The sequence below is a fragment of the Manihot esculenta genome, chromosome 5 (assembly GCF_001659605.2).
Source record: "Manihot esculenta cultivar AM560-2 chromosome 5, M.esculenta_v8, whole genome shotgun sequence".
Taxonomy (NCBI): domain Eukaryota; kingdom Viridiplantae; phylum Streptophyta; class Magnoliopsida; order Malpighiales; family Euphorbiaceae; genus Manihot; species Manihot esculenta.
In genome coordinates, this window is record NC_035165.2 from 28,154,828 (window position 1) to 28,226,470 (window position 71,643).

At 35.6% G+C, this 71,643-nt stretch overlaps 6 protein-coding genes across 12 annotated transcripts; 1 reads left to right on the forward strand and 5 right to left on the reverse strand.

The window, feature by feature from the left end:
* The first annotated feature begins 28,262 nt into the window (after window positions 1-28,262).
* On the forward strand, window positions 28,263-30,334 carry LOC110616120 (cytochrome P450 CYP82D47). The gene is made up of 2 exons (XM_021758445.2): window positions 28,263-29,255; window positions 29,500-30,334. Exons 1-2 carry the CDS (start codon window positions 28,317-28,319, stop codon window positions 30,118-30,120), a joined length of 1,560 nt encoding a protein of 519 aa, XP_021614137.1. The 5' UTR covers window positions 28,263-28,316; the 3' UTR covers window positions 30,121-30,334.
* A 1,101-nt stretch (window positions 30,335-31,435) lies between these two features.
* Window positions 31,436-33,398, reverse strand: LOC110614346 (cytochrome P450 CYP82D47). Of its 2 annotated transcripts, none has more exons than XM_021755864.2 (2): window positions 32,264-33,398; window positions 31,436-32,208 (listed from the first exon to the last, which is right to left on the reverse strand). In XM_021755864.2, exons 1-2 carry the CDS (start codon window positions 33,218-33,220, stop codon window positions 31,567-31,569), a joined length of 1,599 nt encoding a protein of 532 aa, XP_021611556.1. In that variant the 5' UTR covers window positions 33,221-33,398; the 3' UTR covers window positions 31,436-31,566. The 2 variants fall into 2 exon arrangements, with proteins under 2 accessions (XP_021611556.1, XP_021611557.1); XM_021755865.2 differs by having other exon boundaries at window positions 31,436-32,190; window positions 32,264-33,387.
* Window positions 33,399-36,973: 3,575 nt separating this feature from the next.
* LOC110615124 (xanthotoxin 5-hydroxylase CYP82C4) lies at window positions 36,974-39,336 on the reverse strand. The gene is made up of 2 exons (XM_021756835.2): window positions 38,269-39,336; window positions 36,974-37,796 (listed from the first exon to the last, which is right to left on the reverse strand). Exons 1-2 carry the CDS (start codon window positions 39,223-39,225, stop codon window positions 37,161-37,163), a joined length of 1,593 nt encoding a protein of 530 aa, XP_021612527.1. The 5' UTR covers window positions 39,226-39,336; the 3' UTR covers window positions 36,974-37,160.
* An 11,953-nt stretch (window positions 39,337-51,289) lies between these two features.
* Window positions 51,290-53,062, reverse strand: LOC110614589 (xanthotoxin 5-hydroxylase CYP82C4). Its single transcript, XM_021756156.2, has 2 exons — window positions 52,082-53,062; window positions 51,290-52,013 (listed from the first exon to the last, which is right to left on the reverse strand). The coding sequence occupies exons 1-2, from the start codon at window positions 53,060-53,062 to the stop codon at window positions 51,387-51,389; spliced, it is 1,608 nt and encodes a 535-aa protein (XP_021611848.2). The 3' UTR covers window positions 51,290-51,386.
* Window positions 53,063-54,552: 1,490 nt separating this feature from the next.
* Window positions 54,553-59,499, reverse strand: LOC110616234 (xanthotoxin 5-hydroxylase CYP82C4). 6 transcript variants are annotated; one of them, XM_021758591.2, is made up of 4 exons: window positions 59,223-59,498; window positions 57,798-57,900; window positions 55,979-56,908; window positions 54,553-55,661 (listed from the first exon to the last, which is right to left on the reverse strand). In XM_021758591.2, exons 3-4 carry the CDS (start codon window positions 56,723-56,725, stop codon window positions 55,038-55,040), a joined length of 1,371 nt encoding a protein of 456 aa, XP_021614283.1. In that variant the 5' UTR covers window positions 56,726-56,908; window positions 57,798-57,900; window positions 59,223-59,498; the 3' UTR covers window positions 54,553-55,037. The 6 variants fall into 6 exon arrangements, with proteins under 6 accessions (XP_021614283.1, XP_021614280.1, XP_043813089.1 ...); XM_021758588.2 differs by having other exon boundaries at window positions 57,798-57,903; XM_043957154.1 differs by having other exon boundaries at window positions 55,979-57,900; window positions 59,223-59,499.
* A 3,585-nt stretch (window positions 59,500-63,084) lies between these two features.
* LOC110615067 (probable transcription factor KAN4) lies at window positions 63,085-66,159 on the reverse strand. Its single transcript, XM_021756774.2, has 6 exons — window positions 65,240-66,159; window positions 65,039-65,115; window positions 64,760-64,796; window positions 64,418-64,574; window positions 63,555-63,654; window positions 63,085-63,444 (listed from the first exon to the last, which is right to left on the reverse strand). Exons 1-6 carry the CDS (start codon window positions 65,739-65,741, stop codon window positions 63,271-63,273), a joined length of 1,047 nt encoding a protein of 348 aa, XP_021612466.1. The 5' UTR covers window positions 65,742-66,159; the 3' UTR covers window positions 63,085-63,270.
* Between the last annotated feature and the right edge of the window lie 5,484 nt (window positions 66,160-71,643).

The following is a 71,643-nucleotide window of genomic DNA, read 5'->3' on the forward strand; positions in this document are numbered from 1 at the left end:
GGGTTTTATTTCTTTTTCTCCTTACTATATAAGGATAAGAAACAATTGTAAGAGGGAGCTTTTAATCAAACTTTTCAGAATTTCTTTCATGCCTTTGGCGTGTATTGCTTTGAGAGAGAGTGAGGATTTGCTTTCATCAATTGCACCAGGAATCTTGGCTTACTTATCAACTATTCGTTGTGGCGTTTGTCGGATTCTCATCTAAATCCTTCGATCATTGGTGTTTCAGCTTCTCTAAGTTTGGGGTGCCATAGGAGGTGGGTTTATCAGATCTTTGGATTCCGTATCTACTTGTGCGTGTGAGTTTGAGGCTTGTGCCATAGGGTTCCGCGTCAATAGCTCTATAAAGATACACCTGTGATAGTCCTCAGGATTAAGAGAATGCTAAACAGAACTCCAGGACAATATTCCTATACATTACATTAGAAATTATATGATTCCAGCAGATGTAAAATGGAAAAAACCAACGCAAAGGATCGATGGGTCCAAAAATAATATGCAAAACATTTCCTTTGGAGGAGGTCTGTTCCACGATAACAGGGTTTGTTTCTACTAAGAGCCAACCTTGGTCGTACGCATCTCATGATGACAAAGAGTACAAACCGATAATTTCAAGCCAATGCATATTTGGTCATTCAATATTTTTGTGTCTTCTGCTTTGGAGTCGACTATACTTATGCTTAAGCTGTCAAGCATGCTCATTGGCATGAGACTATTTCCAAAGAGTTTAATACTTTTATTTTCAATATGATCAAGTATAATTTAAGCACACTTTTATTATTATTATTGATGCTAAATTATATATTTTCTAGTTAATTTTGTACTTTTAATAATATTTTGTAGAGAAAGATGAAAAATGAAGATATGGTGAAAAATGACATAAAATGCATAAAAAGTTTATTTGGCCAGAGGAATTTGGACAAATCACCCTCAAGAATAATCAAGAAGGTTGCACAAGTAGATGAAAGCAAGAAGTTAAAACTCAAGATTTTGATGTGCTAGAAGTGATTTGCTCAAATCACCAGGCAAATCAATTATCGCAGAATAGAGAAGGGAAGAACGGCACAGACTCGCGACAAGGGCAAGCGATTGTCCAAATCACCGGGCAAATTGATCATCACAGAGCAGAAAAGTGCAAACCAGTGGAAAACCCCAAATTTCGAATTTCAAGAGTTCTATTCCATCTCAAACATACCAAGGCACATCTGAAGCACATCAAACACTTTGCAAAAAAAATTTCTTCACTCAAAAAGTTTATTTATGAAGAAACACAATTAATGAAGGAATTAAAGACCAAATCAAAAAGGAATTCCATCTCATAAGGGGCTGCTCTAGGTTTTTTCATCTATAAAAGAGACAGCAAACTAGTAGCAGAAAATCATGAAGTATCACAGAGCCTCAGCAGCACCGAATTTGTCTTCTTTTCTTCTTCTTCTTCTTTTTTTTTTTTTTTCTCTTTGTGTTTTCTTTGCAGACCATGAGTGGCTAAATATAGTTTTCTTCTAGTTGAAATTGGAGAAATTTCAGTTTATTTTTGAATTGGGAGATCTAAAACTTTATTGTCAATCTGCTATTTTTCAGTATTTATGTAACTTTATTTTTCATGTCATTATTGTCTTGCTGTTATGATCAATAGGGCCCGTTGCTTTTAATTGCAAAGTAATATATTGTTAGTTTGAATATTTTAGGTCCGTAATTGTTTAGATTGTTTAAATACAAGTAACAAGTAGTATAACAACTAAGAGATTGCATAATCTAACTCACCACGCGATTGGCTAAGTTAGAATTAGGTCTCTCTATTTCTTAAAGCAGTTAACAGTTGAAAAGTAAAGAATTCCAAAGACATTCATTAGCAACTTGTTAACTAGTGTTTGATTAACGAACGTTTCCTAATCAATCTAAATCTAAGGAGAGATTTGGTTGTGTGGAGCGTCTTCCACAACCTAAACTAATTTATTGAAACAAATAGAAAAATCAAAGTATCAATGAACAATTTTCAAACTGAAAAGGATCCTACACTTCAACTAGAGTCTTTTTATCATTGATTTACTTTTTTTTTTAATCATTGCTTTCTTATATTACTTTAGTTTTAGTCTTAGTTCATTATCATCAAAACTACCCCCTTTATTTTACTTTTATTGCTGATTTGTTCAAGTCATTGTTAGGAAAGTCGTAGTATCAATTTCCTATGGATTCGACCCTATTATCACTATCTGTAGTTCTTAGTTGTTGATTAATAATAGGTTATTTTTAACGGTTTCGACAACCGCAATCACAATGGCACTTGAAAACTTGTACCTCTTTCTCCCTCTCATTGATTGTTGTTGGGTGTTTAATACAAAGTGACATGCGGATGACACTATTAAATGGCATAAAGCCTGTTTGGTGGCGAAAGGCTTTCATCAAAGACCTGGAATTGATGTTGAAGATACATTCAGCTCGGTTGTTAGGCCTATTACAATCCGTTTACTCCTTTCTGTTGCTGTGGCTAATAACTGGTCTGTCACTCAATTGGATATTTCTAATACTTTCCTCCATGGGAAGCTTGATGAAGTTATTTTCATGACTAAGCCAACGGGCCATGTTGATCCTAATCATCTTAATTTTGTGTGTCGATTGGAGAAGTCTATTTATGGTTTTAAGCAAGCGCCAAGAGTGTGGAATCAGTGTCTCACGGATATCTTGCAAGAGCTTGAATTCGTTGGTTCTAAGTCTGACAGTTCTTTGTTTTAACTTAACCATGCCTACATGAATTTGTTTTGCCTCATATATGTGGATGATATTATTGTCATTGGCTCTAATCAGAAACTCGTTATTCACTCATTGTCCTGTTGTAGACTTGCTTTGTAGTGCGAAATTTGGGCGAGTTGCACTTCTTTCTTGGTATAGAGTTTGCTTGGTGCTCTAATGGCCTTTTGCTTCATCAACCTAAATTTATTAAAGACTTATTAGAACAAACAGGTATGTCTCAATGCAGTGCCATTTCCACTCCATACACACCTAGTGAGAAGTTGGCATTAGCAAATAGTGAATGTTTCCATGATGATACTCTTTTCTGAAATATCATTGGTGGCTTGCAGTATCTTATATTCACACGGCCAGACATTTTTAATGCAATCAATAAGGTTAGTCAATTTATGCATTGTCCCACCACTCATTATTAGGCGACTGTTAAATGCATCTTGCGGTACTTAAAGACTACTGCAACTCATGGTCTCTTCTTTCTTTCTCACATCACTCATACTCTACATGGATATTGTGATGCTGATTGGGTGGGAGATGTGGATGATTGCAAGTCCTCCACAGGTTATGCTATCTTTTATGGATCTGCGTTGATTTTTTGGTCTTCGAAGAAGCAGCGTCCAGTTTCTCAATCATCCATTAAGGCTGAATATAGAGCCTTTGCAGCGGCAACATCTGAGTTACTTTGGACTCAGAATCATCTCAAAGAACTTCACTTGCCTATTTCCTCTACTCCAGTCCTTTGGTGTAATACCCGGCTAGACTCCGGTATCGAAATTCCTAGCGTCCGGTGGAATCCCGGATGTCGGAAGCCTCTAGTAGGGTAGAAACATGTTTTCATAAAATGTTTAGATGTAATTCATGGTTTTAAGTAAAAAGGAAATGAGTTTTTGCATGAAAACAACCTTGGAGGAAAACTCAGGTTCGGCCGCCGAACCTCAAGTTCGGCCGCCGAATATGCATGCGTTTCGGGTATGCCTTAGGCCCCCGAAAGCATAAGTGAGGGAAACCAGGTTCGGCCGCCGAACCTTATGTTCGGCCGCCGAACATGGCATGCATGCGGAGGCACTTTCGGCTCCCGAACGTGGCCTGGCCAGCCACCTATAAAGGGGTCCCTTAGCCGAAAACGGGCGAGTTTTTCTCCCCATTTTCGGCCAAGGTGAGCTCTCCGCCATCCCTCGCCGGTTTTGAGTTCTTTCCTTCAAATCTTTCTCGATTTTCATTAGTTTTACCCTTGTTTTGAAGATTTTGAGCATTTGAGCAAGTTTTGGAGCTTGGAGGTTCAAGGAACTCTCTCTCTCCCATTTTCCGAGCTAGGGTCGTTCTCCTCTCGATCTTCAAGAGGTAAGGGCCGATCTTGAGCTTATGGCATGTTTTAAGTAAGTTTTAAGTAGATCTATGGGGTAGAATGCATGTTTAGCTTATGGTTAGGTTTATGGGTTTATGTTATGTTTTGAGCAATGTGGGTATGTTTGATGTGTTGTAGTTGGGGTTTAAGATAGTTTGGAGCCCCTAGGAACTTGTATGTTGTAGATTAGGAAAAATGCATGTTTGGATGGTTTTGGGAGGCAAATGTGCATGAGGAACCAAGTTTCTGCCCTTTGGCAGAAACCAGGTTCGGCAGCCGAAGGACTTTCGGCCTCCGAACCTGCCTGGGAGGCAAGCCTTTCAGCTGCCAAAGCCTGCCCCCGAAAGAGGACTTTCGTCTCTGGAGGGCAGTTTCGGCCGCCGAAAGTGCCGCCGAACATACATGAGTTTCGTCTCTGTCTGGGAGTTTCGGCCGTTGAAGGTGCCGCCGAACCTGCCTGACTTTCGGCTCTGGAGGGACTTTCGGCCGCCGAACCTGCCGCCGAAAGTGCCCTGTCCAGCCTTCCTTTGCATGTTTTTCTATGGTTGTTTCATGATGTTCTAGGGGGATTTTTGGGGAGTAGTTTAGAGTTATGTTCATGTACGTTTGGTCCCTCATTTGAGTCCACCTGTGTAGGTTCGGACCCGAGGAACCGAGGACCCCAGCAGTGAGTCAGCTGCTCCAGTGTCTGGTCAGAGCTATCCAGAGGTGAGTGGAATAACTCATTACGCTTTAAAATCAAATAATGGACATTTTAGCATGAACCACGCATCATTATGCCATGAGATATACTAGGTTGTTTGCATTAGAATTCACGAATATGTTGCATTGCATATTTTATTGTTGATGTGGATGAACGTTGGATGATCCATAGCCCTCGATCTATGATGTGACGCTATGATATGTACGGTACGGAATGTAAGACCAGTGGGACCCATTCTACGTTCGCTGGCACTATGTAAGAGAAAGACCAGGACCCATTCTACGTTCTGGCACATTGGAATGTTATGTTATGCTATGTAAGAGAAAGACCAGGACCCATTCTACGTTCTGGCACAGTTGGACTATATAGAGGACTATTGGTGACAAGTTCATCCTTGATGTGATTAGCTGTGATGTGATGCATTCCATGTTATCATATGTTTTAAATGTTTTATTATTCTGCTCACTGGGCTCTAGTAGCTCACCCCTCTCCCTAATCTCCCAGGTTTGCAGGTACAGGGTAGACCAGGAGGTCAGCAAGAGTAATGAAGTCATGTGTATGTAATAGATAGAGTGTGGACATGATAAATTGTAAAATGATGTAAAGTTATGAATAGTAATGTATGTAATGATATTGAGGATTAGAGGTTGTGCTTGACCCTATGTGTATGGTATCCCTTTTAATATATGATCTTAGATGTTTTACGATGTTTATGTAAACCAACTCAACATATGTTATATCGCCCTTTGGGGCACTTATGAGATCCCACAGAGGGGTCAATGTTTATGTTATGACTATGTTCAGTGCATGCACAGGTTGAGTTTGGTGTATGAGAGCATGTATGAAAGAAAAGTTTGAATTTTTATGTATATTCTTGATCATGTATGGGATTAAACAGGTTTTATGTCAGGCTTGCTACGGGTTCCGGTGGCCTTAAGCCGACCTGGACCCTAGCGCCGGTAGCGGTCCAATTTTCGGATCGTTACAGAATGGTATCAGAGCCCTAGGTTCATAGGATCGGACCTAGAGTGTCGGGCTCATAGATGTTCTAGAAGGTCAAGCACAATAGGAAGATCATGTCCACTAGGATAGGATGTTGAGTCCTGTCTTGTATGATGATGTGAAATGCCATGATTATATGCATGAGCATTAATGCTATGATATGAATGATATGTATGTGATGCGGGTTCATGTGTTCCCACATGAACCATATGATACTAATGTTTGTGTGATGTGTACTGTTTTTCAGAAAATAGGACGAGAGAAACTCGTCGATCTGTACGATTGACTGGAGTACCACCTGAGGATGAGGGCACGAGCGTCCGTCCTCCTGCATTGCCTAGGGCAATGTCATGTAGATCAAACAGAGAAAGAGTGTCAAGGGACCCTAGAAGGTCTTTTGATGCTAGCAGAAGGGGGACAGATAGAGGAGGAAGTTCTTCGGATGTGAGGGAAGTTATGGAAGAGGATCAGAGGAGGGATGGGAATTTGGATGTCAGCATGACGGAAGAAGGGACAGGGGAGTCGCAGGGAGGCGCTCAGGCCTCGGGGTATGGTTTTCCACCCCATTATCCACCCTTCCCACAGGGTTCAGGGTATCCGATGGGAGGCACATCGGATTACTCCAGCTTTAACCCCTACCCTACCTACATGCCTTATCCACCTTTCTATCCACCTTACACACAGTACCCAGCTTATCCACCCTCACCCTTCTATCCTAACCCGACAAACCCCACCTCGGGGAATGTTGCACTCCCACCTCCACCACCTACAGAACCAGCAGCCCCAGTTACTCAACCTTCTAGACCTAGCTCAGCCGGTGGGAGCAAAGTGAAGATGACAGATTACCTTAAGCTGGATGCTCCCAATGTAACGACCCGGAAACCGATACCCTACCGTAACGGCCCGAACCGCCACCGGCGCTAGGATCCAGATCGGCTTAAGGCCGCCGGGACCCGTAGCAAACCAAACATACCTCCTATCACCTGGTCAAATCCCATACATGATTAAAAACTTAACATAAAAACTAGAACATTTGATGTAATTACCGAGCTCGACCTGTATGCAACATAACTGAAAACATAAAAGGACCCTCTACTAGAGCCCTCATCAAAACTCTAGCTGGGTCAACATAACATACATCAAGCTGGGATTACATCCAAAGAACTAGAACCTAACCTGTGCATGCCTCAAACCACAAACATATGACCTCCTCTAGGGTCCTCATCCATAACATAACGTGGTAAACAACACATGCCACAAGATTAGTTCAGACATAACTCAACAATAAACCAAAACATACATCATGTATTAAACAGGGACTAACCAAGTCTCAGGGCCAAGCACAGTACTAATCCATAAATATAACTCCACTAACTTTACATTACAATAACTCAGTTACATAACATCATGTCCACACTAACAGTACTAATCTATAACTATATAAAAGGCATAACCTCTGCTCTTGAGACTTCCCGATCAACCTCAAACCTGCAACACTGGGGTTAGGGGAGAGGGGTGAGCTAAAAAGCCCAGTGAGTAGAAACATAGAAAACAGTTCATTAATTATGATTTCATTTTACTAAAAACATTTGCTTTAATTCCTCCATTTTTAAGTATATTATTATTCATTTAACTTCTTCTTTCTTTTTCTTATTCATGCTTTCATGAAATGCGTCATAACACAGAGAAATCACATAATCTTGTCCGCCTCGGGGCTTATGCAATATGTATTCCCCACGGACCCTGGTTTCTGAGAGTCTGACTTTTTGCATGCATCTTTCCTCTCAGAGGATGGACATGACATCAAAAATCCCTCTGTCGGTGCCCGGCTCCCCCATAGGAGCTCACAAAGGCCTGTAACATACATGACATGGTGTCTGGTCCACAGAGAGCTCACATGGACTTTCCTACATGTACTTGTCCGGCTCTCAAAGGACTAAGACAAGACTCGTGACAGATATGGGCTATTGAAGTCGCCTCGGTCCACCCTACCTCAGCATCAACATGAAATAATGCAATGCAACATATTCGTGAACTAGTGCAATCAACCTACTATACATAATCATGATGCATGCTCATGCTTTAGGCATTAGATTTTGTGCATAAAAGATTAAGTTTAGTTCTACTCACCTCCTAGCAGACGCTGACTGACTCTGCAACTGCTAACACTGATGGCCTCCTTGGTCTCTCGGGTCCGATCCTACACAGGTGGACTCGAATGAGGTGCCAAACACATTCTGACAACTCATAAACAACTCCCCAAAAACCCCTCTAAACATCACTTAAACATGTATGGAAAACACCCAAGAAACGGCTGGACAGGGCACTTTCGGCGGCACCTTCGGCGGCCGAAAGTCCCTTCCAGAGACGAAACTCGGGTAGGTTCGGCGGCAGGTTCGGCGGCCGAAACCCTAGGACAGAAACGAAAGTCCCTCCTTCGGGGGCACATTCGGCAGCCTAAAGACTGCCTCCCATGCAGGTTCGGCGGCCGAAACTCCTTTCGGCGGCCGAACCTGGTCCCCTCTGGACGATAGGTCCGATTCTGCCAAGCCAAAAACCAAACTCAAATATACCCAAATCCTCACATACTCTCTCCCAATCATGCATACTCACTCCCACAAGCATAAAGGAGCATAAATTAACATAAACTCCTCAACACAAACATCACATAACATACATTGGGTATAAAACCCACATAAACCTAAACATGCATATCTACCCATACTCAACCATCAAAAACTTCATAAAACTTACTTAAAACTTCATTAAACATAAGGAAAAGCAAGGATCCACACTAACCTCTTGGAGATCGAGGGTTGGTGTGACCCGAACCTTGGAGATGTGGAGGAAACTAGCTCCGGGGTCTCCAAGCTCCAAATCCTTGATCCAAGCTTAAAACTCTTCAAAACACAAGGGTAGAAATCATGAAAATCTTGAGAGATGGGTAGAGAAAACACGAAAACGACCAAAGGAAGGCATAACCTCACCTGAGCTCGAGAATGGGGAGAAAACTCACCCATTTCCGATCTGAGGGCCCTTTATAAGTGGCCTGGTCAAAGACCTTCGGCAGCCTAACGTGCCCCCTAAACTCATGCATGTTCGGCGGCCGAACTTGACTTTCGGCGGCCGAACCTTGGCTCGTTTAAACAAGACTTTCGGAGGCCAAAGGCACACCCGAAACCAAACCATGTTCGGCGGCCGAACATCACTTTCGGCGGCCGAACCTGGCAGACTCCTCCTTGGTCTTTTCTCTTCAAAACTCAATTCTTTTTCAATTAAAACCATTGAAATCATTATAAAAACATTTAGAAAATACATTTTACCCTTCTAGAGAGATCCAACACCCTATATTCCGCCGGAGGGCAGGAATTCCGATGCCGGATTCTAGCCGGGTATTACATTCTTCCCCCCTTACAGAACATTCGTCCCCGAATGTTCCTCAACTACTCATGCATAAAAAAACATAACATAAGAACATATCATCGTACATACACATCAAGCAAGCAATCAAGCAAGCAAGACCTCTAAACTTTCTCCTAAAAGAGACACGGCATTGCCGGAGTCAAAACTCCCGGTTCTCCTAAGAACACTCCTCAAACTGGGGTGATTCTACAGGACCTCTCCATCTGAATCTCCTTGTTCCAAAACTAACTAACTGATGTGTCCATGATCCACAATAGCTGCTCAACTCAGGTGAGATCCCTTGGGACCTCCACCTCTAGTTCCTCAAGAACCCTACTTGGATCTGACACGAACTTTCATAAAGTGGAACGTGGAAATCTGAATGGATTCTCTCCCTTATGAATCACCCTTCGCAAGGGAGACACCTCAAGCAATACCTCAACCTCCTCCTGAAATTCCTCCTGCTTCCACTGCGCTACTCTGATCTTCTCTTCTGATCCGCAAGGATCCATCCTTCTTTTCCACAAAAACCGGCACTAGAACACCCCAAGGAGAGTGACTAGGTCGGATGAAACTCCCATCTACTAACTCCTGCAGTTGCTCCTCCAACTCAAAACTCTGCAGGTGCCAACCTGTAGGGAAGGATAGAAATGGTTCTGGGTCCAGACACCACTCCTATTCCAAGCTCTAACTCCCTAACAGATGGTAAACCTGACAGCTCGTCTAGGCAGACATCTAAGAACTCTCTAACTACTACTATCACTGAGGCTGGTTCCCGACCCAACTACTAACTCTCCAGCAAGAACTAGAACCCTCTGACAACCCCTCCTACGCACCCTATGAGCCTGACAGGCTGACATCAAACTTCTAGGCAACCTACACTGTCCCCTCAAAAGACTACCTCTGACCCATCCTGTCCTCTGAACCTGGCCACCTAGTCTCTACGGACCAAGATAGCACCACAAGTAGAATCCCAATCCATTCCGAGAGTGACGTCTGAACATTTAAGTCCAAGACCTCAAAATCGGGTGGATGGATTCTACCCTCAGTTGACATCTGAACTGAACCGGCAGACTGACTCTGCCTCAGATGGATCACACTTGGGTCCACTGACCCTGAGAGAACACTCTAGCCTGGAAGTTATCAACCCAACCCCTCGACGACTCTTTAGAGTAACTAAGGAAAGAGAAACACCAAGGTTCACAAAAGCATGCACATCAGAACATCAAAGTGAGCGAGCGTACCTGACACCACCGTGTTCGATGTGTCTGCCTCCTGCTGAGCCTGGACGAAGATCCGAGCCGGAGCTGACGGACCTCCTCTAAGGGAACCTGCTGAAGAAGAGGCTGCCCCTCTCCCTCTGCCTCGACCACTAGCCTGAAACATGGTTTGAGCTGCTGGCTGAGTCGCTCCACCTGAAGCTGCCCGTTGAGACTGAGCTGACCGGAGCTTATTAGGACACTCACGTGCCATGTGCCCCTCCTGTCTGCATCTAAAACACACTGTCGTAGTCCCTACTCGACAGACTCCTTTGTGCGGCCTTCCGCACCTCAAGCACTTTGAACTGCCTGAGCCAGAGCTCGAACCACCAAAACCCAGACTAGCCTTCAAATTCTGCCAAAACTTCTTCTGCGACTTCCTGAGACCTCTCTTCCATTTCTTACCTCTCGTGGCAGCTGTACTCAGAGTGGAGGGATCAATCCCTCCTGAACCCGAGATTCTAGAATCCTGGGTCTGAGCATCTTCCTGGGAATCTCCCATACCTTCTCCAAACATAGCCACATCCAAACTCATATCTCTCCTCTGAACATCCATCTCATGCTCTCTCATACTAGCTGACATCCTCCTTAGATCCATACCTTCTCTGCTTGCATCAAAAGACCTCCTAGGGTCCCTTGATGTCCTCCATCTACTGACTCCCCACGACTGTGCTCTCGGCAGGGTAGGGGGAAAGGTGTCCATACCTTCCCTTTCTGACGGAACTCCTGTCGATTCCACAGATCGACGAGTACCCCACATCCTGACTCCTCTGAAGCACACACACAAGCATGCAAACAACATCAGCATCATACGGTCCATGTGGAAACACATGAACCTACATCATACATACATAGCATACATAACATGTCATACATCATAGCATTTATGCACATGCATGAAATCATGGCATATCACATCATCATAGCAAGACAGGACTCGACATCCTATCCTAGTGGACATGCTCTTACTCTTAATCTTTCTTAATGTGCTTGCCCTACTAACACAACCTCTATGACAACCTCTTTCCGATGTGAGATATCTCAAATCCTTGAGCACATCGCTCAACACATCGTACTCTTGAGGCCCTAAGCTCTGATACCATTCTGTAACGACCCGGAAACCGATACCCTACCGTAACGGCCCGAACCGCCACCGGCGCTAGGATCCAGATCGGCTTAAGGCCGCCGGGACCCGTAGCAAACCAAACATACCTCCTATCACCTGGTCAAATCCCATACATGATTAAAAACTTAACATAAAAACTAGAACATCTGATGTAATTACCGAGCTCGACCTGTATGCAACATAACTGAAAACATAAAAGGACCCTCTACTAGAGCCCTCATCAAAACTCTAGCTGGGTCAACATAACATACATCAAGCTGGGATTACATCCAAAGAACTAGAACCTAACCTGTGCATGCCTCAAACCACAAACATATGACCTCCTCTAGGGTCCTCATCCATAACATAACGTGGTAAACAACACATGCCACAAGATTAGTTCAGACATAACTCAACAATAAACCAAAACATACATCATGTATTAAACAGGGACTAACCAAGTCTCAGGGCCAAGCACAGTACTAATCCATAAATATAACTCCACTAACTTTACATTACAATAACTCAGTTACATAACATCATGTCCACACTAACAGTACTAATCTATAACTATATAAAAGGCATAACCTCTGCTCTTGAGACTTCCCGATCAACCTCAAACCTGCAACACTGGGGTTAGGGGAGAGGGGTGAGCTAAAAAGCCCAGTGAGTAGAAACATAGAAAACAGTTCATTAATTATGATTTCATTTTACTAAAAACATTTGCTTTAATTCCTCCATTTTTAAGTATATTATTATTCATTTAACTTCTTCTTTCTTTTTCTTATTCATGCTTTCATGAAATGCGTCATAACACAGAGAAATCACATAATCTTGTCCGCCTCGGGGCTTATGCAATATGTATTCCCCACGGACCCTGGTTTCTGAGAGTCTGACTTTTTGCATGCATCTTTCCTCTCAGAGGATGGACATGACATCAAAAATCCCTCTGTCGGTGCCCGGCTCCCCCATAGGAGCTCACAAAGGCCTGTAACATACATGACATGGTGTCTGGTCCACAGAGAGCTCACATGGACTTTCCTACATGTACTTGTCCGGCTCTCAAAGGACTAAGACAAGACTCGTGACAGATATGGGCTATTGAAGTCGCCTCGGTCCACCCTACCTCAGCATCAACATGAAATAATGCAATGCAACATATTCGTGAACTAGTGCAATCAACCTACTATACATAATCATGATGCATGCTCATGCTTTAGGCATTAGATTTTGTGCATAAAAGATTAAGTTTAGTTCTACTCACCTCCTAGCAGACGCTGACTGACTCTGCAACTGCTAACACTGATGGCCTCCTTGGTCTCTCGGGTCCGATCCTACACAGGTGGACTCGAATGAGGTGCCAAACACATTCTGACAACTCATAAACAACTCCCCAAAAACCCCTCTAAACATCACTTAAACATGTATGGAAAACACCCAAGAAACGGCTGGACAGGGCACTTTCGGCGGCACCTTCGGCGGCCGAAAGTCCCTTCCAGAGACGAAACTCGGGTAGGTTCGGCGGCAGGTTCGGCGGCCGAAACCCTAGGACAGAAACGAAAGTCCCTCCTTCGGGGGCACATTCGGCAGCCTAAAGACTGCCTCCCATGCAGGTTCGGCGGCCGAAACTCCTTTCGGCGGCCGAACCTGGTCCCCTCTGGACGATAGGTCCGATTCTGCCAAGCCAAAAACCAAACTCAAATATACCCAAATCCTCACATACTCTCTCCCAATCATGCATACTCACTCCCACAAGCATAAAGGAGCATAAATTAACATAAACTCCTCAACACAAACATCACATAACATACATTGGGTATAAAACCCACATAAACCTAAACATGCATATCTACCCATACTCAACCATCAAAAACTTCATAAAACTTACTTAAAACTTCATTAAACATAAGGAAAAGCAAGGATCCACACTAACCTCTTGGAGATCGAGGGTTGGTGTGACCCGAACCTTGGAGATGTGGAGGAAACTAGCTCCGGGGTCTCCAAGCTCCAAATCCTTGATCCAAGCTTAAAACTCTTCAAAACACAAGGGTAGAAATCATGAAAATCTTGAGAGATGGGTAGAGAAAACACGAAAACGACCAAAGGAAGGCATAACCTCACCTGAGCTCGAGAATGGGGAGAAAACTCACCCATTTCCGATCTGAGGGCCTTTTATAAGTGGCCTGGTCAAAGACCTTCGGCAGCCTAACGTGCCCCCTAAACTCATGCATGTTCGGCGGCCGAACTTGACTTTCGGCGGCCGAACCTTGGCTCGTTTAAACAAGACTTTCGGAGGCCAAAGGCACACCCGAAACCAAACCATGTTCGGCGGCCGAACATCACTTTCGGCGGCCGAACCTGGCAGACTCCTCCTTGGTCTTTTCTCTTCAAAACTCAATTCTTTTTCAATTAAAACCATTGAAATCATTATAAAAACATTTAGAAAATACATTTTACCCTTCTAGAGAGATCCAACACCCTATATTCCGCCGGAGGGCAGGAATTCCGATGCCGGATTCTAGCCGGGTATTACACCCAAATACAAGTCAGGGGATGATCCTTTTGAGTACCTGAGAGTAGTGAAGACGATAACTGATGAGCTAGGGGCAGATGACAGCAGGGCCATTCAAATGGCAGGGTTCACCTTAAAGTGCAAAAAGGCACGGGAATGGTTCAAGTGTTATGTGGACCCGAGACTAGACGGCATGACATGGGAGGAATTTGCAAATGAGTTCGCTGAATGGGCTTTTCCAGACAGTTCTAGAGAACTGAAGATGATTGAGTTTGAGCAGCTGAGGCAGACAGAATACATGAGTATAGAGGAGTACACGGATAAATTCTTGGAGCTATTGCCTTTTTCAGGGCAAGCTCTAGATACAGATTCGAAGAAAGCCAAGAGATATGTTATGAAACTGCATTCTAGGTACTCCTCTTTGATTCAGTCAATTGAGAGGGAAAGTTTCCACACTGTGGTGGATATGGCTCGAAGGATGGAGGCGAGTACTATAGTTGAGGGGTCAGTGAAGCAGTCAGTGACCCAATCTTCAGGGGTTAAGACCCCAGGTAGAGGAGGGCCAGGTCTCTCTTCTCAGAGCTCGGGTAGCAAGAGGTGGAATAACACCACCAAGAAGCCGAAGAAGAACAAGTTTTGGAGTAAGTTGAAATCCGGTCTGGGATTAGGCGGTGGCTCGAGCTCAGGTTCAGATGGTACAAAATGCCTAAGGTGTGGGAGGCCATACAAGGGAGTGTGTCGGGCTGGGACTAATGCATGTTTCAGATGTGGACAGGAGGGACACATGGCTCGGGAGTGTCCTAAAGCACCTTTTATGGGCCAGCCCCAGCAGACAGCTTCTGGTAGTGTGGCGCAGCCAGCAGCTCCAGCCACAAATCAGGGCAGTGGCAGAGGTAGAGGGAGAGGGGCAGCCTCTTCTTCTGATTCCCGAGGTGAAGGTCCATCAGCTCCAGCCAGGATCTTCACCATGACACAGCAGGAGGCTAACACGTCCAACACCGTGGTGTCAGGTAATCTCATTATTGGGTGTTCTGATGTGTATGCATTAATGGACCCGGGTGCATCTCATTCTTTTATTGCTTCGAGAGCCGTTGAGAGGTTGGGTCTGATAGTCTCTGGGTTAGAGTGTCCCCTATGGGTCAGTGGACCCAAGTGTGACCCGTCAGTGGCAGAGTCAGTCTGCCAGTATAGTCCAGTTTTTGTTGAGGGAAGATGCCTCTCCGCCGACCTTGTGGTTCTAGATTTGACAGACTTTGACGTCATTCTAGGGATGGATTGGCTATCTACCCATGGTGCTACCTTGGACTGCAGAGACAAGGTAGTCAGGTTCAGAGATCAGAACGGGTCAGAGGTCGTCTTCAGAGGAGACAAGAGGGGTACACCTAGAGGTCTGATATCAGCTCTTCAGGCTCGTAGGTTGCTTAGGAAGGGATGTCAGGGGTATTTGGCTCATGTGAGAGAGCTAGATAGTCAGGTCAGGGAGCCAGCCTCAGTGCCAGTTGTTAGAGAATTTCAGGATGTCTTCCCAGACGAGCTTCCAGGTTTACCACCTACTAGGGAGATAGAGTTCGAGATAGAGTTCGAGATAGAGTTCATGCCTGGAACTAGACCGATCTCTATCCCTCTCTACAGGATGGCTCCAGCCGAGTTGAAGGAGTTGAGAGAGTAGTTGCAAGAACTAGTAGAAAAGGGCTTCATCCGACCGAGTACCTCACCTTGGGGTGCTCCAGTGCTGTTCGTGAGGAAGAAGGATGGATCCCTTAGACTTTGTATCGACTACAGGCAGTTGAACAAAGTCACTACCAAGAACAGGTACCCTCTGCCAAGAATCGACGATCTATTCGACCAGCTAGCAGGAGCGGGTTGTTTCTCCAAAATAGATCTGAGATCGGGGTACCATCAGCTAAGGATAAGGGAGGAAGATGTGTCAAAAACAGCTTTCAGGACCAGATATGGGCATTATGAGTTCCTTGTGATGCCGTTCGGGTTAACCAACGCCCCTGCAGCATTCATGGATCTCATGAACATAGTGTTTAGCCAGTACCTGGATCACTTTGTTATTGTCTTCATAGATGATATCTTGGTGTATTCCAGGAACGCAGAGGAGCATGCCCATCATCTGAGGTTGGTTCTGCAGACCTTGAGGGAACATGGCTTGTATGCCAAGTTCTTTAAGTGTGAGTTCTGGCTGAGGAGCATTTCATTCTTGGGCATGTAGTGTCAGAAAATGGGATAGAGGTGGACCCCAAGAAGATAGAAACTGTGGCTAACTGGCCTAGACCCACTTCAGTGACAGAGATTAGAAGTTTCTTGGGTTTGGCAGGTTACTACCGGAGGTTCGTTCAGGACTTCTCAAAGATTGCAGCTCCTTTGACCAGACTAACCAGGAAAAATCAGAAGTTTATGTGGACTGACCAGTGTGAAGAGAGTTTTGAAGAGCTTAAGAAGAGGTTAACATCAGCACCAGTGCTAGCTTTGCCAGCTAGCAATGAGGATTTCACAGTTTTCTGTGATGCATCCTGAGTGGGATTGGGTTGTGTGTTAATGCAGAATGAAAGGGTGATTGCTTATGCTTCTAGGCAGCTGAAGAAGCACGAGTTGAATTACCCTACACATGACCTGGAGATGGCAGCAGTGATCTTTGCACTCAAGATGTGGAGGCATTACTTCTATAGGGTTAAATGTGAGATCTTCACCGATCATAAGAGCCTGCAGTACATCTTGAGTCAGAGGGATCTGAATCTGAGGCAGAGAAGATGGGTAGAGCTGCTGAGTGATTATGATTACAAGATTCAGTACCATCCAGGTAAGGCGAATGTTGTGGCAGACGCTTTAAGCCAGAAATCACTTGGCAGTTTGTCCCATATTTCATCAGAGAGGAGGCCAGTAGTGAGGCAGTTCTTCGAGCTCATGAATGAAGGTCTTCTGTTGGAGTTGTCTGGTACAGGTGCTTTGGTAGCCCAGATGAGAGTGGCACCCGTGTTTCTGGAGCAGGTGGCTCAGAAACAGCATGAGGACCCAGAGTTAGTGAAGATTGTCAGGACTGTTCAGTCAGGCAAAGATAGTGAGTTCAGATTCGACAGCAAGGGGATCCTCCGCTATGGGAGCAGACTATGTGTACCAGATGACATAGGGCTATAAGGAGACATTATGAGAGAGGCTCATAATGCAAGATACAGCGTTCACCTCGGAGCCACCAAGATGTATCAAGATCTGAAGAAGGTTTATTGGTGGCCAGCTATGAAGAAAGAAGTGGCACAGTTTGTGTCAGCCTGCGAAGTGTGTCAGAGGGTGAAGCTGGAACATCAGAAGCCGGCTGGAATGCTTAACCCGCTACCTATTCCGGAGTGGAAATGGGAGAATATAGCTATGGACTTCGTAGTGGGGTTACCGGCGATGTCCAACAGATTGGACTCCATATGGGTGATTGTGGACAGACTCACCAAATCTGCTCACTTCATCCCTGTCAGGAGTGGCTATTCTGTGGACAAGTTGGCGCAGGTGTATGTTGATGAGATCGTCAGGCTGCATGGGGTTCCTGTTTCAATAGTGTCCGATAGAGGACCCCAGTTCACCTCCAGGTTTTGGCGGAGTCTGCAGAATGCCATGGATACCAAGTTGGATTTTAGCACTGCTTTCCATCCACAGACGGACGGACAGTCAGAGAGGACCATCCAGACAATAGAGGATATGCTCAGAATGTGTGTGCTGGACTTTGGCGGTTCTTGGAGGCAGCATCTACCTTTGGTGGAGTTTGCCTACAATAACAGCCATCATGCTAGCATCGGGATGGCTCCATATGAGGCTTTGTATGGGAGGAAGTGCAGATCACCTGTTTGCTGCGAAGAGGTTGGAGAAAAGGCCTTGGCAGGGCCTGATCTAGTAGAGATCACCAGCAGGGTGGTACCCATAATCAGAGAAAGGATCAAGACTGCTGCAAGCAGACAGAAGAGTTACGCAGATATCCGCAGAAGGCAAGTAGAATTTCAGGAGGGGGATCTGGTATTGCTCAAGGTGTCTCCTATGAAAGGATGGTTCGCTTTGGGAAGAAAGGTAAACTAGCCCCACGATACATCGGACCCTTTGAGATCTTGCAAAAGATTGGGAATGTGTCGTACAAGCTGGATTTACCTGCTTCAATGGAAAGAATCCATCCTGTTTTCCATGTTTCAATGTTGAGGAAGTTTGTGTCAGATCCGGGCAAGGTTCTTAGTGAGCCTGATGTGGAGGTCCAAGAGGATCTCACCTATGTTGAACAGCCAGTACGGATCATAGACACCCAGATCAGAAAGCTAAGGAACAAGGAAATCCCGATGGTGTAAGTCCTTTGGAACCACCACAATATGGAAGAATGCACTTGGGAGACACGGGAGTCTATGCTCCAGCAGTACCCTCATCTCTTTTAAGGTTAGATCTCTATGTGTTTATGTGCTATGTATGTATGTTATATTGATTGCTATGCTTGTGCTAGTTGAGGAACATTCGGGGACGAATGTTCTTAAGGGGGGGAGAATGTAATACCCGGCTAGACTCCGGTATCGGAATTCCTACCGTCTAGTGGAATCCCGGATGTCGGAAGTCTCTAGTAGGGTAGAAACATGTTTTCATAAAATGTTTAGATGTAATTCATGGTTTTAAGTAAAAAGGAAATGAGTTTTTGCATGAAAACAACCTTGGAGGAAAACTCAGGTTCGGCCGCCGAACCTCAAGTTCGGCCGCCGAACATGCATGCGTTTCGGGTATGCCTTAGGCCCCCAAAAGCATAAGTGAGGGAAACCAGGTTTGGCCGCCAAACCTTATGTTCGGCCGTCGAACATGGCATGCATGCGGAGGCACTTTCGGCTCCCGAACGTGGCCTGGCCAGCCACCTATAAAGGGGTCCCTTAGCCGAAAACGGGCGAGCTTTTCTCCCCATTTTCGGCCAAGGTGAGCTCTCCGCCATCCTTCGCCGGTTTTGAGTTCTTTCCTTCAAATCTTTCTCGATTTTCATTAGTTTTACCCTTGTTTTGAAGATTTTGAGCATTTGAGCAAGTTTTGGAGCTTGGAGGTTCAAGGAACTCTCTCTCTCCCATTTTCCGAGCTAGGGTCGTTCTCCTCTCGATCTTCAAGAGGTAAGGGCCGATCTTGAGCTTATGGCATGTTTTAAGTAAGTTTTAAGTAGATCTATGGGGTAGAATGCATGTTTAGCTTATGGTTAGGTTTATGGGTTTATGTTATATTTTGAGCAATGTGGGTATGTTTGATGTGTTGTAGTTGGGGTTTAAGGTAGTTTGGAGCCCCTAGGAACTTGTATATTGTAGATTAGGAAAAATGCATGTTTAGATGGTTTTGGGAGGCAAATGTACATGAGGAACCAAGTTTCTGCCCTCAGCCGAAGGACTTTCGGCCGCCGAACCTGCCTGGGAGGCAAGCCTTTCGGCTGCCAAAGCCTGCCCCCGAAAGAGGACTTTCGTCTCTGGAGGGCAGTTTCGGCCGCCGAAAGTGCCGCCGAACATGCATGAGTTTCGTCTCTGTCTGGGAGTTTCGACCGCCGAAGGTGCCGCCGAACCTGCTTGACTTTCAGCTCTGGAGGGACTTTCGGCCGCCGAACCTGCCGCCGAAAGTGCCCTGTCCAGCCTTCCTTTGCATGTTTTTTCTATGGTTGTTTCATGATGTTCTAGGGGGATTTTTGGGGAGTAGTTTAGAGTTATGTTCATGTACGTTTGGTCCCTCATTTGAGTTCACCTGTGTAGGTTCGGACCCGAGGAACCGAGGACCCCAGCAGTGAGTCAGCTGCTCCAGTGTCTGGTGAGAGCTATCCAGAGGTGAGTGGAATAACTCATTACGCTTTAAAATCAAATAATGGACATTTTAGCATGAACCACGCATCATTATGCCATGAGATATACTAGGTTGTTTGCATTAGAATTCACGAATATGTTGCATTGCATATTTTATTGTTGATGTGGATGAACGTTGGATGATCCATAGCCCTCGATCTATGATGTGACGCTATGATATGTACGGTACGGAATGTAAGACCAGTGGGACCCATTCTACGTTCGCTGGCATTATGTAAGAGAAAGACCAGGACCCATTCTACGTTCTGGCACAGTTGGACTATATAGAGGACTATTGGTGACAAGTTCATCCTTGATGTGATTAGTTGTGATGTGATGAATTCCATGTTATCATATGTTTTAAATGTTTTATTATTCTGCTCACTGGGCTCTAGTAGCTCACCCCTCTCCCTAATCCCCCAGGTTTGCAGGTACAGGGTAGACCAGGAGGTCAGCAAGAGTAATGAAGTCATGTATATGTAATAGATAGAGTGTGGACATGATAAATTGTAAAATGATGTAAAGTTATGAATAGTAATGTATGTAATGATATTGAGGATTAGAGATTGTGCTTGACACTATGTGTATGGTATCCCTTTTAATACATGATCTTAGATGTTTTACGATGTTTATGTAAACCAACTCAACATATGTTATATCGCCCTTTGGGGCACTTATGAGATCCCACAGAGGGGACAATGTTTATGTTATGACTATGTTCAGTGCATGCACAGGTTGAGTTTGGTGTATGAGAGCATGTATGAAAGAAAAGTTTTAATTTTTATGTATATTCTTGATCATGTATGGGATTAAATAGGTTTACAGGTTTTATGTCAGGCTTGCTACGGGTTTCGGCCGCCTTAAGCCGACCTGGACCCTAGCGCCGGTAGCGGTCCGATTTTCGGGTCGTTATATTTGGTGTGATAATATTAGCACTACTTATATCATAGCTCTACACACCCGAACTAAACACATGGAGATTGACTTTCATTTTATTCGTGATTGAGTTAAACAAAAATTGCTGCAAGTTCGCTACATTTCTTCTCATGATCAAGTGGCTTATGTGTTGACTAAACCATTGTTCAAGACTCAGTTCGTGAGTTACGAGATAAGTTGAATGTGTATGGTATATCGGTTCCACTTGAGGGAGGGTAAAGAGTAATAAGTCTATTCTATATAGGATTGTATTAGTCATTTATTGGTATTGTAATTCTTTTCCTACTTTATCTCTAAAATCCTTGTATAAATACACTTTTGTGATTAATGAAATATACAGTTAACCAAAACCTTTTAGGATTAAGGTCTTCATCACTGGAACATCTATTCTGGATATAGAGTTGAACGCCATTTTGAAAGGCATCAAGATTGCAACTACTATGAACATAAATAAACTGGTCATTGAAAGTGACTACAGAGAAGCAATAGACATCATGTATGGACGAAAGCTTTGCTCTATGGAGTTCTCTTCAATGGTTTTTGATATCATTGCGCTTTAATACCTTAATGGGGCATCTCTGTTGCTTATGTTTTTATGGAGACTAATTTATGTGCTGATAAATTAGCAACGATAGCATCTTTGTTTACTACTAGGCTGATAATCCTCGAACAACCTCCGAAGGAGCTCCTATACTGGTTGGATCGAGATCTTGTAGGTAGAAATGTTCCTAGAATATGATAGTACTAAGCTCTGTGCTTCTCCTCCTTTTAAAAAAAAGGAAAGAAAAGAGCAAAATTACAATAGAATAAGCTCAATAAACTCAATTTAGAGAAAACAACTAAAATAATCTTAGTCCAAAGCAACCCAAATCTGACCAACTCAAAAAATCATGAACTAGAAACCAAACAGTCAGGGGAGGAGGAAAGGTACGGTAAGGGGGCACGTACCGTACCGGCGACCGGAAAATGCTTTGAAGGGGGATGAAGGTGCCGCAGCGGCGCAGCCGGTGCCCTACCAAAGGGAAGCTCCTGGCTCCGCCACTGCAAACAGTGGGAATCGAAATAGAGGTATTGCTACCTTTGCATCCCAATTTCACCCTCCAGCTGGACCACCGAACTCACGTCAAGCCAAATGATGACCATAAAACCAAGTTTCTCCAAAAGGCAACCAAAGACAATAAGAAGAGGAAACTGAGATATCAAGACATGGTTGCAAAATCTCCGGCCAAGAACTATAGCAAACATAGCTTTAGTACGACGAGAAGGCTGCTCACTAGAGGCAAAGATAGGGAGTGCAGAGTGGACAGTCGCACTGACTTCGATAAGAAATATATATATATATATATAATAAAATTAAATTTTCCACATTCTGCTCTGGCCTACGGGTCTAAAAAAATTTTATACACACCTAATTTCTTTCATAACTTTCTATATTGAGCATTTTAATTTTTTTTACACAAATTAAACATCATCCATAACTTTTAAAGCTTATTCCTTGGATTAAATGAGCTAAAATTTTGTATTACTTCTCTTACTCTTCAATTTTGGATAAGTAAAACTTTTTATTTTCTTTAATTTAAATATTATTTTAGTGGTTTAATCATGAAATTGAACTATTTGAACGAATTTCAGTTAGAATTTATGTATTTATTTTTTAATTTTACCTTATATACATTGTGCACATTAGGTGTTTGTTGAAATGCTTCAATGAATTTTATTTTTTTTACTTTATGAGTAATTTGTTACTGTCATTGTATAAATTAGTGTTTAAATCACTTAGTTTAGAATTTAGCAGCTTTTTCATCATTAAGTTGAAGTTAATTAATCCAATGAATGGTTCTACAATGTTTTTAAAAAAATGTAAAATTGCAGAATTCAACTTTCCCCATGTAGTCGTTAGTGGTACATTTATTTTGTATTTTAAACCATTTTTATTTTATATTGCTCATACAACTTTTTTTTTTTAATAATTTATCATATATATTTTTATTTTTTTAGTTGTAAATTTACTCTGCATATGTACAAATCCTGGTTTTGCCACTGATGCTTACCGATTAATCTCTCCACAGCTTAGGGGAAGCCATACATGATACAAATTGGTCGTTTACACTCCAAAGCACATGCAAAGCCTAAAGTTAGAACCCAGTCTAGAATAATTCCCAACTGCAAAATAGTAAGTTGCAACATCTCTGACGATAGAGCACCATCTAAGTGCAGTCCATTGAAGAAAGAGGAAAAAACACAAGCTCAAACATTATATCCATAGCTACAATCCAAAAAATTTTGCACCAAAACAAACACAAAAATAATTCACAAACATAGAAATAAATGTGTAATTATTTAAATTTTAATGAGTTGTGACTTTATGTAAAAGTTACATATAGAATCAAATTTGCACTATGAAAGTTCGCGGGCTATTTTGATTTATTTTTATTTAATATTAAAAAATTAGATGTTATTTCTAAATTAAAAATATATATTAAAAATTTAATTTTTATAAATAAAGTATTTCTCTTTTAACGAATTAATTGAGTGTAAATAGAATTTAATTTTAATTTAATAAATTTAAAAATATCTATAATTATAAAAAATTGCAAAGCCTTAAAAAATTTAATTTTGAAAAATAATTTTTAATTTATTAACTTTATAAAATTAAATTTAAAGTAACGAAGGTCCCCGCAATAACTTTAATAATAATTTTAATTTATTAACTTAATTAAAAGAAAATGCAAATTCCACCACAAATAGTTTTAATAATTTTTTAATTTGTTAACTTAATTAAAATTAAATTAAAAGTATATGCAAAGTCCCCACAAAAGAACTGATTCACGTGAAAATTTCAGAGCTCCATAAATGCAAAGGTCCGCAAATCCTTGCATGTATTTTCAATTTTCATAACAATAATTTTATTTATTTATTTAATCAAAATTAAATTGAAAAAAATGCCAAGTCACCACAAAAGAAGTAATCCACGTGAGAAATTCAGATCAGAGGTACACAAAGTGTAACGGATGATGGCGAAGACAATTCTCAACCATTCGTTCTACTCGAATGATAAACATTAATTAATATATTTTATACTGATCCTTAAATTTATCTAATAGTTTATTATTAAATTTAATAAAATTATCGTATCATTATTTTTATAATCATTTTAAATTAATATTCTAATATAATTTAAAGAAATAATTACTAAAAAAATTTTAAATTTTATCTATTTAAATAATTATACTCTAAATTTGTTAACAAATACATTATTTTTCTATTTAAATTGATTTTAATTTTGATTTAACATAACTTATTTTGATATCTTTCTTGCGTCGATAGTTATATATTTTTTCAAATTATATGTCACAGATGTTGCGTTAATACAATTTTTAAAAATTTACAAATCATAATTTTCAGTATCACCAAAGTTTACTAAAGTTTAAAAGTATATATAATAGTGGGTCAAAAATTATTAAATATGTTTTGAGTTAATTATTTTTAGTTAATTAGAAAATAAATTTAAAAAATTATTTAGATCAGTTTAGATTTATAAAAAAAAATTATTCAAAAAATGATTACTCATATAAGACGAGGTGAAATTATCCGAAACACTAATAATAGTTATTTTTATGATAATTCTATTAAAAAATAATATAAAGTAACAAATTACAAGAATTTATTATTAATTAAATATTATATCAAAATATCTATAATTAATTTAAATATTATAAAAGCAATTTTTAATTTTTTTTTATGTCAATTTAGCTTTAATAATAGTTATTTTTATGCTATTATGTTATATAATATAGCTATGTAATTATATAAATTCATATTCTATGTTTGGTATAATTCATTTTTCAAAAAAGATTTAAATGAATTTTTATTAAATTATATATGATTTATTTTTTTAAATAAAATTTTGTAAATTTAAAAGGAAATTCTTACATTTTAAACAAAATATTTGATAAAAAAGAAATGTAAACTATATTATTTAAAAATTTTGACATAAGCATATTATATCAAAACTTTATAAAAATTCAAATATTTAAAATTTGAAATGTAAGCACATATGCATGTCACTTTCATTTGATTGAGTTAAATTGCTTTTAAGAGTACTGATTTTTAAGGTTTAGAAGTGTATTAATTAGGTCAAAAAAAGTTCAATTGCTTAACAGGAAAAAATTGATTAATAAAGATTTATAATTATGTATTTGACCAAATTATTTTAATATTGATATTTGAGATCCCATAATGAGTCTAGGTTTAGAGTATATTTTTTAAATTTAATTTTTCTTTCTCATATATTTTCTTTTATACTCTTTTTATTTTATCTTTTAGTAACGTGTAGCTATTGTCTTATATTTATATATATCTGCCATATTTATACTGGCAGTATATATAAATATATTGTATTTTTTTTTTATCAAAATGACCATTTAATTCCATTCGGCGTTATCTTGACATGATCTGGACGTTACGGAGTCTACTCTTCCGTGGAAGCTTTCGAGTATTCGGAGCCAGAATTCACAGTTAAATTAGCGTCCAGCCCGGTTTGCTTGGACTGGTTCCGAATCCACGGAGGACTTAGAGCCACATACTAGGCCCTCATGGAACTTGGGCTCAGTTCCGAATCCACGGAGGGCTTAGAGCCACAAAATTTTTTATGTTTTTAAATAACTGTTTTAATATTAACAAGGAAAAAAAAACTTATAGGTAATGTAAAGGCCTTTAATTAAAGAAATGAAAATAATATTATTTTTAGGGAAAATTACTTTGTAGTCCCTCAGGTTTAACGTAATTAACACTTCTGTCCCTCTATTTTGGCGACCCAACACTTAAGTCCCTCACTTTCTCTTCCGTCCAAATTCGCAGTCCTTCCGTTCAAAATAGCCGTTTGGGACACGTGAATTGACAAAATTAACCCTCTTCTTCTTCTTCTTCTTCTTCCTACCCAGCAACTTCTTCTTCTTCTTCTTCTTCTTCTTCCTTCTTCTTCTTCTTCTTCTTCATTCTTCTTCTTCTTCTTCATTCTTCTTCTTCTTCTTCTTCTTCTTCTTCTTCTTCTTCTTTCTTCTTCTTCTTCTTCTTCTTCTTCTTCCTCCTACCCAGCAACTTTTTCTTCTTCTTCTTCCTACCCAGCAAATCTTTCTTCTTCTTCTTCTTCTTCTTCCTACCCAGCAAATCTTTCTTCTTCTTCTTCTTCTTCTTCTTCTTCTTCTTCTTCTTCTTCTTCTGCAACGGGAGAAAGCATGAAAGAGAAAAAAAAAAAAGGAATTTCACATTAAGAGAAGGGTATTTCTGGAAAAAAATATCACCTCTCACTTTTGACTCTTTGACCAAACGGTTTAAATGAACGGAAGGACTACGAAATTGGACGGAAGAGAAAGTGAGGGACTTAAGTGTTGGGTCGCCAAAATAGAGGGACAGAAGTGTTAATTACGTTAAACCTGAGGGACTAAGAAGTAATTTTCCTTTATTTTTATTAAATTAGATGTCAAGTTAGAAATTACTAAATCTAATTTTTATTTTAAATTATAGTTTTTCTTAATTTTTAAAATTTATGAGAGATTATTAGATGCCTTTATGATACACCAAATTAATAAAATTACAACAAGTCACTATACCACCACTAGAAATGATATACTTGTATGGAAATTAAAATGAGAGAAATATTTATTTAAATCTGATTTATTATAAATTAAGAAATTTTTATTATAAAAAAATAAAATTTATATTTTTTTTAAGTTCATGATAACCCGACTCATCTAAAAAAATTTTCAATAATCTGATGTAGAAGTATATAAATTAAAGGGTTAGTTGCTGGCAAATTTTCCATCTAAGACATAGAGATTAGAGCTCTGTCCAACGGCTCTCTTATCCAGAATCAGTTCCCTTATCTCTTTCAATTCCCAAGTATATGGATAACAATAAATAGGTAAGTCAATCAATTTCCATGTTTCAACTGCTTCTTGAAAATAAATATTCGGGATGGGATTGTCACCCTTCTTATCATCTACTCCCAACTTGTCATTGAAATCACCAACGTGATAAACCTGCCAAATTAACTAAAAATTGCCAAGATTCCTGGCGTCTATATTGCTCAAGCATACCATAAAAACCTACTAGTCTCCATGCAAACTATGAATAAAATTCTGTGAAAAACTGGAAATAGCAAAATAGGCATTATTTTCCAACCTCCAGTTTGCTAACTCCTTTTTTTTATTATTATTTTTATTATTTATTTCATCAATGAGCATTGATGTTTCCTTGTCATCAGCTTGCATTGAACTCTCCTCTTGTGATTGTTCAGCATCATGCCTTTTCCTGAGCAACTCCTATATCGGGACTTTGATGTGCCCCATACTTAGTTTGCTTTTGTGGTCTTCTCACACTGTCCTCATATCTTTTCCCGTGGTTATCCTTTAACTATTGGTTAGTGTGAACATTACTTGGCCTATTCCCAGGTTGAAGCCATGGTCCCCATCCCTTTGGAGCTGCCAATAAATTTCTATCACCTTCAAAAAGCTTACTGCATAGGTTTCATGATGCCCAATTTTCCCACATAAGAAGCAAAGAATTAAATAATTTTTATTATTAGTCATTTAACATACTTACGTATTAATTACATTAGCTTCTCATTCCACATATTTATTTTATATAAAATTATCATGTCACAATATAATTTCTTGTTTTAAAGAGCAAATACTCCCAACCTTTGCAGAAGAAATAGACGATGAGCAACAACTGCCGAAAACCAGCATGCAACCCTTAAAGAACACAAACCAAGAATGTCTAGCCAGATCAACAGATGGAGAAACTCAATCCAAACTTCATCAGATCTGCCAACCCAAGTAAGAGAGAACTGATAAGAGGAGCATATCTTTAAAAACCCTCAAAAGAAAACCATCGAATCAGCCACAAAACGGAAGAGAATGTATATAATTACCCACCGACAGGTATGAAGAAGACGAAAAAAGCCACCGTCCTGCCTTAAGCTCTTGTCCCATAAAATCGATTCTAAAAGAAAAAAATCTTACTCTAAAAATTTTTTTTAAATGATATTTTAATCATACAATTTTAGTCATAGTCTTTACATTCCATAATTTTTATTTATCTTTTTTATTATTTCAAAATTATTCTATTTTTTAAACTATAATAACATATAAATTTATTATTATAATTCTATTTAATTTTATTTTTTAAAAAAAAAATTTAAAAAAATTTAATATATTTAAGATGATATAATTAAAAAATAAATAAAAAAATTTATATTTTTTAACATATATAAAAAAATAAAATAAATAAAAATTATGCCACTCTACAATAACTGCACAGTAAAATATATCCATTTCCATGGTCTTAGTTAGCGATAAATTATAGCAAGCATGTGGATCATGTATCCATAATTCTCCGGAAACTATATTTATATGTGCCCAAATCTTAATTTGAACAACAACATCCTCCTTTTCTCCCTCTCCTCTACCAAAATCTTTGGGTAGAATGGATTATACTTCTCCCTATTTTAACACTACAATAGCTGGGGTCTTTGCCTTGCTTCTTTTTTCATGCTATCTACAAAGAAAATGGAAATCTAGAGCTTTCAAGGGCAAACTCGCACCTCAACCACTGGGTGCATGGCCTTTAATAGGCCATTTTGCTCTTTTAGCAAGAACCCAAGATCCTCATCTAACATTGAGTGCTCTAGCAGATAAATATGGTCCAGTTTTGACCATGCGAATAGGGGTACACCCTGTTCTGGTGGTTAGCAGTTCGGAGGTGGCTAAGGAGATTTTCACCACCAATGATGCGAACGTGACCTTCCGTCCTGCATTAGTAGCTGCAAAACTCTTGGGTTATAACTATGCCTTTTTTCCTTTCTCCCCCGGCGGTCCATATTGGCGGGAAACACGTAAGATATCCGTTTTAGAACTTCTCTCTAACCGCCGGAGTGAGGTTATCAAGCATATTAGAACCCAGGAAGTGGAAACTTCCATAAAAGAGTTGTACAGAGCATGCATGGACAAGCAGAGTATTGAAATGAAGCAGTGGTTTAGTGACTTAAATCTGGACGTCCTTCTTAGGATGGTAATCGGCAAGAAATACTTTGGTGCTGGTGCTGTTGGTGATGAGAAAGAAGGGCGACGATTCCAAGAGGTAATAAAGGTGCTTTTTCATTATCTGGGGATGCTTTTCCTGAGAGATGCTGTTCCATTTCTTGGATGGATGGATGTGGGTGGACATGAGAAGGCAATGAAGAACACCGCTAAAGAACTAGATGATTTCATGGAGAAATGGCTACAAGAGCATAAACGAAAGAGGTATAACAATCTTGATGATGCTGAAGCTGAGAAAGACTTCATGGACGTAATGCTTTCAATCCTTGTTGGCAAAAGCCTCGAAGGCTACGATGCTGATACAATCAACAAAGCTACATGCTTGGTAATATATTAGATACCTTTTTTACTATACAAAATTTATGAATTTTTCTATTACTATATTTTAGAGTATCCAAAAAAATTAACTTTAAAGGTGCAAATAATTTGTTGTTTGAAAAACATACTTCTATTAAGCACTAGTAGATTTAAATTATAAAAAATTATTTTAGAGAATCATATACTTTGCCAAGTGAGTTAACTTGTCGGTAGATTGTCGGCAGATTTTGACAAATAAAAATTACTTGCAGAGTTTAATTGCAGGCAATGGGACCGTAGCAGTTGCTATGACATGGGCACTTGCATTATTGCTAAACAACCAGCCTGTGTTGAACAAGGCTCAGAAAGAGCTAGACAAAATTGTCGGCAAGGAAAGACTAGTAGATGAGAAAGACATCAAGAAGCTTGATTATCTCCAGGCTATAGTTAAAGAAACACTAAGACTTTACCCGCCAGCATTTATCCCTGGACCTCGTCAATTTATAGAAGACTGCACTATAGGTGGCTATCATGTCCCAAAAAATACTTGGCTGATGGTGAACGTTTGGAAAATCCAAAGAGACCCTCGTGTGTGGCCAGACCCAGCAGAGTTCAAACCAGAAAGGTTTCTCACAACCCATAAGAACGTCGACGTCTGGAGTCAAAATTTTGAGTTGCTTCCATTTGGAGGTGGCAGAAGAGGTTGCCCAGGAGCATCCCATAGCCTTCATATGATCCATTTGACATTAGCCACTTTACTTCATGCATTTGAAATTTCTACTCCCACAGATGCAGCTATTGATATGACTCCAGGCATTGGACTAACAAATATGAAAATGACTCCACTTGAAGCTGTTGTCTCACCTCGCCTGCCACCCAGTTGCTTTGAATGATAATGGAATCTAATGCAAGGGATTGCAGAAGGAGAGCAATAGCTCTTGTCGTTTCCAGGATTTGTGTGTTCAATAAATAACTGTTTATCCACTTTGTATCTGTGCATGTAAATGCATAAGAAAGTATAGGATATTTGCGTTCGGACGAAAGTATGTTCGTATTATCAATGTATTGCAGAATTTTATTTTCCTAATTAATTAATTTTTGGCTCCACTATCTCCTACAGCAATTTCAATCTTTTATAGCAAATTTTTAGCCTAAAAATAAATCGTCATTGAGTACTTTAATATATTAAAGTAAATAGAATTTCGCCACGAATTAGGATATACAAAATATTTTCCTATCAATAATATAATAATTGTAAAACTCTACACTTGTGTACTTGTGAATTTCTCACGTAAATTAATTTTTTTTGAAAACTTTACATGCTTCTTAATTTGATTTGATTTAGTTATAAATAAAAATATTATTATAAAAAATTAAAAACATTTCAAGGGATATCAACAGTGAGCTTGACTTTGTTGCCTTTCCAAAGTTGTACTTGATGTTTCTTGGTTGGAGAATTTGCAATTGTGGTGAGGTACCTTGCCTTCTCTATCTGTTGGCTTTAGGTACTCTTCTAGAGGGAGCTTGTGTGTTCCTTAGGTTCACTGCCAATTCTAATCTCTACTGATTGTTTGTCTATAACGTAATAGCAAATGAAGAGAGGAGCAGATCTGAACCAATATATGGAAATCTAGCATCCATGGCTTTTAGCCAAGACATAACACGGTGGAGAATTACACTACAAAGTGAAGCAATGGTGAATTCTTGGTCCTAAAAGACTTTCATTCCGATGCAATTTAAATGAGATACACGATGACTTGATTAGTGATTTACCGTTAATTTATTCTCGATTGTGATAACAATTTTACTATTATTTTGGGTAAAGATATCAATTAAGAATAATTGTTTAATGAAATTAAAATTGAAATGTTTTGCATAAATTGAAGTATGAACTAATTTATGAATTTTACTAAACTTTAGTGATATTGCTTTAGGTAAATTTATTAAGTTGCTGGAATTTATTAAGTTAAAAACGATTTCAGATGAAAGGTAACAAAATATTCCATTTTTTTAAAGGGTATTATGATTATATATACCTGGGCTCTTACTGATTTCTTTTATATCTTTTAAAGTTGTGACCATCGCAGGGCTTCAAGTTCTTCCATTCGTTGCTGAACTTTTCTTTAATGAATGTCTGAATATTTATCTAGACCATGAATCTCTAAAATCTACAGTAAATTTAAGGATGAAAAAAAAACTTATTGAATGGAATAGAACTAATTAATTTACAGTAACTGTGATCATCCTTCTATGGAAATTGGAAATATTCAGCGTTACAAGCAGACATCATTTTAAAACTAAGGTTTCAATAATATAAATGCAAATACCTTAATGTTTAATTAATCATAGAGACAAGCAGACAAGCGAGGTTTGAACATAACTTCAAGAGGGGTGGCTTTGCTATTTGTTAATCCAGCACTCTCAGCCATATCAACTGGTGAATTTGATGGGGTTGACATCTCAAATGCTTGCAAGAAACTTGCCAAAGCTAAATGAACCATCAGAATTCCAAAATTTATCCCAGGGCATGATCTCCTACCAGCACCAAATGGAATCAGCTCAAAATTCTGACCTTTAACGTCAATTTCCTTGTGTTTGTTCAGAAATCTCTCTGGCTCAAATTCCATTGGATTTGACCACACCCTCGGATCCCTTTGAATCTTGTAACTGTTGACTATCAGGCGGGTTCCTGCAGGGACATGGTAGCCGCCGATGCTGCAATCCTCGGAGAGTTCCCTTCGTCCTGACAATGGACCAGCAGGGTACAACCTCAAAGTTTCCTTAACTATTGCCTGAAGATATACCAGCTTGTCTATGTCGGATTCATTCGCCAGTCTTTCTTTGCCAACTTGAATGTCCAGTTCTTCTTGGGCCTTCCTCAGTGCAATCGGATTGTTCAACAATAGAGCTAGTCCCCATGTTACTGTAACAGTTGTGGTATCAGTACCCCCTGCAATAATAGCCTGCAAAACAGACGTGGACTAGCAGCTTAAATATTAATAAAAGCCTGAAAAAAATATAAACTCTGAGAATTACCATGGCTGTGGATTTTATAACAGTATGAATATCATAACCAGGAAGATCGGTGCCATCAAGAACCGAAAGCAAGACGTCCATAAAGTCTTGCTCTGTGTTAGAAACTTGGCCAGTGTCTCTCTTCCTGCGATGCTCCTCTAACCATTCTTCAAGGATACTGTCAAATTCCTTGGCAGTTCTCTTCATGGCCTTCTCATATCCACCTAAATCCATCCACCCAAGAAATGGAAAAGCATCCCTTGCTACAAACAGCCCTGACAAGCGAAAGAAATCCCTCATCGCCGCCTGGAATGGCCGGGCCTTCCCTTCGTCGCCTCCAGAATTTTCACCAAAGTATATCTTTCCTGCAACCATCCTGAGAATCACGTTCATGTTTATGTCATTAAAGCACCTCTGCATGTCGACCTTGACTCGGTTTGTCTCATCTTTGTATTTTGTCCAGAACTTGTACGTACTCTTTATCGAGCCCTGCACCTCCGAGGCTCTAATATGTTTTAGTAGCTGAAGCCTGCGGTTGGAGAGTAGCTCTGAAGCCGTTAACTTGCGAATCTCGCGCCAGTACTCAAAGTCAGGGGTGAATCCGAAATTGGTATAATTGTAGCCCAGAAGTTTTGGACCTGTGAATTTGGGGCGGTGCCAAACAGCAGCATCGTTGGTGGTAAATATTTCCTTAGCCAACTCCCAAGTATTAACCACCAAAGCTGGGTATATCCCAATCCTGACGGTGAAGATCGGTCCATATTTATCAGCTAAGGCTGCTAATGTTATGTGGGGAAGCTGATTACGTCCTGCCAACAAAGAGATGTGACCTATAATAGGCCATGCACCGCCAGCCTCCGGAGCTGTTTTGGCCTCGGCAAATTTGGACCGCCTTAGGATATAGTAGTAAAAGAGAATTATAGCAGCAAGGCCAAGGCCGAGGGTGATATCGATCATGTATGGAGGAAGAAGATCCATTATGTCAAGTTAAATCTATGTAAACAAGAACTTCTTCCTGTTCTCCCACCAATGAAGCAGCGAGAATCAAGACTCTGCCAGAAATGGAGGCTACGAAGTTACGGATATCACTCACATTCTGCTTCAGAATATTTTTTTTTAAAAAATTAAATTGCTAGAGGACAAATCCACCACATTCTTAGTAAAACTAAGTGCTGAGGTATATTGACTATACAATCTTTGACAATGTGAATTGATGTCCATGAATGGCTAAAAGGCAGAATTACTAATATCAAATTTCATTTTTTATTTAAATTTATACTTAATAATTATTAAAAAATTAAGTAATATTATCACACGTTACAATTTACAAATGTGAATTACATTTTCCTTCATATAATTGATTTTATTTAAATTTATTTAATATTTTAATAATAAGAGAAATGATAAAAACAGTCATATTTTTTAGTGATTCTTTAATGCTCTTTATTTTTTTTTATATGGAAATAATTTTTTTTTTTTGAAATGACTATAAAGATAATAGAATCTGAATTATCTCATATATAATATTTTTTTATTTTATCAGTACAAGTATTTATAATTTTTTAATTAATTATTAATTATTATATTTTTTATAATAAATAAAGAGAAATAAATATTTTTTAAAGATTAATTCAGAACGCATTTATATAAAAAAATAAAATTTAATATTTTATCCCATCTATATAATTGAGGGTAAAATTAATTTATTTGTGGTTGATATAATAGTATACTTTGACGATTTGATCAAATTATTGCAGCTAAACGCCATAAAATAGGACAATTGAAAATAACAATTCTCAGAGGATAAGCACCGATGACTGAAGACAGCAAAAGCACATGAGTAGTCATTTGTTGGGCAGCAAAAGTCCAAAGCAAAGTAAACGGCGTGCACTAACAAGGATATGGTTCATTGCATCTTCAAAAGCAGAATTCAGTTTTTTAAAAGACATCGTTGAAAATATGGTCTATAATTTGAAAAAATTATTATTTTTTAAATCATAAAAAGAATATAGAATTAATAAACAAAAAAATCATATGAGATTTTTTATTAATTATTCAAGATTCCAAAGAAAAAAAATAATGCTTAATCTTGTTTCTACCAATAATTGCCGGAAAACTCAAATAATTTCCAATCAATCCATCTTGATAGACTTGAAGAATATCATTTACCAATAGACGATCCTGCTCCTTAGCATTCGGACTGTAAATAATGGATGACTTTTTCAAATTCACTTTCTGACCTGAAGCTACGCCCCAATGTTTCTGGGACATTTCATAGGCTTGCCGTTGCTGCTTTTTCTCCTCTCACAGATTTCGACCTCTATGATCTTCTAACATAGATTAAAATTAATATCCCTTAACACAGTGACAAATAAAAATTTATAAAATACGAAAAATAAACATTTAGCTCCCTGCTTGAGAATTCTTTTCCACATCGACAAATTATTAATTAAATTAATAATATATAAATTTCAACTTAAATTATTAAATAATTTTTAAAAATAAATTTAAAAATTATTTGAGTAAATTTGAATCAAATTTCTATAAAAAAAAATCACATATTTGTGGTTAATTAAATCTATTAAACAATTTGCCTTGAAAAATATATCCGGCATATGTTGAAAATAAAGTAAGAGAAAGTCAATAATTTTGAAATTGAGACGGACAAGTTGAGACCTTTTTATTTGCTGTATAGCACGGAGCTATAGGAGGGTTTTTTTTTTTATTTATTTATTTTTTTTTTCTAAAAATAAAGTTATTTCATTCATTAAAAAAAGATCCAGCCCGATGTCAGATGAAATCAGCCGAATGTCATGTTGTACTTATAAATTAAAACATTAAATAACATAACTTTTGATAATTAAGTACTTTAAATTAAAATTTTTTAACTAATAAACTTTGAATTAAAAAAAATTAATTCATAGGTTTTACAATACCACCACTATTTGTATTGCCATTTTTTAATCTCTGCAAGGAGTTACCTTTTATTATTATTATTATTATTATTGAAAAATATCTAATATTTCTGAGTAATTGATTATTGAAAAGAATTATTAAACCATTATCATGGTAAAATTTTACACATTTACTCGTATAGTTTTAGAGTTATATTTATTTAATTTAAATGAGGTTTTAGTCTATTATTTTAATATTTTTATTTTATTTATAGTATTTTTTATCGGTCAAAACAAGTCTAAAAATAAAAAAAACATTTTAAAGAAAAATTGAGACAATTTAGAGGAATTATGAAGAAATAGACAAAAATATGAGACAGTTATATTTTTATTTCATTTATAGTATTTTTTATCGGTCGAAACAAGTTAAAGAATAAAAGAGACTTTATAGAGAAATTGAAACAATTTGGAGGGATTCTAAAGAAATAGATAAAAATATGAGACGGTTCTGTATTTTTGTCTCTAGTCCGTATTTTGCCTTCTATCCCGTATTTTTCTTTAGACAATCGATTTTAAGACCGAATCATCTAGTATAAAACACGAGTAGACCCATGTTTTCATGGTCTACCCCGTGATTCGCTATTTTCCATGCACTCCGCCCCATATATTTGTCAGAAATTCAAATTATCTATATTTTCCATTAGGACTATGGATTAAGAGTTTTAAAAGGTATCAATACATCATAATTGAGAGATTAAAACTTTTTATCCATTCTTCAACATATATATATACATGGAGAAAATTGTCAAGAATTCAAAAAAAAAAAATTTAGAAGATCTAAAAGGAGAAATTTATCTAAAGTTTTTATTTACAATTATTTTAAAATGATTTTAGATAATTTTTCAATAAAATTTATTATTGAACCTGAGCAACTAAATTTTTTTTAAAGAAAATTTGACATAACTTGGATTATTGATTCTCTTTCATTTATTTGAATTTATTTTTCTTTACCAATCTATTATTCAATTTTTAAAATAATGCTTTTAAGTAACTAGGGATACTTAATGATTTTATGTTGAAATTAATATTGGAAGGGAATGTTTTAGAACTGAATTGGAAATTGGATTGAAAATAAAGATTTGACCTATGGAATCTTAAATAAAATAATCATGTTTGTGAAATTAATTAGAGTATTATCAGATTATTGGGAAATAGATGATACTTTTTAATTAATTAATTTCATCTTATTCGGAAGGGAGATTCGATTACCTTATAATTATTTGTTCTAAATTTGATAATTAAAATTGGATTGTTAACCAAATGAATTAATTGAATTGAAATCAAATTACATATTATTTAATATTAATTGTTTCACAAATTTTAGCTTGTTGAATGTTTAGTTTTATTTTTTTATTTTATTTAAAATTTATAATTACTTTTTATAATTGATAGTCTAAATAATAATCAGATATATAATACTTTATTCTCTCATTATTTGAGACGATTCTATTCACAATATCGCACAATATAAAACCTATTATTATTCCCTCCGCTTGATTTTTATTTTGATTATTTGAAAAATGGTTTGAATATAGTTGAATGGAATTAGGGGGCTGCTATGGTACTTTTATCCAAATTAATTAAACTGAATTAAAAAAGACTAAACAAAATATTTGATTTCGTTTGGTCTTATTTTTTTTAAGATTAGATTCAATTCATAATATTTATTTTGATTATAAGTTTTTTCGGCTTAATTATATTTGAAATTAAAAAGACTAATTCACACTCCCTAGTATTGAATGGTTTAAAATAGAAGTATAAATACGTAATAATTAATGGTGAAAATCAATTTTGTTTGTTAGTGTGTGAAATTTTACAAAATGAAAATTCAAAAATGTTAATTTTATTTGTTCCTTGTTTATTATTGAATATTCTGTTGGTAAATAGCCATCAACATTGCCTTGTACTGATTCTGCTTAGATCAATTTGGTTAATTAATCACATGGACGCCGAGGAAATAGAATTTAATCTTTGACAATAGAATAGAGTGTGGCAGGGAGACGAGGGGAAACAAGAACCTCTAATGGCGTTGCTTTTGCTGTATTCATTCCTGATTTTGCAGCCATGTCTACAGGCTCGTCGTTGGAGTTTGCCAAATCAAATGCTTGAAGGAGCCTAGCAAGCGTGAGATGAAGGCCCTGGAGAGCAAGTGCTACACCTGGGCACGCTCGTCTGCCTGAACCGAAAGGAATGAGCTCGAAGTGTTTTCCTCTTACATCAACATCAACATGGCTTGTAAGGAATCTCTCTGGCTGAAACTCCAGTGGATCTGTCCAACTTGTTGGATCTCTTTGGATCTTCCATACGTTTATTATCAAGCGAGAGCCAGCTGGGACATTGTAACCTGCTAGAGTGCAATCTTCCATGGCTTCCCGAGGTCCTGAAAGTGGAGCTACGGGATTCAGGCGGAGAGTTTCTTTGATTATAGCTTGAAGATAAACAAGATTTTTTATGTCTGATTCATCCACCAGACGTTCAGCTCCTACATGAAGGTCTAGTTCCTCTTGCGCCTTCTTCAGAGCAAACTGATTGTTCAGAAGCAATGACACGGCCCAAGTCAATGTCGTCGCTGTTGCATCACTGGCCCCTGTTATAACAGCCTGCAAGCAATAGAGTTTCCAAGAAATATATCCCAAAATTAAATATCTATATTTAACAATTGATATAATCCAAGTAGTAATTCATATAATAAACTCGCCTCACACTCGACGAAAGGGTTCGAGACAAAACCCAAGTTCGGCATCTCGAGTAACAAAATCCAATCTCCTATTCGGCACTCGATGCTGAACCCACACAAGATTCAGCACTAATTGCTTTTCCTGGGTAGGATTTGGCACAGAGTGCGAGGCCTTTAGAGATTCGGGGATTCGCGCACCTTTTGAACCCTTTTGTCCGCGTGCAAGGCTGATTTTATTACATGACTTGCTGTTTGGTCTGTTACAATACTTTGTGTTTAAATGTTATTACTCCGTTTAAATTGATTTAAATAATTTTTAAATTTATTTTTTATTTAATTTTAATAATTAATCATAAATATTTAATTGTGCATATTTATTTTGTAAATGGACATACCAGACAAGTGGACTTGATGCTAGTATCTGCATCGTATGGAAAACCGGAGAGATGACCTCTGTCCTCCGCCGACAACATCCTATCAATAAAATCCTGCTCATCCTCGTCAGTCCTGACATGTCCGGAAACTTTCCTTTGGCGATGCTCTTCCAGCCAACCTCCAAGTATGGCATCCAATTCATTGGCTGTCTTCTTCATTGCCTTCTCATGCCCCTGGAAATCCAACCACCTTAAAAAAGGAAATGCATCGGAAACCACAAAAATGCCCATCAAGCGAAAAAACTCAGCAATCGCATTCTGGCAACGTCTCGCCTCACCATCATGAGATGCACCTGCAGTATAACGTTTTCCAGCCACCACTCTAACAATCACATTAAATGTAATATCCTCTAACCATTGGTTAAGTTCGACAAGCACAGGAGTACGGCTCTTATTTTCAGCCCACAAACAGTAAAGCTTTCTTATCCCTGCATCCACTTCAGAAGCCTGGACATTCTTGATCGCCTCGAGCCGACTGTTGGAGAGAAGTTCAAGCATCACTATCTTTCTCATCTCACGCCAATGTTGACTGTAGGGTGCGAATCCAAACACAGCATTGTTATAGCACATATGCTTTGTTGCTGCTGTGACGGGACGGGAAGAAAAGGCTCTGTCATTAGTTGTGAAGCATTCTTTTGCAACTTCCCTACTGGATACTACAAAAGCACGAAAGTTCCCTAGGCGAATGCAGAAGGCTGGCCCATACTTGTCGGCCATGTTTCCAAGCGTTTGGTGAAGATGCTGATTAGCTCCGCCTAGTTGGTGGATGTGGCCAATTATTGGCCATGCACCAGCTGGTTCAGGAGCTTCTCTTGTACTGCTCGTTGGAGCAATCTTTGTTCTTATGAGCAATACAAAGTAGATGAAAATTAAAGAAACAAACCCAGTAATTGTAAAGCTTTGCACATTCAGGTCCATAGTTAATTGGTTATGGAGATGAAAATAGATTTCTGTTATGAGATTTCAATTCCAGTGGATTGACAAGTATATGGCAATCTATGAGAGCAAGGCATAACTATCCCACTGAAAAGAACAAAAATGGATTTAAAATAGCAATTTGTTTATCCAAAGAGATGTTACAAATCTCAGCCAAAGGGGTGAGTTAGTATTTATGAAAATTAAATTGAATAATTTGAATTGAATCGATTTAATTTGATTTGATTTTTTATTTTATTTTTTAATATTTTAAGATTTAATTAAAATATTTTAATTTTAATTATAATATACTATCTTCATATTATTAAAAATAATATATAATTATTTCTCTATATTATTAAAGATAATATATAATTATCACTAATTTAATTTGATTTTTTTTTTACTAAAATTAAATTTAATTTTAACTGTAATAACTGAAATTTTTAAAATTAAAAACTGAATCGAATGAAACGTATAAAAAAATTAAATCAAAATTTTAAATTATTAATTATATTTTTATCAATTTTATACAAAAGTTCTTTTTGTTTTCTTTAATATAAGCTATTTTAAAAATACAGTTTTAAAAGAATTTTTTTATAATACTGTTTCTACAAAGTTGATAAATTTATTATCTATCAAGTTATTAATTTTTTATAATGATATTTCTAAAAAAATTGATGAATTTATTGCAAGATTGTATCAAAATTAATCAATTCTATAACATTTCGAATAAAATATAGAATAGTTTTTACTTTAAAAATAAATTATAATTCGCACATCATGTAGATAGTGGACTAGTTAGGATATAATTTAGTCAAATTTAAGGGAGGGACGCATAAAAAAACTATATTATCTAAAAATTAAAATAATTATTTTGGACCCACCATTATATAGAAAAATTTACAATCATTACATAATGACGAAAAAAGATAGAAAGAAGGTTTGGCTTACCCGTGATGTGAATCGACAATGATATTAATAATAATTTAAAAAAAAAAAACAGTACGTTTCTTTTTCTAAATGTTTGATTTTGACATGTTAAAACAATAATAATTGTCGTAATATTTCTCACACGTAAATTATTTTGTCCAAAGAATAGAGGTTGAGGATTAAAGAGACAACGGGTCAAATAGGGCAAGTTTAAAAAATTAATATAAGAAAATGGTAGAGAATAAAGAAAAAGAACACAAAGAAGGCAACCCAGCAAAGTTAAATCCACTGTCTTGATTGATTTACTTTTATTTGTTATTATTTTACAAAGTTGAAAGTTTGATTGGAGAACAATAGTATAATATTTAATGAATATCTTACTATAATTGCCTCTTAATCAACAATCTATAATGGATCAGATTAAAAATTTTCCTAGTAATCTAATAGTTAGAATAACATAACAATTTACTTTGTCTCGTATATTTAGAGAGTGTTTGATTTACCTTTTTCATCTAATTGGTAACTGATCAGCTCCTAAATAGGTTTTTTTTTTTTTTTTTTTTTTTTTTTTTTTTTTTTTTTTTTTTTTTTTTTTATATGTTTAATAACACTTAAAAACAGCTGATCATTGATAAGTAGCTTATTAAGTACCTTTTCAATCGATTCTAATTTTTAAATTTTTTTTATCGGTTAACTTTATATTTTATTAGATCATATTATTCTCATATAGTATTTATTAATTATTAAATTTTTATATTTAAATAAATTTTAATATATATTATTAAATTATTTATAATTATAAAATAAATATAAATATTATAAAAGTAACTTATTGATATTACATAACATCTGCCCAAGGATGGCCATGAGTTATTATAACAATGTAGAACTATGTAACAAGGATTAGACATGTAGGAAAAGACACGTAGAAAAGGCGATCCATCCCAAAAATAGAAGATTCGAAAACCGTGAACACATGGATTACCACGAAAAGACTCGCCCTTCCCTCAGTAAGGCAAGGCTTGACACGGGATTACCGCTGTCAAAGACAACACAACATATCTCTATTACACTTTTAATCACGGGATTCCTACTTATTAGTCGGGGATGTTCCGTATCAAACAGACGACCACATCACTGATGGATTATCAGAAAGATATCATATTCATCTCTACTTCCAGCAATATAAAAAGGAGAAGCATCACAGAGATAAAGATACGTTATCTTTAATATTACTCAAGTTCTTAGTAATCCTATATATTCTCTATTCTTCAAGATACTGACTTGAGCGTCGGAGTGCCTGCCGTGGACATCCACCACCGCCTCACGTTTCTTTTCTTACAGATTTTAGCCAGTCATAGTAAAATTCCAATTCGGCATCATCAATCTAGTTTTCGCAATATCATTTGGTTCCGCTGCTAGAAAATCCATTGGACTCTTTCTATTCATTCGGCTTTACACTAGGCTCTCATCCTTTTCTTTCTCTCTAAAGAAGGAACTTTTCTTTCCTGTTCTTAGAAATGGATGGAATTATACATGTTATCACCGGAGGACCTGACAAAGATAAAGGGAAAAAATAAACAGGTCGCAGAGGATGTCCTATCCGTCCATCAAGAACCATGGACCAGGCAAGAGGTAAGGTTCGATCCCGCTGACAAAGCGATCGAATTCTTCCAAAATGACCCGTTGATCGTTAAGATTCTCCTAAACCGGTATGAGGTAAGGAGGGTGTTGGTAGATACAGGTAGTTCTGTTAACACTCACATTCTAAATGTTTTTAATAAGTTAGGCTTGGATACTTGTCAAAGTCTCCTATCTTTTAGTAGGATTAGGAAATAAGACTGTGGCGGTGCTGGGTACCTTCAACCTTCTCCTGGTACTAGTGGACGAAAAATATAGGTGAGAGTTGTACGTGAAGTTTGCAGTGATAAACATCCCATTTGCATACAACGTGATATTTGGTCGTCCAGTCCTAAACTATCACAGTATCGTTATTAACATGGGTGCTTTGTGTCTTAAGCTTCCAGTTCCAAGAGAAATACCGGTAGTCCGAGGCAGTCCGAGGTTAGCCAAAGAAGATTATAGACACCCTACAAAAAGTCTCAGGAAAGAAACCATATTCATCGACTTACTGGAGAAGCCGAAATCTCATGTGAAGTCAGAACCCGCAAACCCAGTAGAGGAGGTCCAAGTAGGTAAGGAGCAAAAGGTACGGTTTGGTACTGCGTTAACAGGGAAAACGAAGGCTTGTTTAATAGAGTTACTGAAGAGCCGAGTAACCACTTTTGCTTGGTCTCCAAAAGATGTAATAGGAGTAGACCTAGCTCTCATCACCCATAAGTTATCCATTGACAAGACCGCCAAATCAGTTTAATAAAAAAAAGAAAGTTCGCACGAGAGAGGCAACAGGTGATCAAAGAAGAGGTTGATAAGCTTTTAAATGCAAGCTTAATAAAGGAAGTCCAGTATTCCACATGGTTGGCCAATACGGTCTTAGTAAATAAGGCTAATGAAAATTGAAGAATGTGTATGGATTTCATTGACTTAAATAAAGCATGTCCAAAAGATCACTACCTGCTACTGTCCATTGACAGATTAGTAGACTCGACCTCAGGTCACGTAGTTGTCTCCTTCCTTGATGCCATTTCAGGATATTACCAAATCATGATGAACACTGAGGATACAGAGAAGATTGTGTTCATAACAGATGAAAGAGTTTACTGCTACAAAGTAATGCCTTTCAGATTAAAAAATGCAGGGGCAATGTACCAAGGACTGTGTCAGGAATCTTTAAAGAAATGGTGGGATCAACAGTAGAGGTGTATGTGGATGACATGATAGTAAAGAGCCGATCCTTGGAAGACTATCCAAAAGATATCCAAAAATTTTTTGACGTCCTAGACGAGGCAGGTATGAAGCTGAATCCTGAAAAATATACCTTCAGAGTAAAAGTAAGGAAGTTCCTGGGGTATATAATTTTGGAAAGAGGTATAGAAGCAAACCCTGAGAAGATCAGCGCCATCCAAAACATGGAAGGGCTCAAAACCATTAATGAGGTACATAGGCTGAATGGGCGAGTCACTTCCCTGGGTTGTTTCATATCATGCTCGGCCAGAAGGTGTCTCCAGTTCTTCAAAGTCTTAGAAGGCAAAGGTAAGTTTGAATGGGGAGAGGAGTGTGCAAGGGCATTTGAAAGTCTAAAAATCTTTATATCATCTTCTCCATTGCTAAGCCCGTCTATTGAATGCGAAGTTTTGTTTCTATACTTGTCTGTGACATATGAAACAGTTTACTCGGTACTTGTTCGTGAAAATAATAGGGAGCAAAGCCCAGTATACTATATCAGCCAAGTGTTGAAGGGGGGTAGAGTTGAATTACCCTCCTCTAGAAAAATTGGTGTCTGCAGTTCTGATGACAGCTATGAAGTTGAGACCATACTTCGAGTCACATACCATAGAAGTCGGAACAAATTACCCTTTGCGGAAGGTTTTACACAGGACGGAGTTGTCGGAGCAGCTATCCACCTAGGCAATAATATTGTCAGCCTATAATATCAAGTATATTCTGAGAAAAGTAATAAAGGCTTAGGTGTTAGCTAATTTTGTTGAAGAAATGACTCTGCTGTCATAATCTTCGGAGTCAAACATAGAGGAACGAATAGTCTGGACAAACGGAGCTTGCGGGGCTAGGAGTTTCGGAATAGGGATCCAATTATAATCTCAAACCGACATAAAGTTTCGATATGCGGCAAAGCTCACCTTCAACGCTACCAACAATATAGTTGAATACGAGACTATAGTAATGGCCCTAAGAATCATCAAGAAAATAGGTATACAAGAATCCGCGATTTTTAGTGACTCACAATTGGTTATTAATTAGTTTCAGGGAAAATTCAAAGTCTGAGAATCAAATCTTACAAAGTACAAAGAAAAAGTTTGGTCCCTAATGGAAAGGATCAAGGACAAACAGAGCAACTGCAAACTCCACCAAGTGGCTAGAGACAACAATGAAAAGGTAGATCTTCTAGTCAAAATGGCAGCAGCGGGAGAACAGCACCTGACCCAACCATTTTAGTTTGAGAAATTGCACACTGTAGCAATGGAGGTGGAATAGTTCTTTCCCGTAGAAGAGAGCGAGTCATGGATGAGAGCAATTTTTCAAATCATGTATATTTTAAAAAATAATTTTAAAATGATGCAGGATCCGAAAAGTTTGTTCGGCAGTCATACTGCCGAACACACTGGTTCGACACTCATAATGTCGAACAACAGCAAGTTCGACACTATGAGTGTCGAACTTTGCTGTTTTGTGTCTCGGGCAGATAATTTGCCCGAGGAGAAGCAGGCCAACATTCTTCGGCACTCTAAGTGCCGAAGATGTGAAAGCCTGCAGGCTTCCACGAGCCTGCAGGCCATGCATGCATGCACCTGCATGGTGCAGGCCATGCATGCATGCACCTGCATGGTGCATGCATGCAATTATATAAAAAAAAATTATTATTTATTTTTTTATATTATAATAATAAATAATTTTATTTTATATTTAAATTTTTGTTAAAATTTTTTAATATATATTAAAAATTAATAATTTTAAAATAAATAATTTATATTATAATAATAATAAATTATTTATTATTAATTTTATTAATGTTTAAGTTTTTGTAAATAATTTTATTAGAAAATATATAATTTAATATTTTTAAAATAAATAATAATTATGAAAATAAAATGAAATATTTTTCTTATTAATATAATAATTTAATTTTTAAAAACATTTCATCCATTCTATTTATTTATTATTTTAAAATTATTATTTATTTTTTTAGATTATAATTTTATTATAATTTATTATAATTTGTTGTAATAAAACTATAAAATTATGATCGAATGTTTAGCAGATCAAAGAATGAAACAGCCCTTTCTGCTTATTATTTATTTTTTTAGATTATAATTTTATTATAATTTATTATAATTTGTTGTAATAAAAATTAAATAATAAATTTAAAATAATAAATAAATAGAACGGATAAAATATTTTTAAAAATTAAATTATTATATTAATAAAAAAATACTTCATTTTATTTTCATAGTTATTATTTATTTTAAAAATATTAAATTGTATATTTTCTAACAAAATTATTTACAAAAACTTAAACATCAATAAAATTAATAATAAATAATTTATTATTATTATAATATAAATTATTTATTTTAAAATTATTAATTTTTAATATATATTAAAAAATTTTAACAAAAATTTAAATATAAAGTAAAATTATTTATTATTATAATATAAAAAAATAAATAATAATTTTTTTTTATATAATTGCATGCATGCACCATGCAGGTGCATGCAGCTTTCACATCTTCGGCACTTAGAGTGCCGAAGAATGTTGGCCTGCTTCTCTTCGGGCAGATAATTTGCCCGCGGCACAAATCAGCAAAGTTCGACACTCATAGTGTCGAACTTGCTGCTGTTCGACACTTTGAGTGTCGAACCAGCGTGTTCGACAGTATGACTGCCGAACAAGCTGGGTTGACACACAGGATCCGAAAATATTTTCGGATCCTGCATCATTTTAAAATTATTTTTTTAAACATACATGATTTGAAAAATTGCTCCATGGATGACGCCAGTATATAAATTATTGGCACAAGACAAACTTTCAGCCGAAGAGCTATCAGCCAAAGAGGTAATAAGGAAGTCCTCCAAATACGCACTAATCGATGGTTGGTTGTATAGGAGGTCCTCAACATACCCATGACTGTGGTGTGTTACAGAAGATCAGGAAGGCCAATAAATCCTAAGAGATATCCATGAAGAAGATTGCGGGAGCCATGAAGAAGCCTAAAAAATCGATCAAAAAGAATTCAGATAAGGATTATACTGGCTAATTATAATGCAACATGCAAAGTAGCTTGTCCAAAGGTGTCGAAGATGTCAAGTACACACAAACATTCCAAGGACTCTAGGAGAAATACAGGAAACTATTGGAAGTCCTTAGCCTTTCTTTTGATGGGAGATAGACATCCTTGACCCGTTCCCTAAAGTGTCCGGGTCAAGAAAATTCATAATCATAGCGGTAGATCACTTCAGCAAGTGGGCTAAGGCTGAGGCAGTATAGTCCATCACCACTTAATAAGCAATTTTCTTCGTTAGCAAAAGTATATTCACTCGATTTGGAATACCAAATATATTGATTATCGATAATGAAACTTAGTTCGCAAGCTCCAGATTCAAAAACTTCCACAAGAAATGAGAAATTGACTTATAATTCAGCTCAGCTTATCACTCCCAGAATATTGGTATGACTGAGGTGACAAACAGGACTATCCTACAGGGGCTAAAGAAAAGGCTCGACCAAACCAAGGGCAACTGGCTTAAGGAGTTGCCCCACATACTGTAGGCATATAGAACCACACCCATAACAGTTGCATGAGAAAAGCCATTTTCTCTTGTATATAGGGCCGAGGCCATCATTCCCATAGAAATCCAAGTAGGTAGCTTCAGGACACAATACCCTGAGATCTCAGGGAACTTTAAAGAAATACAATTCAATTTGGACCAAGCAGAATTCCTACGAGAAAATGATGCAATTAGAATAGCAGTTTACAAGAAATAAGATGTTTAGAATGTTCAACAATAAGGTCAGGCCACGTGCTTTCAATATGGGAGATTTAGTCCTTAAAAGAACAGATGTAACAGGTGGCAGCGTCGAGTCTGGTAAGTTGGGCAAGAATTGAAAAGGATTGTTTAGAGTCTTGAAGATTATTCGCCCAGGATCATATAAGCTGGCCAAGTTAGATAGTCGAGTTATTTCCTATACATGGAACATCTGTAATCTGAGAAAGTTTTATCAATAACAAATTAACAAGGTATTTTCACATGTGGTGTTCTTCAGTAATAAGGAACGATAGGATTGCCTTCCTCAAAGAAAGACTAAACAAGGCCACAAGACAGTTTTCGGCAAGCTAAGTCACAAGGTGATTTTTGCCAGACAATTCAGGCATTGGTCCCATTAAAAAAAAGGTCACAAGACGGTTTTTGCTAGACCATTTGGGTGTTGGTCCTACTAAATAAGGTCACAATGCGGTTTTTGCCAGACCATTTCAGTGTTGTCCCACTGAACAAGGTCGCAAGGCGGTTTTCACTAGATCATTCGGGAATTGGTCCCACTGAACAAAGTCACAAGGCGATTTTTGTCAGACCATTTGCGCGTTGATCCCACTAAACAAGGTCGCAAGGCGAATCCTACTAGACCATTCGGGCATTGGTCCTACTAAACAAGGTCACAAGGCGGTTTTCGCTAGACCATTTGGGTGTTAGTCCTATTAAATAAGGACACAAGATAGTCTTCGTTAGGTTAGGTCACAAGGCGGTTTTCGCCAGACCACTAATTTAGGCGTTGGTCCTATCAATCAAATCGAACAACCGAAGAGGCGGGTATACCAGTTTCCAATAGACAAAGGATGAAGTTGTCACCCAAATCAGGTGAAAGTTCCTTATTATCAAATTCCCCCAAGGTGTTTTACGAGGAAAGGATGATAATCCATTAGGCTACAGGCCTAGGTATTAATGTTATTTTTCAGAAAATTTTTCAAAATTATTTTATGACTGTTAAAGCGGACGCAAAGAAGACATGCTTTAGCCCTTTTCTTTCGACAAAAATGGTGGCGACAAAAGAAACAAACAAAAGCATGCGAAACATATATTTTCATTATAAAATATTACAAGGAGAAAAAAGGGACTTGAATAAAGTCTCCATTTACATAAGAAGTCTCTATTGTATCAGAATCTTCAAAATCTATCTCACCCTATGGGAAGGCACAGTTTGAAAGGCCATGAGAAGAGCTATCTCTTCCACTACCTTCCTGGCCTTGCCCTCAGAATCAATCTTGCATAGTCCAACTCTTGTCCCAAGGGTCGTTGCGTCGAAAAGTTGCTATAGTCGGAGTGGTTGCAGTCTTCATGGCTAAGTAATATGCTTGCACCTTCATGAAGACCCGCCTTCAATTACTCTTCAAAGATCATGATGATATCCTCCACATAGATTTGGTTACCTTTAGAGACAGAAAAAGAAGGACCCCACTCATCTCTTCGATGAGAAACTATTGTAAGCCAAAAGGAAGAAAGAAAGGTTCTTAAACAGCGAAATAGTCGATAAAGCTTTGAATGTGGTGCGAAAAATAAGGCAACCAACACAAACAACAGGTAAGTGAAATGATGTTCACAGCAAAAACCAACTGAGGTCACGCCACATGTCCTAAACCAGAAAGGCAAACTGCCACCTTTGAACCTAAAGAATTACAGCGGGGGACCTCTGATGTTATATAACATCTGTCTAAGGATTGTTGTGAGTTGTCACAATGACGTAGGGCCATGTGGCAAGGACCAGAGACGTAGGAAAGGCAGTCCATCCCAAAGATAGAAGATTTGGACACCGCAAATAGATGGGTCATCACCAAAAAACTCGTCCTTCCCTCATCAATACGAGGCTCGACACGGGGTTACCGTTGTTAAAGACAATCCAGCATATCTCTATTACGCTTATAATTACGGGATTCCTACTTATTAGCCAGAGATATTCCGTATCAAGTAGACAACCACATCATCACCGGATTATCAGAAAGATACCATATTCATCTCTACCTCCAGCGGTATAAAAAGAATGAGCATCACAAAGACAAAGGTATGCTATCTCAAATACTACTCAAGTTCTAAGTGATCTATTATATTATCTATTCTTTAAGATAATGACTTGAGCGTTGGAGTGGCTGCCTACTGCCTCACGTTTCTTCTCTTGCAGATTTCAGCTAGTTACAGCACAGTCTCATTTAAACCTTGTCATCAATCTAGTTTCTGCAACATCACTTATATATACATAAAAAAATAAAATTTATTTTATTAATAAGCATTTTTTTAAATTTTATATATATTATATGATAAATTATTAATTTTTATGTATATTTTAATTATAAGTAAATTATATAATATATATTCTTATTTGTCATTTTATGTTTAAACAGCAACGATTAAATATAATTATAAAATGCTTTAGATATTTTAACTTTAATTAACCATCGGCATCCGGCATCCGGCATCAGCAGCACCGGCTACCACTTAGATATAAACCAAACCCGCCTTTAGTTGGGTTTCATAATACAAAAACTTAATGAGAATTTAACTCTATGAGAAATTGAGTAAAAATAGCAGGATTGGCCTATTTTTTGCGTGTACCAATTGAAATATTTTGAAATGAGCTAAAAAATAAACATTTTCTTAACAGAAGCAAAAGAAATTCAAAAGTTCTCTTTTTTCTATAGTATAATTTAACTGAAAATTTTTCACAATACTGATGAACCAAAGAAGGCATATATTATATATATATATATATATATATGGAATAATTATAAAATAAAAATTTTTTATTTGTAAAATTATTTATGCATATGTAAATTCACTAAATTTAGTAATAAAATAAATAATAAATCGAAATAATAGACTTATCTCACATAGCTGAAATTTCGAAATAAAATAAAGAATAAAGAAATTCTCTTTTTACTTTCAATATTTGAAATTGATGCGTTAGATTTAGATATGGATAGATCATATCTTATAAATTATCTTTTTTTTTTTTTTGTCAATCTGACATTTCTTTTTATATTTTTTTTGTCCTCTTTAATGAAAATGAACAAAGGGTTGGACCACTTAAAATGATAACTTTTCTATCTTATTTTACTTTTGCCACTCATTTTTTATCATCCCATCACATAATATTCTTCCAAAATCTTTCTCAGTTATTCCCGTGAAATATGGGCAAGTTGGCCTTTTTTTTTGAAATATTTGTTTTGTTGATAGAACGGAATTATTTCATCTTGAAATCCAAATTTGAGGCGGCTCTTTAAGGCATTCATAAAAAAAGGAAATTGTATCGAATTTGATGAGATATTTAGAAACAATTTTTTTTTCTTCATTTATATACTCTTTTTAGGCTATATTTTTTTTTTGTATTCTTTCAAAATTTAAGAACTAACCGCTGACTCACAAATAGAAAACACGGAATAAATTTATAAGTTTGAAACCTTGTAACAAATAATAGAACTTATACTTAGAAATATTAAATCATATAGAATTAATAAATGAGGCGAGTTCCTTAAAAATTTACAGATGAAAAAATGAAAAAAAAAATATTTATTCTCCTTCTATATCTTACATTTATAGTTTTTTTGCCTTGGTGGATCTTTTTTTATTTAATAAAAGTTTGAAATCTTGAATTATTAATTGTTGTAATACTAATAAATTTGAAACTTTTTTAAATGATATTCAAGAAAAAATATTCTAAAAGTGGAATTAGAGATCCCATTCGCTTAAACGAAATAATAAAAGAATATCCGAAAACACATCTACAAAAGTTTTGTATCAGAATCCACGAAAAAACGATCCAATTGATTAAGATGCACAACAAAAATCGTATCCATACGATTTTGCACTTCTTGAAAAATATAATATGTTTCATTATTTTAAGTGGTTATTATATTCTAAGTAATGAAGAACTTATTATTCTTAATTCTTGGGTTTAAGAATTCTTAAACATAATTACCAATAAAATTTTTGTTCCTTTAAAGAACTTGATATTGATAAATTTACAAATCTAGAAATTCATTTCGGACAATTAAAATTTCTCAAGAACAAAAAGATTTGTGCTGAAATAACATATGCCAAGAAAAATAAAAGGTTTTGGATGCATAATGGGTCTTAAAGTATTATTTCTGCATTCCTGAATAAATCCACTCATATTAGGATTACTCATTAATGATTGATAAATTTAATGGATTCGCCTTTTGAAATAAGAACTTCTTGTTCTGAAGGTATAATATCAATCACTTCACGTGTATCTAACGCATCCATTATGATTTTTTTTTCGTATAATTTTACTTACGATATGATTATTTTGTATCTTTTTCTTTTGGTTTGATTTTGCTTACTATCTCAAATTAATTTTATTGTAAATTTGTTAAGTTTTCTGGGAAAAAAATTTTGCATCAAAAAATATAAAAAAAATATAAAAAAATCAAAATTTTGAAAGACAGATTACGTGTTCTGTTATCAATTTTGCAGATAAAAAACAACACAATAAAATAATTTTGGAATTTTATAAAGATACAAAGTAAAATCAAGAACACATCCTTCTAAAACACCCGACAACACTAGCATTTTTGCATCTCCTTACATCAAAAGCAATAGATCCTGGCAGCTGGTCGTGGAGAAAGAAGAACCTCCAATGGAGTTGCTTTTGGTAAAGTTACTCCAGTACTCTCGCTCATGTCCACAGGCCGATCCATGGGTGTAGCCAGATCAAAAGCATGAAAGAGTCTAGCAAGTGTCAAGTGGAGACCATGTAGAGCAAATGACATGCCTGGGCATGATCGTCTGCCAGAACCAAAAGGAATCAGCTCAAAGTGTTGTCCTCTCACATCAACACCTGCATGGCTTGTGAGAAACCTCTCTGGCTGGAAAGCTGATGGATTTGTCCACACACTTGGATCCCTGTGAATCTTCCATGCATTTATGATCAAGCGAGTTCCAGCAGGAACGTGGAAACCAGCAATGGTGCAGTCTTCCAGGGCTTGCCGGGGACCTGAGAGCGGAGCAACGGGGTAGAGGCGGAGAGTCTCCTTTACCACAGCTTGAAGATACACCAGGTTTTTTAAGTCTGTTTCATTCACTTGACGTTCAACACCTACATGAAGATCTAATTCTTCTTTTAGCTTTTCTAATGCAAATCGATGATTTAGCAGTAACGAGATGGCCCATGTCAACATGGTTGATGTGGTGTCGCTGCCGCCAGCTATAACAGTCTGCAGGAAATTAATTAATCAACTTATTAATTTCAGAATAATAATGTTCTAATATAATATTGACATACCAGACAGGTAGCTTTGATGCTAGTATTCGAATCATAAGGAAACCCAGAGAGTTGTCCATCATCTTCTAGCGACAACATCACGTCAATGAAGTCTTGTTCACCCTCAGCCTTGAGCTCGCCTGAAGCTTTCTTCCGGCGATGCTCGCTCACCCAATCTTCAAGCATCTCATCCAAGTTCTGGCCTGTCTTCTTCATTTTCTTTTCAAGACCCTGCAAATCCAACCACCAGAGAGAAGGGAAGGCATCTGACAACACAAACATGCCGAGCAAGTGAAAGAACTCAGAAATCTTCTTTTGGCACCATCTGGCCTCAACATCATCAGAGCCACCAACAAAAGATTTTCCAGCCACCATTTTTACAATCACATTAAGCGTTAAATCCTCCAACAAGTGTTTAAGATCTATACACACTGGGTGGCAACTATTTTTGGCCCAGAGATCATAAAGCTTCCTTAGCAGCACATCGATTTCAGAAGCCTGAACGTTCTTGATAATCTCAAGTCGGCGATTTGAAAGAAGTTCTGACATTACTATCTTTCGCATCTCTCGCCAGTGAGGAGAATAGGGCGCAAAACCAAACACTGCATCATTATAACACATGTGCTTTGTGGCTGCTGTGCTGGGACGGGAAGCGAGTGCTTTATCACAAGTGGTGTAGCATTCCTCGGCCACTTCGCTACTTGAAACTACAAAAGCGCGGCGGCTTCCTAGGCGAAGAATGAAGGCTGGTCCATACTTATCAGCCATCAATCCAAGCTTCTGGTGAAGCAGCTGACTAGAACCGGCTAGTAGATGAAGATGGCCTATGATTGGCCATGCACCGGCTGGTTCGGGTGCTTGTCCAAAATTGGTCCTTCCAATTATGTTTCTTGTCCTGCTAAACAAGACAAAGTAGAGAAAGATCAAGGAAATGAACCCAATAAGTGCGATTACTTGCAGATTCAGATCCATATTTCGATTGTAATTAAGATCGACGAACATAGATGGGCATGAGATTTATGTAGATCAAAAAGTCAACACCAACATCAGTGGCGAAACTAGCACATTGAAGGAGAGCAAAAGCATCACTTTCTTTTACGATTCTTTTTTCTTATGATACTTTAGTTTTTTTTTTTTTTATATTCTTTTAATTATAATTATGTTTTAATTTATAAATTTCCATTATTAAAAAATATATTTTGTTGTTATAATTTAACTTTCAAATACTAATTCAAAACTTTGACATCCTTGTCTTTTTTTTTTTTTTTTTTTTCCCATTATTTGGCTTGAGTTATTATAAAAATAAATAAATAAATTATTATAAAATCTTGCAAAATTTTTATTTTTTTAAAATAAATATTTTATAAGTTAAGTAAAAAAGAAATCAACTGAATAATATAAACTAAAAATTTCTCTTTTATAAAGTGTATACATTTATCTAATTTAAAGTTGATACCTTATTTAAAATTAAAGAAAATCTTATATAAAATATAGTAGAACATACATATTAATAAGATATTCTAATTTCTAATTGGTGGAATATAATTGGCTCATACACTCACATACGGATAAGAATTTTTCATCCAAAATCAGAGACTGCGGGCCATCCTTAAACCAAAACCAAAATGAAAATTTTTAAAGGTAAGATTACAGAACTCGAGTTCATACAAGTATAAGTTTCGTAACCACTAAATTGAATAATTTCATATAAATTCATAAATTATAAATTAATTTATACAGAAATCTTGATAGAAATATTTAGTTTAATGATTATTAGATAAAAAAAAATAGTATGAGAAGAAATTCACTAATTTATTTTATTTTAAAATTATTAAAAATATATATTTATAAAATCAAATTATTTAGTTTTTCTATAAAAACACTTTTAATCAATTTGTGTTAACTTCAATAAGAAATAGAGTCAAAATAGTATATTGAATGTGGTTAATAATTTTTTAAATATATAGATTAAAAATTAAATTTTATAAAATATAAAAATATTTTAATTAAATAATTTTAAAATAAAGCGAAACTAATAATTTTTTTAAAAAATTATAAATTTAATAGTAATTCACCCTTTTTATATTCGGTTTTTTATATGAAACTGAGCTTATATTAGACTCGCCCAATTTTCACTCAAGGCAAACCTGACAAAAATTGATAGCTGCTACGAGCAAATGGCCTGGTCATAAGCCAGTATGCTCACCCATTCCCCATTTCTATGGTTCTATCTTCAGAGCCAGTATGAACTCAAATTTTTTGTGGATAAGCAAAGAAAGCTGTAGGGCTAAAATTGTGTGCGCATGAACAGGGTTTCTTATTTCACAGACATCTTTAACATTCTAAAATTAAAGCACAGATTAGGTACTTTTTACTCCACGCACATTCCTATGCTTTATAGAAACCAAACGTTGACGGAAGCAAATTCAGTGGCTGAGGGTGGTCGACTGGGTGGCAGAGCAAATGTCGAACTCTGTTGCACTTTCCCCATAGCCAAAGATTTCCATTTCATGAACAGAGATACTCTTACAACCCACCAAAACAGAAAGAAATTACAGATTGAACAAAATGTCCACAAAGTTAGGACCATTTATTCTGTGCAATTGGTATCAAACCAGCATTGAAAGGATATACCCTGAATACAAATCTTTGTCTACCTGCCAACCAAATGTAGAGCTCTACTTTTGGAGCTAAGTTTAGCCAAACGTATCGGATTTGTGATGCATCCACCGACAGAGTAGTGGTTCAAGCTTCATAGAGAGCCCTGTGAGCTCAAAGAACACATTTGTTTGGAAAAATACATGCCCAACCCTCAGCCTGCAGACTGCAGTGAGCTTGGAAAGGCAGAACAGGGTAAGAAGAACCTGTTCTTTATAACACAAAATACAGAAAACAAATACACAAATCTAATTCATAACAAAGCCTGTTCAAATCACCTTAAATACCACCTTATTGAATCCTAAAACTTTTTAAAACTTCAACAGCTATAGAGCTTTGCAGAAAGACGAGGCGAAAGAAGCACCTCTAATGGGGTTGCTTTCGGTAAAGTAGTTCCAGGTGTCTCAGTCATGTCAACAGGCTGATCATTTGGGGTTGCTAAATCAAATTCATGAAGGAACCTAGCAAGCGTTAGCTGCAGAGCATGGAGTGCAAATGATGCACCAGGGCATGATCGTCTACCAGATCCAAAAGGCAGGAGTTCGTAGTGTTGACCTCTAACATCAACATCTTTATGGTTTGTTATATATCTCTCTGGCTGGAAAGCTGTGGGATTTGTCCAAAAGCTCGGATCTCTCTGAATCTTCCATACATTTACCAATAAGCGAGTGCCAGCTGGGACATGATACCCACCTATTTTACAATTTTCCATGAATTCTCGGGGTATGATGGGAGCAACAGGGTACAAACGGAGAGTTTCCTTGATTATGGCTTGAAGATACACTAGGTTTATGATGTCTGATTCATCAACTTTACGTCCAGTGCCAATATGGAGGTCTAATTCTTCTTGGGCTTTCTTTAGAACTGGTTTATTATTCAGAAGCAATGAGATCGCCCATGTTAGCGTGGTTGTTGTCGTGTCACTAGCACCAGCAATAAGAGCCTGCCATTGATAAACCTAGAGTTAGATCCATATCTGAAAATGTGAAGGCCATAGGATGAGCATTATTCGTTCAAATCGAAACACCTCACTAAATGGAATCAATTCGAAAATTCAACCGAATCAGATCAATTCGGTTTAGCTTTCACAAATAATTAAATTTCGGTGTTCAGTTTATTCGTTTGAATTTTAAACCAAATCAACCAAATGTGCACTCCTAAGCCATTTCAAGTGCTCTAGTAAAAATAATGTCTATTGTCAAGCGCGTTTCATAAAACAAGAGTTGTTTCATAGTTCTTTATATAGCATGTTGAGCATACCAGACAGGTAGACTTGATGCTGGTATCTGAATCATACTGGAAGCCTGACAATTGCCCTTTTTCCTCAAGCGACAACATCACATCGATGAAGTCCTGTTCACCCTTAGTCTTGATCTCTCCAGAAACTATCTTTTGGCGATGCTCAGTCAGCCAACCTGCAAGTACAGCATCCAAGTCCTTAGCTGTCTGCTTCATTGCCTTTTCATGCCCCTCTAAATCCAGCCACCGGAGAAATGGAAGTGCATCTGAAACCACAAAAATTCCCATCAAGTGAAAGAATTGAGAAATTGCCTTCTGGCACCTTCTTGTCTCATCATCATCAGTGGAACCAGTATATCTCTTTCCAGCCAGTGCTCTAACGATCACATTGAGTGTCATATCCTCAAACCACTGTTTAAGTTCAACAAGCACTGGAAGACTATTATTTTCAGTCCACAGACTATAAAGCTTCCTTATCCCCAGATCAAGTTCAGATGCCTGGACATGCTTGACCATCTCAATTCGCCGGTTTGAAAGAAGTTCGAGCATTACTATCTTTCGCATCTCGCGCCAGTGGGAGCTGTAGGGTGCAAAACCAAATACAGCATGGTTATAGCACATGTGCTTTGTGGCTGCTGTAGTGGGACGAGAAGCAACGGCTTTGTCATTTATGGTGAAGCATTCCTTTGCCAATTCCCTAGTAGAAATCACAAAGGCAAGATGACTGCCTATGCGAATGTTGAATGCTGGCCCATACTTATCAGCCATCGATCCAAGTGTTTGGTGAAGAAGCTTATCAACACCGGCCAATAGATTGAGGTGGCCAATGATTGGCCATGCTCCAGCTGGTTCAGGAGCCTCTCTACTCTTGCTACATTTGCTACTCTTTGTCCGTTGAAGATATGCATTGCAGAGAAAGATGAAAGAAAAAAACCCAGCAATTACTGTTATCTGGAGAGAAGGATCCATAATTGGTTATTTGATTTACAAATTTTCACATGTAAAAGTGAAATCTAGTCAATTTATACACCCACTCTCAACAACAAATTTCAAAAAATTAAGCATGAAGCATACCAAAGTATGGCAAATTCTGGCATTGGCCATGCCATCCATGCATATACACACATATGGTATAAAGATTAATCTAGATATCAGAAGAATGTCAAATATGCTCCACAGTGTAAGAACTATATCTCAATAATTTAATTAACACTCATATTCACTTAATTTTCTAACATAGCCACTTGAAATAGATATCTACATCTCACAATACTTTAACAGAATGATATGACAGTCACCTAACAGTGCTACCAAGCAAGATGATGACAGTTCATAGAAAATATATACGAGGTTCACATCATCCAGTTCCATAATATAATAGCTGGGAACAGATCTAGTAGGCTCATCTGCCCACTAAAAAATCTAATGTCCAACTTATCCTATCAGAACAGACTGCTATTGACTTGTTATGCACTGATACTAGAAGTGGATTCAAGAAGACCATAGCAAAATCATCATTACATCAAATAGCAGAACAAAAAAACCCAGCAATTTTTGCATTCCAAACAACTTATAGATTATGGATTTCTCAAGTGCCAATCACTAAAGAAATGGCAGGAACATGATGATACAATGTCGCAAAACCTAAAAGTTATTCTTAACATGTTTTATCAAGAAAAAACAAATGATGATGGGGTGCAGAAAATTCAATTCATATTTAAACGAGTTGAGAATAATTCAAGATAGAATAGCTAATTGAGGAGTAAAGGCTTGATGTCAAACATAAAGGGCATGCATGGATCATGCCACTTTGCCCTTTAATATGGTTTCCACATTATACATTTCATATTCTGCATCATCTGCCCTGCTAAATGCTGGATGCAGCAACCAGCGACAACTCAAATTCAGGTTGCCAGGGAAAAGATGAGCAAACATCTTCAGGTCTTCTGAAAAGAAAAGGAAAGGAGCAATTTTCAGTTGTTTTTTATATTAAGGATGCTGTTAAGAAACTCTTTAGAAATTATTTAAAGTTAAATTTTGACATATTTTAATATTAAAACTCTAAAATAATTAAATGTTTTTTGAAACGCTTTCACAATAATATCTAAAATGTTACTTTTTAGTAAAAGGTTTTAACTTCTAAACAATGCTAAACAGGATCTTCTTTCTTCAAAAATCAGATTTCAAAATAAGGACAATAGGCACTAAAGAAACTAAAATTAAGGAAAGCATTCTTCTTATTATGATGGATCCAGATTGAGCACAACTTGTAGCCAACACAATATGATTAACATAAATAATATAGGGCTTTATTTGACAGTGACCTAAGCTTGCAGTTTTTTGGTATTCTGTCTACCCCATCCAAAAAAATTATTTCAGAAAAAGAAATGCAGTTTCAATTCAAATGTTAATTTCTGCAAATTATCATGCGAGACCAAAATTTCCCAGCATCAAATGTTATTATCCACTTGGGTTTGCTTCAATTCAGTGCAAAATTAAAATTATTTTGTCACCAAGATGGCCACAGTATTTATATTTAGATTCAATATAAAATTTACATTTAGAGATCAAAGTATACATTTAATAAGTTTAAATTCAATATAATTATATTAAACTAATTCTAGTATAACAAAATTAGATATTAGTTAAATTATATTCCTAATTTATTAAATTTAGGCAAAATGGATAGAAATAGTAAATTTTTTTTGCCTTTTGTCAATTATAGCCAATATTTTTAATTGTCTAATTTAACCTAATTTCAAAGGTTAGTATTAATTATAGCTAAAAACTTAATTGAGATATAAATAGTGTTGATATGTGTAGTCCAGTCAATATAGAAAGAAATTAACACTAATCCATAATTAAAAAAAATCATTTTACGCTGACTTGACTATACATATCAGCAAAATTTATATCTCAACAATAAGGTCTTGGTTATAATTAACAGTAATCTTTGAAATTAGGCTAAATTCGACCTGTTGGGTCCAGTAAATTACATCCCAGTAAAACAAACAGCTTATGCAAGCAATTGCTACTGTTGCGACCACAAGGGTCTAAGCCAGAAGATACCCAAAAGTCCTCACATTACAGTACAGCTCCAAAATGGTTAGGGAAAAATAACGTACGTTTTCAAGCAAATAATGGATAGTGGGAGAAAGTGGAAGCAAGGGGACAGTGTGAGAGAGTGAAAACGCATTTGATTTCTCAAAATCTAAAGCAAGATATAAAGTAATGATGGACAATGAAGAATATTCAAAGAAAATACCTAAAATTCCAGAATTGTGAGGGCTTATTTGGGTTGAATTGATGGTGCTGTTCTCCAATTATTTTTCACGCACAATCATTGCTGGACGACACTAACAATTTCATCTTCCTCATTGCAGCAGTGGTATAATTGATAGGCCTGTCTGCATTATTGTATTGCAGCGCAGAAACCGCTATATTGTTTTGGGCCTAACCCTTTAAAACCTAGCTATGGCTCATCATACTCGTTACCAGTCCTTTCCCCTGCCCAAGAGAAAATTATAGAGCCAAAACTGTGGCGTTCTACGTGCTTATACGATATTCATTTATTACCATTTTTTTTGTCAACTTTATTATTTTATATATATTAAAAAAAATTATTAATTTTTTAATTATATTTATTTTAAAAATATTATATTTTATTAAATACTAAAACATATTTAAAAAAAATCTTAAAAATTAAATAAAATTATAGCATTCAATTTATATATATATTAGAATAGTGTAAAAAAAGGAGAGTAAGTAAAAATTTTAAAATAATTAAAAAAGAAAAAACAAATAAAAATTATAAAATTAGAGTAATATAATAAATAATCAAAAATAAAATATTTATATAAAATTAATTATATTTATTTTTTAAAAAAATTATTTTTTTGAAGCAAAAAAAAAATTATTAATTAATTTTTTATATTTCTACAGTTTATTTATCAACTTATAGATTTTAATTATTTATTTGTTTCACTTTTATTAATTTATGATATTGTGTAAATAATAATTTCACCATATAATTTCACTCGTCAAAGCCGCAATTTAGGACTTGTCAAAATCCCTAAAAGAAAATTATTGTAAACTTACCTATTAATAATTTTATCAGGAAATTTACTTTTTAATTTTTAGATTTTAAAAAATATTTTAAAATATTTTAAAAATTTATTAATTAATTTTTTATTAATTTTTAATTTTAAATATTTTATTATTTAATTTATCATGCCATAAAAAAATTTATTAATTTATTTCTTTCATAAAAATATTTACTAATTAATTTATTTATATTAAATGTGTTTTATATTTTTTAATAACATTAAAAAATTAAAGAGAAATTAATTAATAGACTTTTAAAATTTTAAAAATATTTTAATATGTTTTGAAAATTAAAATACTAATTAATTATTTTTCTAATATTATAATTTTCATTTTATTAAAAATAAAAATCTTACTTGAATAATGATATATGTAAGTTTTAATCGCTTTAAATAATGTGATGATGTGTTATGCTACTGTCTTCTCAACTTGATGAGATGCACCTACACACTGAATGTATAATAATTTCTCTTAAATAAGATTGTGAACTCGAAGGAATACGAGTGACAAGTTAAGTTTGATGACTGGTTCAGTTCGATTCAACTGGAACCGACAAGTAAAGAAAATGAACTAGAATCGAATAGTTTTATACAATTTTCGATTTTAATTTAAAATTAGGCAAAATTGGTAGGAATAGCTAAATTTTCGCCTTTATTATAATTAATACAATTAATTTTGTGTAATTTAACCTGATTTCAAATATTAGTGTTATTTATAATTAAAAATTTAATTTATATAAAAAATTATTTTATATTTTAGCACATTTTTAAATAAAATTTTATATTTTAATTTATAAAAAAAAATTCGGTATTTTCGCGGATAGAAAAGTAAAATTTTTCTCTAATATTATTAAAATTTTTCTCTAATATTATTAAATATCACTATAAAATAATAATTTATTCTATAATATTTAATAAAAATTATATTTTAGTCATTATATTTTTAAATTTAATTATTAAATTTTATTTGAATAATAAAATAATTTTTAATTTAAATTTTATATTTTTAATTGAAATTAATTTATATATTTTTATAGATTGATCCTAAAGAAGATAATTGTTAATAAATTTTTATATTTTTATAAATTATTTTGTTTATTTTTTAAATTTTAATATTTTACGTATGAAAAAAATAAAATAAAATAAAGATAAAAAAATTTAATATCTCCTTATTCTATTAAAAAATTTATTCAAAAGGAAAAAATTAGACTAGAAAAAACCCTTTAAATTTGAATTTAGATGCTATATTATAGCAGGATTCTTTGATTTAATTTATATTTTATTAATTTATTTTAAAATATTAAATTTAATAAATATGTGAGATTAATTTAAAAAAATAACTACTTATTTCTAAATAATTATAATATTTAAAAACTAATTTATAAAAATATAAGGATAAATTATAATTAAATGAAATATTTTATTATAAAATAAAATTTTATAACTAAATTTATAAATATTTAAACTAAATTATATATTTTATAAAGTTTAAAGATTAAAATATAATTTATTATAATAAAAAATTTTTAATTAATTTTTAAGTGTTAATTAATATTATTAACGGTATTAAATAAAAGAAATTTTTTTTTGTTTGTTTGTTTGTTTTTTAAGAATCTTGTCTGATGTCTCTAAACTGTAAATGCTGAAGTTGTTCTTTGTGACATCAGATGCATATTGGAAAGGTCAATACCGTAAGTCCATTTTGGTCGCCACTGTTTGCTCACAGTTCCATCATTCGAAGATGAAGATGGTCATGGCAGATTTGATTGGGTCCTACAAATATTCACTACTTTTCCAGTCTTGCTTTTCCAAGGTCAAACATGTTCTGCGAGTAATTCTTACCACGTCCAGGTGTATATAACTAATCAATCCTAAATTATCATTCACTTATAAAAATATATATTTAGCTAAAAATACATTGATTACATTAATCCGCTAAATGTATAAACTTCGGTATTCTCTCGTAAACTAGGAGGAGATCATTTTAAATACCAAGTATATTCTGCTTTTATTATTTTTATTTTAAATTTTATAATTCAATTTGTGTGAAAATAATATATGTAGTATTATATCATATCATTAGTAAATAGTGATAATTTTCTGACACTATCAAAAAATACTATTATGATAATTAAAATATAATTATTAATTAAAAAATAAAAGTATAAAAAAATATGTGATGGTTTCACTCATTTTTAATTTTAAAATTTATAGTTTAATTTATATTAAATTAGCGTTAATCTCACATTAGTTGTGGAAAGAAATAATGCACCCTTATATGGGTCATAGACACTCCTTCCTTTTTAGCTAGTTTTTTAGTGAGTTAGGTATAGGTCAAATTTAATATAGTATGAGAGTTTTCTCCTCCGATATTGGACCCCCTATAACTATGTCGTGTACCAATAAAATTCTAGACGTGAAGAGTGTGTTGAATCATAGAAAAAGAATATTCATAATTTAATAATTAGTATTTCGATATATAATTTAAAAATTAATATTTTTAACCGCATCTAAAAATTACCCTTTTTACTTGCTAATCGCTGAATACCACAAATATTATTTTAATACAAATTGAACAACAAAATTTAAAATAAAAAAATCGATAAAAACTACATTATACTTTTTCTTTCTTTATGTATTATCATTAACTTTGCTCAATGTGATCAAGTTAGATCAGCATCTTTCATATCAACCCAATTACGACTATATATAAGCATATACATATATAGTTTCAGTCTGCTATGGGGATAATCAATGGAGTCAAAATGAACATGATCAAGAAGATGATTCTGCAGCAAGCAGAAGGCAGCGTAATTGATTGATACTAATAATAATCCAAGATATTTCACATTATAACTTGTCCCACACCTTTCTATGAATTAATCTGGACCCTCTAATTTCATTACCCTTTGCAAGGACAATATATTAAATCTATCAATAATCATCATGACAATTGTTGAATTTTTTTTCTCTTTAAAGGCTCTGCCTTGTGAAAATTCATCATTTATACCGTACCTCAACACCTGGAGACCAAAATATTTTGTTGTCATAATAATTGAAGTTACCATTTTTTTTCCCCAACTTTTTCACAGTTGAGACAAAATTCCAAGAACATGGAAGAGATGCATGAAAAACATTAGATACTTCGTCCATGCACGTTAATTTAAAAAAGGGAAAAAAAAGAAGAAGATTAGATTAGATTAATTAGATTTAACACTTGAGAAGAGTCAGCTCATTTGATGATTCAGCATAGTCCATTTGCCAACTTGGCCTTCCAAGAGTGAACTCTAGATTAACCAACATGTCTGAAGGTGACAAGGAGCTAGATTCCAACCTCTCCTTCACTCTTTCAGACATATGGAGGGCTGCCATGGGTCTGTCCTCCTAATAAAAAAACATGATCATAATCATAATTAATTGTATGAATTTGGAATATTGCTAATTATTAGTAAATTCCAACATGTTAGATTTTGTTTTTGATGACAAGATCATACCTTGGCATCATGTGCACTGAAATGAGAATATGTTGAATCCTCAGTGTTTGATCTATTTTTGTCCCTTGTCTCCATTGATGATGACCAAGAACCTGAACCTCTGTTCACAAGATTACCAAGAAATCAATATCAAAGTATATTATCAGTGATCCCACTCTAATCAGCGGCCAATATCTAATCGTGAACATTAATTCAAGTTTGAAATTTGGATCTTCAAGAAACTAAGAAAACAAATGAATATGGGGAGCAAAACTTGATGCATTGCTTTGGTTGATATTTACACAGCTATCTATATAAGCCAACAAAATCCAGCCAAAACATTAATGGCTTGATCAACTAAAGGAAAATAGAAATAGTATAAAATTCTGATTTATCACAGAAAAAAAACTAAAGGAAATATGGAATTACTATTTGAGACAGGGTGTGAGCTATGGTCCTATGGATATAAGCATTGAGATCTGAACCAATCCCTTGACTTTCAGACCATTGGGATCAAGACACTAACAATCCAACGGACATAGAATGTTAGGTATTTACATTATTATTCACGGTTCACGTAAAACACTACTGTGCAGAGAAACCCTAGGTGAGTTCATTAAGATCTATGCAAGTATTAGAGAAGAAGAATTACACAGCAGTTTATTATATAAAATCTACTTAATATATAACATGTTGGATCAAAAAGTCCAACACCAAGAGGAATTTGTGTATATTCGTGCATGTATGTTTGCATTGGTTTAATGGATAACATTGAAGTCGGCATTATTGTCCATTTTAAAATGATGGAGAAGATAAGAACATGAACCTTTGGACAAAAAGAAAATAAGCAAACAAGGGAGAAAGCAGGCAGGAGAAGCACCCACCTTATTTGGGTTTTTTGTATGGTTGGCAGTGGCGGAGTTGGTGGTGGATTGTGAGAACAACAAGGGTTGGTTTCAACTTTTCCGGCAGAAAATCCAGCATCCAGATCAACAATTAATCCTGCCGTTTGCTTCAAACCCATGTCTGTCTGGCCTTGACCTGCAATAATCATAGATAGAGCCGTTGGTTCTGCTTTCTCAGACAGCAAGCAAATCATTCACATGGACTTCATCATGTCCGTCCATTACAAAACTGTTCTTGTTTTAGTTCAAAATAGTAAGTTAAATTATAGAGTTTTTGTCACAATTGATTGGTAGAGACTAGAGAAGATAAATGTAAATTACCTGATCCTTTGTCAGTGCTCTTCACTGTTCTATACATCTGCATGAACACCCACAAAAAAATATGAGAAAAAATGATCCATGTTAATTGCTAAAATTAAACTCTAGATGCCCTTTTGTCTTCACCCTTTTGTTCTTCACCCCCACTAAAAATGAGTTGCAGCAATATATATACAGAAAAAACGACGGTCAAAAATGCAAAAACGACAATGGGAAACATTGAAAATTTTTCTGTGGCATTCATAATTTCAAAGAATTGTGGATTGAACACAGTAACACCACCTGCAAGTGACTCTTCACGTGAGCTAGGGTTAGATCTTTCACATTCATCAACTCTAAAACTGATTTGGGTGTTGCTCCTGCAGCATTTGAAAAAATACAAGTGTAATAAGCTTATGCTCCTCCGGCAAACAGAAATGAACTTGTAATAAAGAAACAAGAGAGTGTAAGAAATTTTTTTAAGATGAGATTGTTATGTATTACTTTCATGGCCACCAAGAAGCTGGACTGCATGAACAAAATGAGCATGGAGAGTTGTGGTCCATCTCATTCGAGGAGCTCTGATGCTTCTTTTAACCCCACTAATCATTCTCACATTTCTCTTGAACTCTCGGCCATAGATTTGAGGTTGATGGTGGTGATGCTGATGATGATGGTGGTGGTGATTAAGATTTCTTGGTAGTTGCAGTGTTGGAGAACTCAAGTCAGCCATTTCAAAACCTAAGCTCAAAGTAGGCTCACTAGGACCAAGATTATAACCCATCTCTTGATTAAAGAAGCCATTTTCATGGCTCAAATCGCTTCCACTGCTACCAGAATCAGTAGTCGAGCTCCTATCACTGTAAAAAGCTTTCCTTGTTAATCCTCCATCATAGTCCACTTTCTTTATTGCTTCAAAATCACAAACCGATGGTGGGCTGATCTGCAAGGAAAGATCAGGCAAAGGTGATGATGTTCTCATTATTTGGTTTGAGCTTGAGAACATGAGAATGATGGAGATCTAATCTAGTCAAACTAGCAAAAAAGGATAGTTTAGAACTTCAAAGAGAAGCTATTTCTTGGAGGAGCAGCTGAAAAGCAATGGAGCTTTTGATTATATGATTATATCATGAGTGGCTTATGATTATAGGCTTTTTTTTTCTTTTTTTTTGCAATAGGATTCCTCTAGGATTAGGAGATGAGAGAAGAGAGAAAAAGTAGATAAACAGAGGTGAAGGAATTGCAGAGAGAGTAGTGGGTCAGATTAAAAAAATGAAAGAAAAGAGAAAGTAACAGAGGTTTTTTTCTGGGGATGATGGCTTAAATGGAAAGTTAGTAGAAAAGGGGAAGTTGTGTATTCAAGGATGCAGAGTGGGATCAGAAACATTTCTTCAGAGAGGAAGAGAAGAGGGTAGGTTTTTTTTTTTTTTTTTTTTTTTAAAAAATGATTTATTTCTTATGAGAATGAAAAGGAGGTTGCAGAGGATATAATGGTGGAATGGAGGGGATTCGAGAAAACAAAAGGAGTTACTGTTCAAAGGAATATTTGGAAGGGCATTAGAGAAATTTTTCTTTTTCTTTTTCTTTTTCTCTCTCACTGTAGCTCTCAATCATACGCATTACATATACATGCATTTAAGAATTTTAATTAATTTATAATGTTAATTATATTAATAAATATAATTTTTTTAATTAATTGAGTTACAAACATTTCAATTAATAATCCATGGAAAAAAAAAATCAACACAACCCTATCACAAAAATGACAATGCTAAAAGAAGAAATGATTTTTCTTTTTATTTATTATAGAAAGTGGAGTAGAATTTGGATTTTTTTAGATTCATAAATATAATATTATCACTAGACTATATAAATATAATATTTTATCAACTCATAAATGAAAAACAAGAACATGAGTGGTAATATATAGTTAGATTATGAATTTGTTTGACTAATTAATCTGCATGTGTGATGAAAACCAATTAAATAAATTTAAGCCTAACAATAAAAATTAAAGTAATTAATTGAATTAATTAATAGTCCTGTAGTTCCAGCCCAACCTTAAGCGTTGCCCTAAACCGACCATCACTATTGCCAGCTCTAGTCCAGTCAAGAGTCAAAAAGAGCAAACAGGAGAAAAATTCTCCAGTCTATATATGATCTGCAGTCTAGAGTCTGGAATTTTTTGCTCGGAAAAAAATATTCACAAGTTAGTATTTTGACATGCAAGTTTTTTTTTTCATCTAGTATTTAATAAGGCTTAAAAGACTATATATAAGACGATTAAAAAAAATTAGAAATTTAAATAAACAAACCAAATGAATTCATATCAAATTAGATTAAAAAATTAAACCAATTCAACTATACAACTAAATAAAATCCACACAATCAAATAAAATTAATTCACTTTACCGATTGCTTCACTAAAAGAATAAGTCGATTTAGAAACTATTTGAGATTCTGCCACTGAGCACCACCACAACCAATTAAATGAATAATAAAAATAAATAAAAGCACACACAACATCACCAAACTGGTTATGCTAATCTCAACACCGAAAACTTTATCGGATTCACAAACCCATCGAAGCACAATCAGAAACAAGTATAACAATAAACGGGTACATAAATAAAACAAAAGAAACAGAAAAAGGAGAAGAGCAACTTGCAAACACCACAAAACTTTTAAATCAACCATCTACACAGCGGTCCAGAAGAGAGGACGTTATAAAGCTCAATCGATCATGGCATGCGGAAAGAAAAGTCGTCGAATGTAGCGGCGCAGTCCCGAGATACCAATATCACTGAAAGCGAACTCTTTTTCCTGCAGTTACATGGAGCCCTCAACAAAACCATATTTATGAAAAATTTCTCGACATAGATGTGCGAATCTTCAAACACAAAAAAACAAAAGTAAAATAAAAATATCATTCATTAAATCGGTGACGAAAACCGAACTACAGAAACGATAATAAAATCAAGAAAAAATTACTTCTTAGTCCCTGAGATTTAACGTAATTAATACTTCTGCCTCTCTATTTTGGCAACCCAACACTTAAGTCCCTCACTTTCTCTTCTATCCAAATTCGTAGTCCTTCCGTCCATTTAAACCGTTTGGTCAAAGAGTCAAAAGTGAGAGGTGATAATTTTTTCCAAAAATACCCTTCTCTCAATGTGAAATTCCTATTTTTTTTTCTCTTTCATGTTTTCTCCAGTTGCAGAAGAAGAAGAAGAAGAAGAAGAAGAAGAAGAAGAAAAAGTTGCAGAAAGGGTAGGAAGAAGAAGAAGAAGAAGAAGAAGAAGAAGAAGAAGAAGAAGTATTTGGGTTTGGGTTTGGGTTTAGTGAGGGTCAATTTTGTCAATTCACGTATTCCAAACGGCTATTTTGGATGGAAGGACTACGAATTTGGACAGAAAATAAAATGAGGGACTTAAGTGTTGGGTCGCCAAAATAGAGGGACAGAAGTGTTAATTACGTTAAACCTCAAGGACTAAAAAATAATTTTCCCTAAAATAAAACAAAAATAGTACAATTTCTTCCCTACCCAAAAACAGAGGAAGGACAATTACAGAAACAATTAAATCACCAAAACTAAAAATTAGAGAATCCACTAAAATGAAAATAAGAATCAAATTCCTCTCTATCAATAAATTTTTTTATTATTTAAATATATACACTCAAATGCAAAAAAAAGAAAAATATATCCACGAGCTAATATTTTGGCTCGCACGTAAGTAGTGAATTGGCATAAATATCGAGGTGTACACGTGCGAAGCAGGCCTAAATGCAGAAATACAATACAATACAAGGGATAAAAATTTATCTCCGTTGAGTGAAAGCAAATATCAGAAATAAAAATAGGAGTCTTATAAGAGAAGAATTGTCAGATTGGGCGACACCGCTCTCACACTCCCACATGCTACTTCTCAACTATGTGGTTTCTGTCCCACGCGCTTTAGATATATCGAAAAGACTTCAGAGTATTAAATCTCACTTTTCGACTACACAAAAGACGTTTAGATATATTGCAATTTTACATTTTAGTCCAAATAAAATTTCATATCACGTTTTCAATGGGATTCTTCGTTATATTCCTGAAAACTTTCAACGTCTTTTTTACTTGGTCTATTTAAGGAGTTAGAATAAATTCTCATAAAAAATCAGAGAAGTCATCCAAATATGGATATTAGCATATCCATTCTTTTGAGAACTTTTTAAATTTAAATAAATTAATTAAATAAAAAAATTACTATTTAATTCATTAAAAAATTTGTGTTAATTTTTTTTAAAATCAATCTTATGAACATTGTAAATGGTAAATTTTGTGCTGAAAAAGCTTTAGTTAATTAGGATAGAGTGCTAGAGGAGGCGAGTGGGGTAAAGCGCGTGGAAATGAGAGAACGGAGGCAGAGTCTCAACAGGTAGTATTTGTCTAATCTGTAATATTGCATCAATCTCCAATATTCCCTCTCCGTGTCCAAAAATTCCTCAGCTAAACCCACAATGTCGAGCCCCACCCGCGCGTGGAAAGTTACAAGACAAATCAAATGAAAACAATATCAAGCCATATTCCTCGGCGTCAACATGGGGTTCGCATCACGTGACTTATGGACATGACATTGTCTCTAGGTTTTTATTAGTCTCTTCTCTTGTTCTCATCTCTTGTTTTTATTCCCCTTTCTACACGACCCCGTTTTAAATGCTGCTTTGCATTGCATTAAGCTGATTATAATACTACAAAGGTGACTACAAATTATTAATCATTTTCTTTAATACTTTTTCGAAGCCGTGGTCAGCGCCTGATGCGCTCTAGATTCTCCGGGAATTGCAAAATTTTTGTATTTCTTGTCTTAATTTATTACCCTAATAAATTCTCTGTCTCTCTTTCTCTCTCTTTCTTTTAAATTTATTGAATAATCAGTTTGACATGTCTCTCTATGACTCGTTATGTTGTCAAATTCTCTGTGTTATATTCCATATTCCATGCGTTTGTCTTATAAGAAAACCCACTTTTTTTTTTTAATTTAAATCGGAATATATCAATAAGTCTATTTAAGCTATGCTATATTTTTTTTTGTAAAAAAAAAAAAAACAAAGAAAAAGAAAAAAAAACCCATTAACGTAGTTGTTGAATAGGGTATAGATTAAGCAAGGACAGACAATATACTAAGAAGTCTTGCTTATTACCTAATCATCTACTTGTTAATGTATGTTGGTTAAGTAATTACTTAATAATTATATATTTTTCTTTACCAAACTGTTTACCTATTCTCAGCTGCAAAATCACATGCAACAAGCTTGAGTAATTGTTTAACTACGTAATTATATAGCTAATTTGGAATCTTGTGATTAAGTTATAATATTTATATTTGGTTCTTTAAGATTGGTAGAATAGCTTGCTGGTTTGATAATTAAAGTGAAAAATATTCCATAAACTCCAATTCCTTAGCTACAACGTACACTAAACAGCAATTATGGGGTATTTGAGTAAGAAACACTCTTGGAAAATTAATAATAAATAAAAATAAAATCTCATGCATAGATCAAATGTTCATATCTTGTCTGTGACAGAGAAATTATTTTTTTTAAAAAAATATATTAAAAATAGAATACCCATTTGGAAGAATATTAGCTTCTTCATGGTGATTCGCGAGATCAGAAAACTGGGCATGTGTTGCTTTGAAAAATGAGTTATTTTTCCACCTTCTCCCACTCGTCGTTTAAGTATTAAAGAGTAAGACAAAAAAGAAAGGAAGGAATCACCGAAATCACCGCCGTTTAGGCTGACGTGCACCGCGACATTACATCACTTAAGATTCAAACATGCATGGCTTGGCTTTGATTTAGGGTTTGGTAATTAATTCTACCCACATCGTTTTGCTGGTTCAGTAGAATTTTATTGTGTCTTTATGTGTGACATAAGACGACAGGGTTTATGATCATCAGATCAAGATAAAGGAAAGATACCCACTTTGAAAAAAGAAACAAAATGATATATAATTAATTACAATCATTAAAATAATGAGTTATAATCAAATACACGGTCAAAAACCCAGTTCAGACTACAGAAGAAAGCTCAGAAAGGGTCATTAATGGCGACCCTAAAACGGGCAGTTTATCTGAGTTTTGACACTTCTTGGAGGAAAGCATAATTGGAAGCACCACAAAGGAGGAAAGTTTACCGTTTCCCACGCGCCACCGGGAAAAGGCCACTTGTCAGCTTCAGGGGCCAAAGCATCCGTCCCAAAGCAAAAGTGGTCAATTATGAAATGATACAGAAAGGTATCAATTTGCCAAGAACAAAATTAAAGGCGCATGAAGTCAGACCCTACAACCGCAAGCCCCACTTCTTTAGACTTAAGTTTAACCCTTTCTTTTCCATTTTTTTAGCAGTGAATTATCACTAATTTTATTCGCAACCGGAATTATATAAAATAAAATATTAGTAGTGAGTATTTACTTTATTGATAAGTATTGCGCATTCAATTAAATACTTGTAATAATAACACTACTTGATAATTGAGATTTTAAATAAAAAGAAAGAAAATTTATTATTTAATTTACATATTATATATTATAAAAAAACTTATCAATTTATCTCTCAATTTTAAAAAATATATTAAAGTATATTTAATATTTTAAAAAATTTATTAATAAATTTTTTTCTTAATTTTAACAGTATTTTATTATTTATTATTTAGTTTTCATAATTTGAAAAACTTATTACTTAATCTATCATTTTTGTAAGAAATCTATTAATTAGTCACTCTGTATTGAGAGTATTTTAAATATTTTTATAATACTTAATAGTTAAAATTAGGAAAAACTGCAATTTAATCCCTCTAATTTAGTAAAATATAACCTTTCATCCATCTGTTTTAAAAAATCATCAGTTTAGTCACTATGAT

What these genes read in the sequence shown, in the direction of transcription:
- LOC110616120 (XM_021758445.2), top strand. Translation starts at nt 28,317, where the DNA reads ATGGATTATACTTCTCCCTATTTTAACACTACAATAGCTGGGGTCTTT. An exon ending in TCAACAAAGCTACATGCTTG is followed by an intron (nt 29,256 to 29,499) that starts GTAATATATTAG and finishes AATTACTTGCAG; the next exon opens with AGTTTAATTGCAGGCAATGG.
- LOC110614346 (XM_021755864.2), bottom strand. Translation starts at nt 33,220, where the DNA reads ATGGATCTTCTTCCTCCATACATGATCGATATCACCCTCGGCCTTGGC. An exon ending in TTATAAAATCCACAGCCATG is followed by an intron (nt 32,209 to 32,263) that starts GTAATTCTCAGA and finishes TTAAGCTGCTAG; the next exon opens with TCCACGTCTGTTTTGCAGGC.
- LOC110615124 (XM_021756835.2), bottom strand. Translation starts at nt 39,225, where the DNA reads ATGGACCTGAATGTGCAAAGCTTTACAATTACTGGGTTTGTTTCTTTA. An exon ending in GCATCAAGTCCACTTGTCTG is followed by an intron (nt 37,797 to 38,268) that starts GTATGTCCATTT and finishes TATTGCTTGCAG; the next exon opens with GCTGTTATAACAGGGGCCAG.
- LOC110614589 (XM_021756156.2), bottom strand. Translation starts at nt 53,062, where the DNA reads ATGTTCGTCGATCTTAATTACAATCGAAATATGGATCTGAATCTGCAA. An exon ending in GCATCAAAGCTACCTGTCTG is followed by an intron (nt 52,014 to 52,081) that starts GTATGTCAATAT and finishes AATTTCCTGCAG; the next exon opens with ACTGTTATAGCTGGCGGCAG.
- LOC110616234 (XM_043957154.1), bottom strand. Translation starts at nt 56,926, where the DNA reads ATGGATCCTTCTCTCCAGATAACAGTAATTGCTGGGTTTTTTTCTTTC. An exon ending in GCATCAAGTCTACCTGTCTG is followed by an intron (nt 55,662 to 55,978) that starts GTATGCTCAACA and finishes TATCAATGGCAG; the next exon opens with GCTCTTATTGCTGGTGCTAG.
- LOC110615067 (XM_021756774.2), bottom strand. Translation starts at nt 65,741, where the DNA reads ATGTTCTCAAGCTCAAACCAAATAATGAGAACATCATCACCTTTGCCT. An exon ending in GCTTCTTGGTGGCCATGAAA is followed by an intron (nt 65,116 to 65,239) that starts GTAATACATAAC and finishes CAAATGCTGCAG; the next exon opens with GAGCAACACCCAAATCAGTT. An exon ending in ATACAAAAAACCCAAATAAG is followed by an intron (nt 63,655 to 64,417) that starts GTGGGTGCTTCT and finishes TCTTGTGAACAG; the next exon opens with AGGTTCAGGTTCTTGGTCAT.